Source organism: Sylvia atricapilla, chromosome 4 (assembly GCF_009819655.1).
Source record: "Sylvia atricapilla isolate bSylAtr1 chromosome 4, bSylAtr1.pri, whole genome shotgun sequence".
NCBI lineage: Eukaryota > Metazoa > Chordata > Aves > Passeriformes > Sylviidae > Sylvia > Sylvia atricapilla.
Genome location: NC_089143.1, coordinates 14694897 through 14765823, shown reverse-complemented (window position 1 = coordinate 14765823; position 70927 = coordinate 14694897). Strand labels below are relative to the sequence as shown.

At 37.9% G+C, this 70927-nt stretch overlaps 4 protein-coding genes across 5 annotated transcripts in view; 3 read left to right on the top strand and 1 right to left on the bottom strand.

Moving 5' to 3' along the window:
* Positions 1-10056, bottom strand: part of SEPSECS (Sep (O-phosphoserine) tRNA:Sec (selenocysteine) tRNA synthase) — a 21031-nt gene extending 10975 nt beyond the window's left edge. Inside the window, exons 1-6 of the mRNA XM_066317156.1 lie at positions 9924-10056; positions 8437-8591; positions 6069-6187; positions 5822-5980; positions 5129-5282; positions 1570-1672 (exon numbers count right to left, since the gene is read on the bottom strand). Of these exons, the coding sequence (XP_066173253.1) occupies positions 1570-1672; positions 5129-5282; positions 5822-5980; positions 6069-6187; positions 8437-8591; positions 9924-10037 (804 nt within the window). The 5' untranslated portion in view covers positions 10038-10056. The remainder of the gene's footprint in view (positions 1-1569; positions 1673-5128; positions 5283-5821; positions 5981-6068; positions 6188-8436; positions 8592-9923) is intronic.
* Positions 10057-13285: 3229 nt separating this feature from the next.
* PI4K2B (phosphatidylinositol 4-kinase type 2 beta) lies at positions 13286-35246 on the top strand. The gene is given in 11 exon segments (XM_066317155.1): positions 13286-13424; positions 13427-13813; positions 17848-17996; positions 23142-23342; positions 23819-23950; positions 25266-25419; positions 26906-26973; positions 27469-27565; positions 30025-30158; positions 31221-31280; positions 33839-35246. Coding segments are annotated over 11 exon segments (1695 nt in total). The 3' UTR covers positions 34013-35246.
* A 251-nt stretch (positions 35247-35497) lies between these two features.
* ZCCHC4 (zinc finger CCHC-type containing 4) lies at positions 35498-45861 on the top strand. Of its 2 annotated transcripts, XM_066317153.1 has the most exons (13): positions 35498-35597; positions 35784-35902; positions 37502-37584; positions 38315-38590; positions 39082-39162; positions 39489-39561; positions 40010-40160; positions 40709-40809; positions 41801-41922; positions 42502-42577; positions 43074-43125; positions 43821-43965; positions 45633-45861. In XM_066317153.1, the coding sequence occupies exons 1-13, from the start codon at positions 35513-35515 to the stop codon at positions 45754-45756; spliced, it is 1488 nt and encodes a 495-aa protein (XP_066173250.1). In that variant the 5' UTR covers positions 35498-35512; the 3' UTR covers positions 45757-45861. The 2 variants fall into 2 exon arrangements, with proteins under 2 accessions (XP_066173250.1, XP_066173251.1); XM_066317154.1 differs by lacking the exons at positions 35498-35597; positions 37502-37584 and having other exon boundaries at positions 35630-35902.
* A 791-nt stretch (positions 45862-46652) lies between these two features.
* ANAPC4 (anaphase promoting complex subunit 4) lies at positions 46653-63843 on the top strand. Its single transcript, XM_066317151.1, has 28 exons — positions 46653-46773; positions 47386-47491; positions 48275-48407; positions 49225-49299; positions 49424-49450; positions 49548-49592; positions 51130-51214; positions 51578-51688; positions 52259-52342; positions 52599-52685; positions 53381-53445; positions 53539-53581; positions 53689-53765; positions 54186-54286; positions 54368-54419; positions 54714-54769; positions 55951-55997; positions 56875-56931; positions 57094-57150; positions 57698-57791; positions 58448-58545; positions 59033-59094; positions 59186-59224; positions 59310-59411; positions 60511-60588; positions 61193-61363; positions 62632-62755; positions 63116-63843. The coding sequence occupies exons 1-28, from the start codon at positions 46666-46668 to the stop codon at positions 63329-63331; spliced, it is 2400 nt and encodes a 799-aa protein (XP_066173248.1). The 5' UTR covers positions 46653-46665; the 3' UTR covers positions 63332-63843.
* Positions 63844-70927: the final 7084 nt, after the last annotated feature.

Here is a 70927-nt window from a genome sequence, read left to right as displayed (position 1 = left end):
TACACCTTCAATTTAAGTAACATGTAACTGTGAACTGTACAATTAAAAAAGTATGCAGCATAAGAGAACTTGAAAAGTGGTTTAAACCCCATACCAATCAAAACCAAATCAAAATACATGCAAATACACATTTTTTAAGACTACATACTAAATGTAAGAAGTAGAAACCAAGTTAATACCTATGGCAAACAGACGGAAAAAAGTGGAGCCAACTAAACCTCATTTATTAGTTTTACATTTTGATAGCTTAATGCACATAGGAAGAACACTCCAAGTCTGTCAGCTTCTTGCTGTGAACATGAATGCCAGCGGCTACCATTTGATTTAATTGACAGGAGACCAACAGAGGAAAAGCAAAACACGAAATGGTTTCAAAACCTTTTTCCTGTGGTACTTTTGCAAGTTGTATTCAGACTGGGCTCAGCATGTACATATTCCTAAGTAACTATTAATAACTACTTTCTCATAAACAGAAAATTTTCTAGCACAAAACAACTCTGTAAAAAAATGTAAAACAAACCAGAGCTCAAATGTATATATTTGCATAAGCAAGGAACAAACAACTCATTGAGTCTAGAAAAAACACAGAAACAAACACAGTAAAAAATCTACTGGCAGCATTATAGAATGAAAAGTTTATTATTACAACATTGCATGCAGCAAAACCCAGCATTTCCACAGCCTCATTCATGTTAGTTTCTCACTAAACTTGAGCAGGTTACATACAATAAACATATACTAAGTATATTACAGATAAAGCATGTACCATCTTCTATTTCATAAATTCCCTCAGTCTTTCAAGATTCAGAAATGCCAACATGATGTTGTTTCACAGTTGTATATTAAACTGGTCTGTGTCCTGTTAGTAACGTCTCAGCAATCAGAAAAGAAGATGAGCAGCATCTTTTAAATTGCTAATAGTTCAGGTACCTCCAAATCCTATTAAAATACAGCCCCCTACTATTTTGAAAAGGTAACAGAAAAGAGAATATTGAAGAACAATGCACATACAATGAAGAAAAACTGTAAGAATTCTGTTTCAGGACTGATCTTAGATATCAAGCAACATCCTCTTCAAACTAAACAGCAACAGAAATCAAACTTTTTTGAACAGTACATTGAACTCAAACCAATTTCCTCAAACCTATTCTCTGTGCCAACAATATTTGTGCTGATGTAGAACCCTGTACCTTCAATAAAAATTCTGTAACTCATTCTGTTGAAGGCTTGATTTCTATTCAAGTATGATCCATTATGTCACTTTTAGTCAACAACTTAAAGAAATATTCTAAGAAAGCTTATCAAGGCTATTTTTCCATTATAAAGACACATGAACAGGCACAAAACCTAAATAAATTTAGTGTTACATAAAAAGCATGATAGAAATAACTATTATGCTTAAATTCTATTTCTGTCTGTTGTGCTTTTCCAGAAAATTGTTCAAATATCAGACATGCATGGGATTACTCTCAAAGCGATGAAGTGTCTGATAAAATTTGCTAGGTTGTCTACACTCACAGATTTACTTACACTTGCTAAAAAATATTATTGGAAATACACAGCTCCTACCTGCTGGATAAGATGCATACATTTTGAAGACTGAACTCCATATGCATTGTTGACAATATGTGGAATGTCATAATTAGCACAAATCACAGCCAGCTCCTCCAGCCTGTGAGCACAAAATTGCAATTTAGAGAAGCATTGATTACTGTAGCTGATCTTACAAGTCAGACTATCAAAAGACTGAAAGGTCTACAAGGAAGTCAGAATGAGAAAAGTAACTTTTTTCATTAGTACCTCAAGGCAGTATTTGTCATGTTAAGCTATATAAGTTGAGATGAAAATTCTATTGGCTTTTATATATATTACAAATTGTTGACCTACTCTGAGATTTTTCTTACTTTGCTTTAAGTTTTGTCTGGACACCAGTTAATATATCCCCAACCATTCTGCTTTAGATACAAGCAATTTTTTTTTGCTGCTTTACTGTTAACTAACACAGCTTTAGCTAGTCACTTTTTTTTCTTTTCTCTAACATTCAGTGTGAAGACAGTCTATAGCAGTTTCAGGAGTGTCTTGGGAATCAAAAGCATCCTATAGCAGGGAGTTTTCCATGTTTCTGCTTATTTCAAAGAATACTATTTCAATCCTTTGGCTGGACTCTCACTTGCATGTTTCAGATAAACCGATTAAGAGAAAAGAATTTTTTTTAAGGAACAGAGAGCCCTAAAACGTCTGAATATGGACATCAACAAACCGAAAATTCATTCAGCTGTTTACTCCTCACTTGCTTTTAGAACCCCCTGAAATCACAGTGCGCTCAACCTGGATTGATTAATCAGTCAAATTAAGATTTATGTGAGCACACTGATCATTTTAAGTAAGATCCTTCAGCATGTTAAACATACATATATGCAATACCCTTTTCTGAAGCACTCCAATCATGCTAGGTTTTAAAAAAACAAATCTCATGATTCTCCCTGAACTTTTGAATCTATTTTAGAAATAGAATCTATTTGAAAAAATTAGGCAATATAAAATAATTTAAAGTGATGATGAAGGTAATATTAGCTTTAAAAAAACCATCAGGAAACTCTACTTCCAATGCATTTTTACTCTATCTCCTTCTGTACAGCCTCTCACTGTAATTTACTGACATACATATAAAATGTGACAGACTATGAAAACATTTTCCAAGAGGTGACATTCCTTTGCATTCTATTTCTATTACACTGTCTAGTGCTGTTCTGCAATGCAAAATTCTGACACAAGCATCATATCGAATTTTCAAAACATAAATCCTTAGGAAATCATCAGCACCGTATTATCCTTAAAAAAACCAATAGTACTTTATGATTAGGAAACACCAGTAATAACAATGTGCATATTGATCATATACAGTCAAGGTATTTGTCAGGAGCTGCACTTCCAATAATTTTTCACAGTCATCAACACTGAATCACAAAATATTCTGAATTGGAAGGGACCCACAAGGATCATCGAGGCCAACTCCTGGCCCTGTACAACACAATCCCCAAGAGTCACACCATGTACCGAATGCAGTCCAAATTCTTCTTGAGCTCTGTCAGGCTTGGTGCTGCGACCACTGCCCTGGGGAGCCTGTTCCAGTGCCCAGTCACCCTTTGGGTGAGGAACCTTTTCCTAACATCCAACCTAAACCGCCCTTCAGCCCACTCCTTGTGTCCTGTCATTGGGACCATGCAGAAGAGATCAGTGCTTGCCCCTCCTCCTTCCCTCACCAGGAATAACATGTAACTGCAAGGAGGTTTCCCCTCAGTCTCCTCTTCTTCAGAGTGGATGGACCAAGGGACCTCAGCTGCTCCTCATCTGGCTTCCCCTCATTAAGAGAATACTTGAGGGAATATATAACAACATGCAGGGCAAAGATTTGCCTTCTCATCTGTTGGTTCTTAATCAGACACATTCCTCACCTTCTAGAGAGACTCAAAGGAACAGTCTCCCTCTTACATGCTCCTTTTCAAGTGCAAGCAGAGAATTTCACCAAACTAGAAACACAGAGAGTGTACAGCTATGTATGTTCATCTTTCTCACCTTCTGAAAATTAAAGGAGGAATAACCTATTGCTACAAGTACTGAAAACAGGAAAGTCTTTCTTTTTCCTAAGAATATTCTGTTGAACAGTTAGATCCATTTTGCAATACAGACTGAGAATGCTACAGTTTGAAGAGAATGTGTTAGAATGCAAGGGAAGCAGATGATGCACAGCACCTGTATGTACCTGCACCTGCTTCCAAGGCCTAGAATGCAGCATTGAAAGTGCTACTAATCATGTCATAAAAATAAAGCATTTATGTAAATTGGCTACTGAAGTTCTTCATAGTCACAAATAGAGAAATATTTCCCAGTTTATTCTTCCTTTCTTTCTCTCCTGTTTGTTCAAGTTCATGAAAAGAAAGCTTTGGGTTTTTTTCTACTACTGAAAGTAAAAAGATACATAATTCTGCTAAGTACATAAACCAGCTAAAAAGGACACTTTCCCTTTGGTTCTCTTAAACACAGAAGTTTTAGAAACATCTTACAGCATCAGCAGGTAGAATACCAAGAAAGAGCATTTATACACTACAGAATTACTCCCACAGAGTTAAAGAGTACTTCAAAGGAAAGTCATAGGTACAGCAGCCAGAAAACTACTTAAAATTTTAAAACATGACCACCACAACTAAATAAAGCCTTACAAATGCAGCTATTTAAAAACAGACATTTAAAATTGCACCCTCCAGAAATGCTGTCAGGGTTTTCCTTCCTATAAGAAGATGAAGGTTACGGCCTTCAATAGTTGACAGTTTTTTTTAAACAGAAAGTACATTCAAATGTTCCTATATCTGTGGTATATCATAACATAGTGCCACTACCTAATAATTCATCTCTTAGTTGTAGAGGACAAAACAATCGCAGCATGTCAAAGAGAGGAAGCAGATAAGGAGAAGATTCATTTACCCAAGCTATAAAACCGACCATTCAGCTTTGAGAGCTGTGATTTAAGTTAGCCAATAAATCTGCAAGTCAACTTCAGGCAATGTTCATAATATTCTGACAGAATTATATGGTTTTAACTCCCATCTTTCCCTCTAGCAACTAGGTTAACCTATGATAAATACTGGGGGATTTTTTTAAGGTAGGAGAGGAGAGTGAAATATATTTTTACTTGCCACATTTCAGAGTCAGTAACATTTCTTTCCCATGCTTGTGGAGGAGGAGAGTCGAAAAGGCAACAGTAATATTAAAACATGGCATTAGCTACGGCGCTGCATTTCCTGGATTATGTTTCTATGAGAGTCTACTTTTACTACTTCCATGAAATTTTAAGAAAACCAGGAAAATGACATTAATTTCACCACAAGAGAGCAACATTACCCTCACTTATATGACAGAGGAAAAACCTTCTGTGTAATTCTCACTTTTTAAATATACTTTTCTGGAAAGGGATTAAAGAACCTTTACTAATTGTTGGCAGAAGCAATGGAAGATGGATGGTTAAAACACGGAGGTGTTGGTTGGTTGGGTTTTGTTGTTGGTGGAGTGGGGAGAACGTTTATTTGTTTTAACAGTAACAAATAACACACTTCTTACAAAGACTGCTTACCTATCAGGTACTCTTGGAGCAAAGCAAGATGTTGTAGAATGCACACAAAGAATATTTTCAGCACCAAGAGCCTTTATTTTGGCTTCCACTGCTTCGAGGTCTGTCCGTAGCTCATCACCTTCTAACACATTTTCTATCACCACAGGCTCAAAACCTGACCAAAAAAAAGGCAAGAATGGAATATACCTCAACAAGTCTCTGACTGATTGTGGGGGTTTAATTCCAGTATACATTCAAAAAACACTTCATACTACTATTGTTTTAATAGACTCTAACAGAAAAGACTATGCAAATCAGACAGATTGTCACGTTCTGATCACAATTCCTAGGACACAAGTTTTTGCACAAATTTGAGAGATTTGAACCATTATTTTACATAATTCTAAGGATGGCAAATTAGGCATCTTACTCTGAGAGCGAACTGTAACTTGCTTAGTACTGTGTTCTCACTTGACTCCTTTATACACCTCTGTACCTCTGCACACACCTGCATTTTGCAAGGCATTAGGCAGACAGCATGCATGTTTTAATTACATGTCAGACATCAGGAGTGCACAAATAAATCAGAACTGCCATGCATTAGGCCTTTTTTTGTATCTTGGTAAAAGGATATGAATTGATCACTCTGATAGATGGAAGTTTTGTATCTGTTTGAAGAACACACACTGTGTCATCAATCAGTTACCTTCTTACCTGCAGTGATCATTGACTTAAAGCAAGATTTCTGGTCTATACGTGGCCAGAGAATGTATTTTGCCTTTGGTCTCTTGTGCCTCAATGTTAAAAAACACAGTGTTAGACTCATGCCTGTTGCCATAGGAACCACAAAGCAACTGGTCACTGTCCGGACACCTGCACATAAAGAGCAAGTCAGAAATTACCACGAAGAATCTATGATGTAACTTCACAAACAAGTGAGATATTTCAAATTTACACCTACCAGCCAGTTTTATAACATCCAGAACTATTGAATTAGTAAGTTTGTTCAAAAGGCTTGAACCTGCAGCTTTAGGCTGTACTGCAGAAATATCACCTGACCTTCCAATTCCATGGATCAACCTAAACAAAAGAAGTTAAAAACACACATCAAGTCTTTTCACATTGCAAAGGCAAAATACTTGCTGACTGAAGAGAATTTAATTTGATAAGCAATTGTGGAAAACTTTGTACACAATGCAACATCAATATCTGCCACAATGAATTCCATTTTAACAAAAATTTGTATGAAATTTTGGTGGGTTTTTTTTTCTTTTTTTTTTTTTAACAGTAGATTGAAAATGTTCCTGCATGCAAGTAAAAGCTTTAAGAATATCCATAGCAGCAACACCTTTAACATCTGGCAGGTTTTCTTTTAAGTGCACCTCAGCACTTCTTGATGTTTGTCAAAATAGGATTATAAATGCTGACATGTTCAGACACATAACCAATGAAAACAAAAATGAGGTGTCTATAGTGTAGTGTAGCATAGGCATAGTGGCATTATAGATATTCCCTTGACAAATGTTTCATCTTCATAAGGCAAGGAAGTAATACGTACAAAGTGATACATATCTATATACACATATGGATATATGCATCACTTTGCCCATCTTATACATCTTCACTTCATCTACCATTTTGTTATTCAGTGTTATCTATGATGGAATACTATGTCTCTCTGCATTCTATTTATAAATTATGGTTATAAACGACATTTATAAATATCGAATATTATTTAGTTCAGGAGCGGAGGATCCTGAAGTAATTTATAAAACACAAACTTACAGAACTAACCTTACCCATGGCTGAAATGCAGCAGCTGGTCAAGTAAGTTAGTAACAGTATACACCTACTTCTAGCTTTAATTCAATTTCTATCTTGACAACAGAATAAAATGCAGTCCAAGGAGTATGTGACATTCGGAGCTTCTTGGAGCATGGTTTTACAGCTTAGATTTACATTCCTGTTTCAAGTTCTAAGTTGAAATCAATAAACACTTGATAATTAATTGAAACTTACATATAATCCTCACTACACCTAAATTATTTTCTTCCCTCATTCATTCTATGTTCTTAATAGCTGTCTCATATCAGTACATTTTATTTTGTGCACATATGTACTCTTCCTAAGAAGTAATCTTCCCTAAGACTGACCCTTTATTAAACTGAAAGGAGAGACTGCTTGAAAACCATCTCCTGCTACCTCCAATACTCCCAAAGTCACCTGTAGAACTTACTGCAGAAATAAGGGGAGGGGATGACACCTTGCTCTTGCTGACACTCACAGGAGAAACGAGATGCCAGGTGACAGAGCTGCATTGGAACAACAGTAGTGAATGCCAGTTGAGGCTGCCTCTGGCCAGAAGCCAGACACGCTTCCTCCAGCATGGTCCAAAAGCAGAACTTCCTCAAATATCCATCCTCCCCTCCCCTACCATGCGTATCCTTATCTAAAGAGCTGTACGCAAAACTAAAAAAGGACAAACTGATGTGTTAATGGATTTCGCTGTGAATAGGTACTGCAAGGGCTTATAAAAACCATCAAGCCTAAGTAACTCAACTTCCATATGGGAAAATTTGCTAAATTCCTGGCCTCTAATATGTTTTTGTGTTTCTCTTTCAAGGAGAAATACCCTGGAACTTTCCCTTCATCTCACTCCTGTTGGATAAAACATCACAGCAAGGTACTCAGCACAGAACTCAAAGCACACATATGAAAAAGTACATTTATAAGAAAATTAACACAGAGCGTCTAAAATTATAGCATCCAAAATACCCATTAAGGAAGTGTCAGAAGGGCTACAAGATAATAAAAGCTTTAGAGATCTCCTTACTCCATATAAAAACTATTATAGATGGACTGGTGTTTCATCTGCTTATCAACGAATCACATTATAAAGCCATTAATAAATGTGACAAAATACAAATAGCTGTTCATGTCAATGTTCAATACCGTACAACTACAATGTAGAGTTTTTAATAATATATAGATAAAAAAACTGTACCTTGTTATAAAAGGCATGCAATGCATAGAGAATTTTACAACAGTAAGATCTCTGCTTCCCTTGGGGAGGACAACTCAACAGCTTCAGATTCTACAAACTCAGCATACAGAACATAATCCTGACAAAACATTTTTGCTTCATTCAAGACTTTCTAATGAATTATTACTGAAAAATTAATATACAAAACTGTATCGATTCAATTATTGCATTATATTATTTTTCTCAAATGCCATCAAGGTCTTAGATAAACAAAACCACAATATACTCCGGCATTGGAAAGCATTAACAACAAACCTTATTAACTCAAATAGTCTATAATTTGTACCTGTAATGCCTTCGGGCAACAAGTCCTGACACCACTCTTCCTTCTCTCTCACCAACGCCACAGTTGCCCAGGAAGTTGTTGCTATCCATTATAGCAAGTTCATGAAGAAACAATTCAATGGTGCTTTCATCCCATCCATCTTCAGGACATTTCCCCTTAATAATAATAATATAAATATAAAACTTGGAAGTGAATAATGAACTTTAAGCAACTTGTTTGTTTATTGCTACTCTTCTTTCTCATGCTAAGCAGCAGTTTGTATTTTCATTATTTTGTTTTATACTAGCTAATGTTATAAACCCCTATTCAGAAAAAAAGTTTAAAAATTATTTTCCTGTGTATTAAATACAATTACATTAGCACATCCTGACATTAAAACAATCAGGATATTTTTTACCTTCAAGTGTTCTCTATGGCACACACAAAACCACTGCAGGGCATACATGTTAATTACTCCTTAAAAGACTATAGATTATTTGATGTATTCTCTAGACATGATGTACGACTTCAAGAACTTAACAGTGAAAACTGCACAAAAGGGAAGATATTCAGATATTAGAGAACCAAAAACATTAGCAGAAGGGAAAGACAGTTTTAATGCAACACATCTTCCTATCTGCACATTTTCCTTTCTAGTCATTATCTAAGAGGGAAAGAAACCATTTCCAAAATATGTCAAAGCCTGCAACCAGAAACATGTTCATTCTTGTGCTCTTTGCTGGATTAACAACTGCACCCATCTATCTGCAAATTGCAGACAAGATGCTCAAAGGACAGGGACCCATAAAACCATGAAGAGTTTTTATAGGTCCAGAGGCTTTTTCACACGCCCCAGTAACAAAACAGCCCATTCAGTATCTGACTAGTTTCTGAAGTGTAGTATCAGAGTTAAGTTGGAAACAGTAGATGACATGACTGAGGATGCTCAAGAACTGAAACATTTACTAATTCATCGACAGTGATTTTTATACGCGGAAGGCAACGAAATACATTGTTTTGGCACCTTAAAAGTATCACTTTTTACCCCACGTAACAATGTGCTAATATCTTACTGGTTTAAAACATTTATTTAACCGTCCGCTGAGCCATTCTCGGCACAGCCCTTTTCCTCCCAGACGCGGCCTTTCACTGCGGGGCTCCGTCAGGTCGCTGCCGTCGCAGCAGCGGCTGTCCCGAGCCCCGGGCCGGCCGCGGCGGTGGCGCCGTGCCAGAGGGCAGAGTCCGCGAGCCGCGGCCGGCCTGCGCGCTCCCGGGGCTGCGCGGGGCCAACGCGGCCCTGCCCGGGCCGGGGGGCGCTTCCCGCCGAGCCCGGCTGCGCGGAGGGCGGCTCAGGGCCGCTCCGCCCGCTCGGACCCCGCGGCGCGGAGGGGCCGGAGGGGGCAGCTCTGCCCCGGTGCAGACGGTGGTGCGCGGAGACCGGGCTGCTCGGGGCGGCCGTGGCCCGCTCGGCCCCCGGTACCGAGGGCGGGAGGCGGCGGCCCCGTTACCTGCTCCAGCAGCGCCCGCAGGCGCAGCTCGTGCGCGCGGCGGCCCTGCGCCCCCTGGCGCACATAGGCCGCCGTCACCAGCCGCTCGCTGCAGCTCTGGTTCTCCGCGTTCATGGCCGCGGCGCTCCCCTCCCGCGCCGAGCGGGCCCCAGCGAGCCGGGCACTTCCCGCCGGGAAGGGGCGGGCCGGGAGGGGCGGCGCACGCAGCGCGGCGGAGCTCCGGGGCCCCGCCCCGCCGCCAGAGCCGCGCAGCGGGCAGCGCTCGGCGCCACCGCCCGGCCCGGCCCCGCCCGGCACTGCCCGGCCCCGCCCGGCACTGCCCGGCCCCGCCCGGCCCCGCCCGGCACTGCCCGGCACTGCCCGGCCCCGCCCGGCACTGCCCGGCCCCGCCCGGCCCCGCCCGGCACTGCCCGGCACTGCCCGGCACTGCCCCGCCCCGCCCGGCCCCGCCCGGCACTGCCCGGCCCCGCCCGGCACTGCCCGGCCCCGCCCCGCCCGGCCCCGCCCCGCCCGGCCCTGCCCGGCCGCTGGGCGCGGCTGCGCCTCCCCCGGTGCAGGTGACCCGCGGGGGAGCCGTACCCGCATGGGCATCTGTCCCAGGCGGCGTCCTGCTGCGAGAGGCGGCTCGCCAGAACCCAGACTGCTGGGCTGGGAAGAGCCTGTTCTGGGCTGGTTTTCCCTGCCCCGCAAAGTTTAGGCTGCTGAGAACAGCCGCGTACCTCCCCGCTGTTCCCGCCGGGGCGACGGCGTCCTTTGCCCCTCGGGACGTGTCTGTGCGCATAGGCGCTTGTGGGACGATTCTCAGGGAATAGCTGCAGCCTGCTAGGGCTGGGGGCGTAGCCCAAAACTGCATCACAGGGACAAATGCATCTTACCCAGCGAGTCTTTTTTTTTTTTTTTTTTTTTTTTTAATACACAATTTGGGAAAAACCCAGTTACACCAGCCGGAGATCTGGCCCAGGCTTTGCTCCTTTAAACTAGGAACTGCCAGTAAAGTTCCACCTCAGCAGGTGGAAGCTACCCTGGAGCACGGGCACCTGGCTGGCCAGGTCGCTGTCCTTTGGCCCCAGGCGGCCATGGGACCGGCAGGTTCCTATTCCCTCCTTGAAATAACAAGTAGGGAATGTGAAACATTTGAAGAGGCGCGTTAAGTACGCGGTGTGTTTGTTCAAATGTTTAATTACAACCAGCCTGTACCTGGGCAACTGAATCTGTTTATGAAATCTAATCTGATTCTTCTGTTTTCCAGTTTTAAGCTCAGACGGCTAATTGGCGAGTGAAGTGTACGTAGCGACGGTCCCGTTTCTGTAAGTTTAGTTAGCCTGATTAGGATCATTTGGGTGTTTTGACAGAGTAATCTTGCGCACCTGATTGAATTGTTGATTCATACTATAATTAGCACAGTTTCTTAGCCCTTTGAGCAGAAGAGAGCTGTACAAGTTAAACTCTCCCCCATCGCGGTCCCCGCAGTCACTGGCGCTGCCGTGTGTGGTGTTGGTGCGGCTTTATGAAGGCGCAGGAGCTGCTGCTCCTGGTCTGTAGCACAAGAGGGCGCGCACAGAAAGCGATAAGCGCAAGACTGTGCGTGTATTCTTTTTTCCCTCTATTTCTTTCACTCTGGTGTTTCGATATAGCGCTCAAATACATAAAAGCAGATGACAAAGTCTTAGACTTTGGTTAAGTCTTAGACTAAGGTTAGAGGGAGAGGGACAAAAGCTTTAGCATGAGTAAAATGACCCACCTTATTGGCGTGATGTACTTCCTAATAATTTTAATTCAGGTGGCTAATTGAAGAGTATTAGCTATTTGGAATTAAAATTAATGGTTTGTTAATTACTATGACGGTAGTGTGTATTTTTTTTAAATGATGAGCTCTAGTGGTGTTTGCACTCTGCACTACTGAAAAGAGAGACAATGTAAAGGCTTTGTTAGATCAAGACCTGTGTGCAACTTGCAGAATTGTTATTGAAACAGAAGATAAAACTACCAGTTTAGAAATACAGTATTACAGTAATACTATTTAATATTAACACAGTAATATAGGAATACAGTAATACTACTGCATTTAGAAATAGAGTAATATGTGCAGATGGAGGTATAAACCAGAAAAAATAAGGTTTTGTACTATTTTTTGCTGTGAGGCTGGTAAGACACTGGAACAGAGTGCCCACAGAAGCTGTGAACGCCCCGTCTCTGCAAGTGTATAAGGCCAGGTTCAGATCTGAGCAACCTGGTTTACTGGAAGGTGTCTTTGTCCACAGCAGGGGAGTTGGAAATAGATGACCTTTAAGGTCCCTTCCAACCCAGGCCTTTCTATGAAATAGCTAATGAGTCATTTATTGTTTATTTTTTTTTTCAAAATAATGAACTCTCAATTATTTTAGAAGCTCATAAATTGACTGTTCAATGGAACATTATTGAAACAGCCACAACTCACTTGTAGCTAAAGGGAGGTGCAGTATTACTTAACAGTCTGCTGAGAAAAATGTCAGACTTCTTCCTTTTAGCTTGATCTTTTTGTTTGCTTTGCCCAGAAATTACCATGTGTTTAATTTTCTGTAAAGAAAATTACATCCAGTTGCTGTAACCTTCATATATGTGTTTACTAGGGATCAAATGGCTATTCCTCTGGAGTCACAGTTGGCCGAGTTCACTTTTAATATTAAGAAATAGGAGCAGAAATGCGAGTGTGAACAGATTTTATCAAATATTACAGATATTAGTAGTTACATAAGTAAATGACACTCGGCTTAATTCCAAAGTCCACTGGCTGACAGGCAACCCTAGACAAAACAAACACAAGTCCAGCATTTCAGTAAGGTTATATTTGTCAGTAACCAAGAATAGTGGATTTCCCCCCTGTAATCCAGATTATGCACATGTTAAATTCTTATACCATGGTTTTAACTATAAGAATAATGAATAAAATATACATATATACTTACTATTTTTAGCTGAGGACTGATTTGCTCCCAGCATAACCCACAATCCTAGTTCTATGCAAATATTCAATGCAAGTATCTTTCTCTCATATTTCACCAAAACTTGAGGAAACCCCCTCTTCTATGGACAGGATTGGGAGAAGACATCCAGGCTGAAATCTGATGCAATATGTTTGGGTTATAATTGTATTCTCTTTCTTCCAATTAATAACGCATAGACGGGGAGACTGGGGGGACATGGAAATAATGGCAATGTATTCATACTGTTTTCTCTTATGCTGTTTATAGGCTTCCTGTTGGAAGTTACCGTGATGGTAGAGAACGATGTGCAGAGTTTGGGGAGGGAGAGCAGCTGGCTATGGCAAGCGGTGGTGAGGAGGCGAGCCTGTTCCGGGTGTATAACTAAGGCGGATCTCAGGGATGTTTTTGTTAAACGCCCAGCGCTGGCAGCTGCCGTCCATCCCCTGAGCGGCGGCGGGCCCGCGGAAGGCTCCGGGGCCGGTCCCCCATCGCGGTGCGGCCGCGGCCCCTTTAAGGCAGGTGGCGGGGCGGGCGCGGGGCCGCGCGCATGCGCGGGGCGCTGGAGCCGGAGCCGGAGCGGCGGGAGCGCCCCAGCCCGCCCGGCCGCGCCGCCGCCGCCTCCCGCCGCTCGGCCCCGGCCGCCCATGGCGGAGCCGGGCGCGGAGGAGCCCGACGAGCGGCTGCTGCTCCTCGTGGAGCCGCCGCCGTCTCCTCCTGCGGCAGAGCTGCCCCGGCGGGGGCCGCGGAGTGCGAGAGCCGCCCCCGGCGGGGCCGTGCGGCAGTGTGGGGAGCCGGGGCTCGAGGAGGTGGAGGACTCGGAGGACTCGGGGCCCGAGGGGGATGGCGAGGACGAGCCTCTCCTGCGGCCGGCGGGCAGCGGGCGGCGGGCGGGCGCCGCCTGGGACAGGGAGCGCCGCGCCGCCGCAGGTACGGCCCGGGGCCGCCGCGGGGAGCGGCCGGGGCGGCTGTGCTCGGGAGGGCGGCCCGGGGGCTGGGGCATGGACCGCTCCTGCCAGCGAGGCTAAGAAATACCTGTCGGCACTGAAGTGCGCTCCGTGTGCCGTGTCCGGTGTCATAGCAGCGGTGAGGGGCACAGATGTGTTGACCTCTCTTGACGTATGGGCTAGCTGAATGTTAAGGAAGGGAGGATGCTGCAGACGGATAGAAGTTCGACTGCTTTGTCCCTATGAGCAGGGCTGTTCGAACATGTTTACGCCTTCCTGAGTGTCTCCACTGTCACTTCTCCCCGCTCCCTTTCTGCTGCATTGTTGGGCCTTGCTTTGTTTGTTTCTGTCATGTTGTTCGAAAGTTGTGGCTTTGCATATTTTAGACACTGTATTGTGGTGGAACCGGCTTCTGCTTCCTGAGCACTTCGAAAAGTGTCAGGTTTTCAGTTTGACTTGCCTATCCCACTAATTACTTTTTTGTGACTCCCATCGTTTGAACAAAAAATAAGCCTGTATTTGTTCTTTGTTTTAATCATATGCTCACTTTGTACCATCACATGCTTTAAGAGTTTTAGATGTGGGCTCTACTGTCATATTTTCGGTCTTCATAAAATTTTTATCTTCTTTTCATATTTTCAAATTAGTTCTTGAGGAGAGAAATAAAACGTGAAAGTCCAGAAACTCAAGAACTTAGTTATTAATTTAAAAACAGACATAAACATGCCCATTATCTAATTCTAAATATCCTGGCAAAATGATCAATCACATGATACATATTGCTTACTTTCATCAGGCTTTCAAGCTTTCTGGTTCTGTGTAAGTTTCTATGTAAGTATGCATCTAGGACGGGCTTGCTGACAGAAATACGTGGAGTTCTGTCTCTTTGTTTTTGCTGTTGTAATTGTACTGTAGGATTTCTTGCCAGAGACTGCCAACACTGTTTCTTTTGCAACAATAGAGTGCTTGAAAAAAAAAATCCAAACAATCCCCCCATCAAGTTTAACAAAATAAATTGTGTTAATATTTCTGTTTTAGTAACTGCAGAGAACTTTTACTTGTTTGGTCATAAAGACAGAAAAATGTAGTCTTTTAAGAAATCTAGTCTTTTAAGCACTGGTCTGAAGTGTAGTCCATACGTGTAATGTAAACATGCCATTAAAATGTTAGAGTTTTCCTGTCTTTTTCCTACAAGGTTTAAGATCTGTTAAGGAGATAGTGCTTCTAGCAAAATATTTCTAGAAACTTTAAAAAATAAGTTGCTGGTTCAGAGTGGAGGCTAGAGCCATGGGTCTGGGACCACTGAAGCAGTTAGGATGGTGAATGCAGAGTACTGCTTAGAGTCTGCCTCAAAATCTGTAAGAAAATCTTGAAACTGATACTGATTACAGCATCTCATCCTTTGTTTCCTTGTAACCCTTGAAGGTGCAGGATTGTTTCAGGTCAGGTGGAACCGACAAGCACCAGATGGTATTCATGTATGTTTTTGCAACACAGAGTGTTTCTTTAAGGGAGCTATGGTCAGAATAGAAGATGGAATTGGTTAAAGGGACTACTTTTAATTATATTACTGTTTAAAAAGTATGAATCTAGCTTAGTGCTGAAGGAGTTCATACATATTACTCTTGTAAAGTGTATTAGTTTAGTCTAGCCCATGTCATGCTTACTTGATGGAAGAACAGGTTGAGGTGCATACATGGATGATAGTATTTGTATCTTCTTTGGCAAGTCTTCATCATTCCAGTATAGCAGCTTCACAGACTTGGGCCTTAGCCAAATTAATGTGAAGAAAGTTCTCAAGCTTGGTGGTTAGACTGTGTATGCGTGAGCCCTGTCTCCTTAGTGGGAGTTTAATGAGAAGAGTAATTTTCAAGAGTAATTGCAAGAGCAACCTTAATTAGTTATAATTGTAAGTTTAGTGATTGTACTGGGAATAAGTTTTGTCATAACATGCTTTCTCAGTGGAAAAGTTGATTAAAATATTTTGTTTAAAGAAGCTAATGCACAACGCCCCCAAACCCAGCCACATTCAGCAAATACTTCTTCAATTAACATGGCTTATTTTCATATGGAAAGGGTTTATAAACTCCTTAAAACTGCTGGTTTCCTTGTCAGCCTAATTGGTTTTGTACAGCCACATCACAGTTCTAACATGCTTCCTAGCAGCACAGTAGCAATACTGAGCGAATAATGAGTTTCAGAAATTATTTCTCTTTTCTTTTTTCAGCATGCAGTGTAGTTTTTTGTTTGTTTGAATATTTTTTTCTGAAGTTATCTTTTCTATGTTAGAAAAGACATGGTTGGAGAATTTCCTCTGACAGTGAGACTACTTAATGGTTCTAGATTCTAGAATAAATGCACAAAAATTAAAAACTGACCTCTGAGTCTTCCACACAGTCAACTGCAATCCATGTGATACAAAGTTCATCTGTAGGTTTTCTTCATCTGGAAGATATAATTGTGCAGAATGGCTTAGCATGGATGTTGCACTTTGGTAACAGTATAATGCACAACCCTGATTTTGCTTTCACTGACAAAAATATATAGTAGTTGGAACTCAGCTGTGTGATGTAAAGTAGATGTGTGGAGATAGCTGAGGTTCAGCTGTAAAATAAGAACCACTGATTCAAAGTGACTTTTTCCATGAATATAAGCTTATTGTGGGTCTTTTGGTTTATTTCCCTAACTCTTTTAAGTACTTTGTGACAGGAAAACCTTTGAACCTTTTCCCTCCCTCTTGTTGTCCCTTGTCTTGTTGTCCTACTCTAAAGTCTTAAAATGTAGTTTATCACAGCAGTATTGGCCAAATAGTTATAAATTATTCTGATCACAATGGGCTGTAGCTGTTGATTCATAAGAATGATCCGCTGTTAGCTTTAAGGTTTCTCTTACTTGTGGCCTACTTATACTAACATTTTCCTATATTTTAATGCTTCTTGACTGTTTTTGTTTGGAGTCCATGTTGCTATTTTAAGTGGTACATGCAAGCAAATGCTAATATTCTAAAAAGCTTCAAAAACTGTCCTGAGGTACAGAAAAGTAGTGTGGGGTTTTTTTTTAAAGTTTGACTCTACACAAACTGTTAAGAAGTTTATTTTTTCTATATAGAAGTTTCTATATAGGAGATGTATATTAAATTTCTTCAATGGCTCAAATGGGAACAAAGCAACTTTATCTATAAATGTTTCATTAGAATAATGTAGCTGTTTGTTAGTGCATAAATGAGCCCTAATGCACAGGCTCATTAGAGTGCACTTGGTGAACATGTGAAACAACCCTAGCCTCAAAAGGAGGTATAATAATCTACAGTATCAAAACTTGTGAAGAAATATCTAAAAAATTGCAGGGCCGGTAGTATTCTGGCACTTTCCTTTCTACTTGTCGCTGTGAACATTTGCATAGAGTCCTAGAGTTTGCACAAATGTCTGCACAGGCCTCATCTTCTGGTCAGTAGGTAAAGAAGTGCTACAAGTCCCTTCCAGAGTTTTAAGGCTGGAATGGTTCTGGCATGCAGGGCATCACTGCTGTGTTGGTGCCACTTGTGAGTGCTACATGTAGCAGATTATTCAGTGGATTAACTTCCTTGTGTTTTAGCAGATAATAAACATGTTAGCCAAGCTCTTAACTGAATGGTACAATGCTTTTCTGATAGTGGGTAATGGACAGGACACAAATAATATGTAAAATCTTTCACGCTTTTTTTACAGTTGTTACTTTGAACTTTTTTTTCCTTAGGTTTATTTAGTAAATAAATATTAAAAAGAAAAATCCTTGAAAATTGTAAACAGCAGCGGCAGTCTCAAATTTTTGCAGATTTGGCTGATTTACTTGAAATGAAAAGTTGATTAGACATGGATAAATCAGTGGAAAAACTTGCACTGATTAAATGGACCAGATTTTTCAGCCTGGGGTTGGATGGATGTCAGCAGGGAAGGCTGTTGGCTTATCAGTGTGTTTGCTTCTGCTTAATTTGTAGAACAAGTTGCACTTAAGACTGGTTGTTTTCTTGTTTTACAGGACATACTGCAGAAATGAATATATTTTTAGACGATCCAGAATTTGCAGAACTTATTCTGAGAACAGAACAAGCTATAGAGTGTGGAGTTTTTCCAGAAAGAATCTCTCAAGGATCCAGTGGGAGTTACTTTGCTAAGGATCCAAAAGGGGTGAGCATGTTACTGCAAAGTCAAACACACCATCAGCAGCAAGTTGAAAGTGGAAACTCAAAAATTCTATCTATATGCAAATAAATGTAAATAAGTTATTTAATAATCTATTTTATGCCAAAATTTATTCTGGAAAAGCAATGCAAGTAGTACTTAGATTTCTAATTATGTCTTGCTGTATAAGGTAAGGCAAAATAACTATTATTTCTGCTGCAGTTTTATCATGTTTTTGATGATCTGCACCAAAGAAATATGGAAAGAATAAAAGAGCCTCTAACATCTGAAAACCATTCAGGAATTCCCTTGTGCAGAATCTTTTTCTCTGTGTGTTTTAATTGATTTCTGCCCAACAGAACTTCTGATTTCAGCATGGTTTAACTTTCTTTAGCTAAGCCTCCTGTATTTTTCTCTCTATTCTTCTTAGATAGCATTTTATTTAGGTCATGTCTCCATTCTCCTATATAATTGGTAGATGGGTGAGAAGAGTGATAACATCAAATTTACCCTTTACCTTGTACTTGTCTACCGAATCTTAGCTGAAAGATTTGGTTTTCCCTCTGCAAGATTTGGTTTTCCCTTCTGTAGTTCGTAAATGGTACCTTGAATAGTGATCATCAGTGAGGTGTCCTAAGGTTACTTGGAGACAGAGAAGTAATAGTTTCTTGAATCTTTCTCTTGAAAAGTAACATGTGGTTAACATTATTTAGTTAGAGGAAATTATGTCTCAGACATATTTCACATTGTTTTCTTTAAATTATAAATACTTTGCTACTGACCTGTTTCACAAAAAGACCTCCAAGGGCTCGACTTTTGTTAATTTGTCACATTTGATTTTATTTTAAGCTCAATCAGCAGTTTTTAGCTCTTGGATAGATGTAGGTGTTCCTTAATCCTGGAGATCCTAGTTGTGCTGGAAATGGAAGTTGGAACACTTTGAATGCTTAGGTTTTCAGAGCATGTTCTAGATTTTTGTCATTCCCGTAACAGTAATTTGCCTTTCATTTAGAAGGTAGTGTGGTTTTTGTTTAGCTTTTAGTCATATTATTGGTCATTAGAAAATATGTTCCTGTTTTGCCAGTTAATTTTCATAGTTGTTTAATTTGCTTTAATAACAGTTTTCTAGTAATAGTTTTTACACTTTATTGAATTAGTGATTTTTCTTTTAGAGTAGTTACCTGACTTTAATATAAATAAATATGTCAATTTATAATTTTATTTTTATGGAAAGTGGCAGAACCACCCTTTCAAAATCGTCTGAAAACTGAAGTACATATGCTTGTATTCCAAGAACATTTGTTAGTAATGATCCCCTTCAGTCTGGTGGAGAAAATAAAAAGGAGGGTCTCTTCTCTCTTTTTGAAACCTGAAGGAAAAAAAACCCTTTCAGTAATGGCTTTGTGGGATTCTTGCTATCACATGCAATGCTGTAAATATAAATCTTATTCAGAGTTCCAGCTTCATGTCACTCTCTTGTATGGTAGCTTAGGTCTTTGTAGATTTTCTGGTTGTGTGCTCATATACACATATTCAAACTTTCTGCTCTTTTAAAGTAGTATTTTAAGGTACATTTATATCTTATTTAATATACAGTAGAACAAAAATGTACAGTATAATATAGTGTAGCAAAAAAATAAGTAGTCAAATACTGATTTGAATCAATAGGTTTTCAAACTTTCCATACACGATGTATCTAAAGAATATTCTAAAGTGTCATGCTAAACATGCTTTAGAACTGATTAAGTTTTTTGAGTTTTCCTTAATGCTGTGCAATCACGATTTTTTATTGTTGTAAAGTTAGTAGAGAAATCACTAGGGGAAAGAAATCTTATCATATGTGGAAATCTGTCTTGTCTGGAGCTTATCTAGATTAATTTTGCTGGTTTTTGGTCACTAGCAAATGCCTGAGGTACTCACTGTGCCCTGGCAATGGTGAGAGAGTATTTATGTATCATTTTAGTATAAGTATAACCCTAGTATTTTGGATAGGCCAAATTATTCCTTGTTTCTTATGTGGCGATTTTCTTATTGGTTTTACTTTTCCTTTGCTGTGTTGTTTTTGTTCCTTGTTAAGTTTCTAGTAGTCACTTGCCCTGCTCCCTTATGCAGGTCATTGATTTGAATGTAAGTATTTAGGAGAAACAAAGATTGAAAAAAGAAGACTGTTTGTTTATTTTATATGGTTCAGAAAAAAGTATTGCAAAATATGAAAGTATTTGGAGTATAGGACTATGAGAATAATGATACTGAGTGCTTAGCAGACTTCAAATTTTGCTTTAGTTCTTTGCTTTTGTTCTGGAGCTTATCTATGTTTGCTATCCATATTAAAGGTCTGATAAAACTTCATTTTGTCAATAGTGCAACTTTCATGTGTAGAATGGTTTTCAGATCCTGTTTGAGTATTGCATCATTTCACTTCAGACCGGTTCTGTCACTTGCTTTCTCCTATTCCTCTTGAGTAATCTCCTCTTTCTTATGCTGGGAGGGAGGGAGCTCATTAAAGATGTGCTAAGCCTTTTTATTGGCCACCTTCTGAAGTGTTTGCCCAAAATGAATACTAAATTACAGATAAAATAAGCTGTTTCCATTAGGTCACCTTATTCACCTTGGTTCTATCAGAAAGATGAACTTCAAATTGCATAATTAAAATTAGCTTTTTGCACCTATTGGCAAAAGTTACGTATTTGCATACTGAAATGGAGTTCAGTACTTAAGCAGCACTATTACAGAAGGCTTTAATATTTCTGCATTTGTTGTTCATTGTGTAAGCATTAAATAAAAGACACTGTGTCTGTTACAAATTGTTCTGCAATATGTTCCTGACAGTTTCAATTAATTGCTACTGTTAATGGAGTTTCAGTCTATAAATTCATTTTGACTGGCAAAATTAAGACTGGCCTTGGTAGCTTGTTCTGTAGATTGAACTTTTTGGTTCTACTCTGGTCCTCAACAGCAGTGGCTCTGCAAAGTTTAGCAAGGTTCTAACTTCAACAAAACCTTGAAAACCATATCTAGATTTGACTTTATAGCACAGTACAGTCCAGGCTGATAATAGAATGAGCTAAGCTCCTTTTTTAAATGGGCACTTACTAGGAAGTATTAGCCAGAGAGTGATTCAGAAGAGATAATTAAAGATTTGACATGTACTTCTAAATACACCACGATGTTTCCAAGAAGTGCAAAGCTGCTAGCTTTGTTTAAAATAACTTTTTAACAATTCTAAACCTAACATTAGGATTTTGACTAAAGTAGCATACCAAATGCTGTGGTTTAAAAATAAAAAATAAGTAAAGCATTCAAAAAGCATGCTGGCCTCTCACATTACATAGAATATTTATTGCATTTGTGTAGGTCTAAGTTTTGTTTGTGCAGTTGTGTTCAAGGTTTAGAATGCAACCTTAGAATCACAGATAACAGCATCCCAAACCCAAGAGAGTTCTTGTCCATTTGTTTCTTGACTCTGTCGATAGGACACTAATTTTATAGTATGAATGCAAATAATAGTATTTTGTAATTTAGTGTTCCTTGTAGTTAGTTATAGATGGATGATCCAGACAATGCTGCTAATGCCTGGTGTCCTGTGTATCTGTTTACAAACTGAGTGAATTAAGTTTCCTGTAGTTAGTCTTGGGCAGTCTTGGACAAAGCGAGATTGTTTTGGAAAAATTGGTTGAAAAATCTCTAGAAACTGAACCAGCTGGGTAGATCCTATTCCTAATCCAGCTGAATCAGCAGCTACTGAAGAATAGTGCTGGTTTCTGACTGCCAGGAAGCGTGTTCATGACCTGAGTGTGAATCAGCTTTGAGTGTTGGTGTGACAACAGGCAGTGTTTAGCTTATTGAGATACTCACTTTTTTCATGAGGATTTAGTAAAGTACTAATATGTGAAAATGCTTCTTAAACAGTTGTTCTTTAGTATTTATCAGATAGAATTTGATTTACTTGCTGTTGTCCAGTGAGAAGGGATGAAGATGCAGCATTTCTATAGCTTTCCACTTGAGCTACAGAAGAGTCATGTGAACTTTATGCACTAGGCCAAAGTTTGTCACAGACAATTGAAAGATTATATATTTTAATGTGGTAATAACCCTGCGGTTTGAGGTTAACAAATATAGAACCTTATGTAGAAGGCACTTTGAGAAATTGCCAGTTTAATGCTCGTGCTGTGGAGCAGCACCATTTTAACACGATTCTTGAGGAATGTGTAACTAACTTGTTGTTAGTTGCATTCTGCTTTGGAGAGTGCAGAACCTGGCTGTCTGTTCCAGTCTCAAGCTGCACTTAAGTTTTTAAAGGATTTCTTTTTTGCAGCTTATCTGCTAGGTTCTAAGCCTGTCATTTTTTGGCTTGTTAACAGTAAATGTGTTGTTCCTGTTATTTTTTTCTATAGCAATCTATTCTGGAGTTCATTATGCCTCACTTTTCTCTTAGCTTAAACATTCACTGTTCTTACTGTCTTTCTTTATTCACATATTTTGTGATTATTCTCGTTTTTTTCAGCTTTCTCCAGTTTGTTAGCAGATTTGAAGCACAGTGTCCAAAACTGAACACAGGGCTCTGACTAATTTTAAGATTTACTATGCATCTGTAATGTAAATGATGGCTGATGCTCATTTTGATCCATTCAAACTCAGGGTAATAAGAAAAAAAGATTTAAAAGAAAACAAATCATTGATTTGTTGTTGATTTATAGTGTTCTATATGTTTGTCACTTTCCTTCAGCCATTACACCTCTGAAATAGCTGGTCAGTGAGTTGTTGGTTGGCTGAAAATTGTTTTTAAAGCTACTTTTAAAACCTCCTTTTTAAGAACTTCAGACAAATATATATATATATATATATATATTTTCAAATTATGTGCTTTTGAATTTTGACAAAATGTTTTGAAAATGTAAATATTGGTTTGGACTTTCTCTTATGAAGAGCTCATTTTGAATTTGTACTAATCCTAAAGAAGCACTTCATGATAGATTTGTTTGGAATTCAATTTTGTTAGTTTTATTATTTCATCATCTAAAAAGAGCAACTGTAAAACGCACTGGATAGGATTTAACCTATCCAGTATTTTAAAATAAGTGATTTTTAAACTAATCTTAGTGTGTTACAACTCAAAGTGCTCATATTTTAATTTTATATTATTTACCTTAGAAAATTATTGGAGTATTCAAACCAAAATCTGAAGAGCCTTATGGACATCTCAATCCAAAATGGACCAAATATTTTCACAAAATTTGTTGTCCTTGCTGCTTTGGCAGAGGCTGCCTCGTTCCAAATCAGGGATATCTCTCTGAAGCTGGTGCCTATCTTGTGGATGAGAAGCTGGGGCTTGGAGTTGTACCTAAAACCAAGGTAAAAGTTAAAACATATAAATTACTGAATTAAAAAAAATAAAAGCCAACATATTTGTCAGTCTCTGAACTGTGGTTGTGTAGATAGCCTTGTATATCCTGTGTTATTTATAAGTCATTTATAAACTATTGCAAGTACAAAGGCACAGTGATTTGATGTAGAAAAAGCGACTGTGATTTTTGATTTAATGAATAATTTTGAGATCTGAATTGGATTTCTTCTTTGGAACCACTTTCTAGCATTTTCTGATTTTCTGTGCCTCACGTTTTGACAAGATGCAAATTGCAAAAATCAGCATATCAAATTCCCATATTTGTTTGGGATATGTAAACTAGAGAAATTATCTGTTGAAAATACTTGATGCTTGCTTCTTATTTTTTTAATTTTTTTTTTAATAACTGAGCATAACATTAACTGTGAATTTACAATTGAAATAATGAGGAATTCTGAGCTGTGTTTAACTTTCATGTTCTAAGGTTGTCTGGCTTGTCAGCGAGACCTTTAATTACAGTGCAATAGATCGTGCCAAGTCAAGAGGAAAAAAATATGCTTTAGAGAAAGTGCCAAAAGTTGCTAAAAAATTTAATCGAATTGGACTACCTCCTAAGGTAAGATCAAAAATAAGTAATTTGTGCATGTCCTGATTCTTACATAAAACTTTTTTTTTAAAAAAGGGTATTTATGAGTAACTTCAACCATAGAAGAAAAAAACTTGCTGCTTGTTGAAAACTGTCTGAAATTTGATACAACTGTTTCCATGCAACATGTATCCACTCTTACATCATTCCTTCTTTTGAACTATTTTAATAATCATTTCACTTTTTGTTTCAATTAGCAGTCCAGTTCTCTGCTGGAGTAGTAACATTAATTTTTGTATATCTCACTTTTGCTCTATTTATTGGTTGCTCTTTACCTGTCCTTTCAGTTTCATGTTTTGATATTGTCAGTCTGTTTTTTCCCTGCAGTTTATCTAATTTTTAATATTTTTGGGGAATTTTTTTTCTTTCTGTTGTTTTTATTCTTTTGGGTACCCTGCTGTTGTGTTCTTCCTACCTCCCTTTTGTCTTATGTGCAGACTACATTGACTAAAAACCTCACATCCTTCTTACCTGATGAGCCTTATTATATCCCCAGAATGTCACCAGTGTTCTAATCCTAAGCTTTGAAAACACAGATTACAGACAGGGTGGGTAATCCACTTGTGTCAGTTCCCAGGAGTTTAGATCCATGTGACATGGGTTGTGCAAGCTTGTTATGAGCATGGTTGTTCCACATGCTGTGTGTTTATCTACCTGCCTTTTAGTTCTCAAATAGAAATTCTTGAATTTCAACCTTGAGCACCTTTCACATATTTATGGAGCCTATGCCAACTGTCATGTTCTTCCTTGGACTCTTTTGGGAAATGTACTTCAGTCATTTTTTTTGCAAAAAGCATCTGTCTTGAAAATGGTTAATGTTGCTTTTCTTATCAGTGAAGTTTTAAGGCTTTTCAGAGAGGAAGATTTCTCTCTTGTAATTTTTAGTGAGTGTTCTCTGAACTATTGAAACAAGTATTTCCAATGAAAAAGAGAACAGGTGTTAACTTCTTTCCCTCTGTTTCATATATTTCTTGTAATACTAACTGTTCATTTACACTGAGCTCTCTGGCTATATTTTACTCCTGGTAAACTCACTGAGTGTTTAAACAAAGATTTTAAAAAAACCACCCCCAGAAACCCACCCTAATGTGATTTGACTCTTACCATTTTTAAGAATAGAGGAATGAAAGAGAACTTTATTTATCACTTCATTTAACTTTTTCAGTGTCAAATTTCCTGTGCTCTGAACTTTGAAAGTATATAATGAATTTTTTCTGTTAATGTCAAAATTACTTATGTGACCTACCCATGTGCATTTTCCAAATGCAGTTTCTTAATATTTCAGGTTGGCTCCTTCCAGCTGTTTGTTGAAGGATATAAGGAAGCTGACTACTGGCTCAGGAAGTTTGAAGCTGATCCTTTACCAGAGAACACAAGGAAAGAATTTCAATCACAGTTTGAAAGATTAGTTATCTTGGATTATGTCATCAGAAATACAGGTATTTGTTAGTATCTCTTGGTATCTTATCTATTTTTGTGAGGCAGAAAGCAATGCTGCCTGAAAACTGGTGCTTAAGGCTTTTAATGCATTTCAGATAGTTTCTCATGATTGAAGGCCATAAAGATGCATTTTAAATAAAAATTACTTTGGATTAATATATTAAATATTGCAGTGCGAAAACAGTCCAAATACTCTTTGATTGTTACTCACTATTTTTAAACAATGTGAGAAGTCAAGAAAAAATACTTTTGTTGTGCTTTAATGTGCATAGGCTGTTATTAGCTGTTTCCCTTGATTAGGATAAAGGATTGTGTGGTTTCAGGACCCATAAGAAAAGCCATGACTACAATTCCTTTTATTCTAAACTGGAGCTGATAATAGCATGGTTTCACACCAGCTCACAATAGTTCATATTAATTGTGTAGGCACTGAGGTACCACTGCAATGTGTGACTGTCAGTTCTCCTGCACTCTTGTTTTTATCACTCTGAAGCTGGGATTCTTCTGTTACCTATGTAGGTGAAAAAACCAAAGGCAGTTTTATGTTTAAAATATTTACTTTGCTGTTTTGGCAGAGGTGGGCATCTTTGCTTTTCTTCGGACATACCAGGTCTAACTAGTTTTCTCAAATTCTCTTTTTAGAAGCAAACTAGAAGAAAGTTTCATAAGAACATAATGCTTGCTAGCTGTTGTCATGGTCTGTCAGCTTTATCCAATAAGCCTCTGAGTTTCCAAACAGTTAGTGGTTTTTGACATTCTTAAAATCCTGAGTCATATACTCAAAATAAAAAATTTCATTACATGATTTTACCTTCATCAAATATATCTAATCGTAATAGAACATGAAAACCTGATGGTTAAATTTAAGGGTGCACCTTAAAATGACAGAAGGTCCTACAAATCCATGCAGTCATTTCTGTCTGAAAGACCTTCTCAGAGTGTTTAATCTCAGTTTTGTCTGAACAGTGCAGACATTCTCAGTTTCTTGCCCTTCTGTTAAGTTTTGCCTCTTCTCCATTTTTCTAGAGTCTGTTTTCTCCATGTAGTTCAAAGGCCACATTATCTATAATTTTGGAGCCTTCTCCATTTCCTCATCAGCATTAAAACAAGCTTAAAATTTAAGTCATTTGGTCTGATAATGTTTTCTTCAGGAAAAATGCACACCACAACCAATCTTTCTGCATAAAATGTATGAAGAGAGTTTCTTTTGGCCTTCTTGATATTTTGCTGCACATTCAACCAGTTGGGGAACCTAAAGAAGTAATATGTACCTAAGAACACATGGTAAATTTCGCCTTTCCACTGAAACAGTTGCCTGGACATTTCAGTAAAACTAAACCACGTGTGATGGGTAAAACACTTTTTGAACAGTTTTGCCTAACTCCATGGGTAAAGTGTCAGTTTACACACATATTGTTGTATGTCACTCTAGATGATGACTTCTTTATAAATGACATGTTGTGACATGTGTTTTTCTGTTTAAAGACAGAGGTAACGACAACTGGTTAGTCAGGTACGAAAAACAAGATGATGAACTTGATCTGTCAGATAAGGTAAGAGAATTGTACTCTGAAACTTATATTCTTTAAATTGTTTAGTTTTGTAACTTGGTGTTGATGGAGATTTAGGGCATATCCTTAATCCTGGTGTATAGTTTCAAGAAATAGGAGAAGTACAGATTATTGTAGGCAAAATTGGTGGAAAAGCTATTTTGATTAGACTAGGTAGAAGAGTGCTAGAAATTATTTTTATTCTGTATTTTTACTGTACTAGCTTGGGCTAAAATAACAGTAACCATGTTCACTTGCTCAGGCAGATTTCTTCATCCTTTTGTGCTCTGCTTATCTTGTGTTTGAGGAAGGGCATCTCTTTAGTGGTGGTAGAGTAGGAAATTATATGTGGTGGAGTTACTTGGATACTACTTTATATTGTTTAAGTTGAATTAATCAGTGAAGCTACAAAGTATATTATTTAGTGTTTTTAATGTGCTTTACTGTTTGTGTAAGCACATAAGTCTATCACTTACTTTTTGAATATTCCTTCTGTAGGATAGCCAATGGACTATAACTAAAGAATCTATTAAAATTGCTGCAATTGACAATGGTTTAGCATTTCCTTTTAAGCATCCTGATGAGTGGAGGGCATGTAAGTACTGCATTGTTCAATCATTTTCCTTTTGGGAGTGTAACTTCCAAAGAAGTAATTTTTATTTGTGTTGTTGTAGTAAGGAACTAAGAAATCATCACTGTAGCTTTATATTGAATTTTTAAATAATGTACTCTTCTTCAGAAAGTTAGCAACAATTGCAGTGGCTTATGTGATTTGGTTCTTGTTCATATTTTTTACCTTTAAACAATATTAATCCATGGACACTCATAAACATAGCACTGTATATAATGGTGAAATTGGAAGAATTTAGGAACATGTTTCTCACACATGGTTTCTTGAAGAACGTAGTGGAAAATAACTTGGTTGCCAGGATTTGCAAGTTGTCCCTCTGTTTGCCCAATTTCTATTTCAAAATGAAGGGTGCTGTTGTAGGTGGACAAGCCGACAGGTTGTTTTTTTCTTGTTCTCAGCTTTAGCTTACTTTGTAGAAGTTAATATTTAGTTAGGCAATTTTCTATCTGCTTGAAAATACTGTTACTATTTTTGCTAACCTATTATTGACCTATTAAACTGAGATAGTCAGAGATGTGGTCAAAAACAATGTATCATTAGGAGGGAAGTGCCCAACAGGGCTTGCCGTGACTTCTGTGGGCTATTATCCAGTCAGGTAATTCTGGTGTTTAAGTGTGGGCTAGTTATGCTGTCAAAAGGCTGGTTAAGTACTCCACCCAGTGCTCTGTGCAGCCTCTCTCTGGATACTAAATAGATGCTGTCCTACATATCTCTTGGCTACAGTCACTTCTGTAGAGCTGTTCTAAAGACACAGTGATTTATTGCTTATTTTATACATCTTTACTTCAGCATCAAAAAGGATAAACTTGCATGATCCTTTAGAATTCTTTTGCAGATGGACAGGTGTGTGATAGTTTTGTAAAAGTAAATTTGTAGTGTAAGTTTTACAAATTTCAGTCTCTTACCCCCGGAGCATGGTTTTGATGACTAGAGCTGTTTGGTCATTGAGGATAACCTTCTGAAAGCCAAAGAGCAGCATTTGCAATAGGCAGGAAGTTGGTCCAGCGTGGATGAACAGGGAAATCCTGACTGAATTGGGATGCAAAATATAAGTACATTAAAAAAAAAAAAAGTAGAGACTTTCCTGAAAATTAGAGAATTTTTCCAAAATTGGAAAATGAATGGAGTTTGGAATGTCGAAGCTCAGCTGGAGTACAGCTGGAGTACAGCTCAGCTGGAGCTGTAAGAAGAAGAAAGTGTTGAGTAAATTAGAAGTGAGAGTGGGACTGAAGAAAAGTGCAGCAAAGACATAAAGGCATAAGAAAGAACAAGTTACTCAATGCTGACTTTGCCTCTGTTTTCACTTTTAAGATTTGCTCTCTCTCTCAGATCTCAAAGCTCATAAGGAGATTCATACCTTGGGAATGAATCCCCAAAGCATAAGAAAGGGAGCACTTAAGGAAAATGGTCATACAGAAGTTCATAGGAGGATATGGGATGCAATAGATACAGTGGGAGCTGGCTGATGCTGTTTGTAATGCAGTTTTCTCATCACTCTTGAAAGAGTATAGTAATGTGAGAAGTTGCTTTAGTCTCCATGAAGACTGTGGAATGAATCCTCCTGGAAGCTGTGTTCAGGCAAGAAGGTGATGGGGAAGCCAGCATGGATTTACCAGGGACAAACTCTGCTTGATAACTAGGCAGCTTTTAATGATGACTGCTTCAGTGGCTGAGGGGAGGGCAGTGAATACTGATTTTTTATTTTTTTTTTCTTGACTTTGGTGAGGACTTCTACATGCTCTCTCATAGTATTCACATAGGGAAACATAATATATGAGTGGAACAGATGGTGAACTATGTGGAAAACTGGCTGGATTGTTAGATTCAAAGGGCTGTGGGCATTGTGAGGAAGTTTAGGGGGTGGCCTCTGCTAGTGACTTTTCTCAGCTCCTGCACTTAATAGTTTGGTGTCTTGTTTAATTACTGGTAATATTAATTACTTTTGCAATATAATTTGATAAAAGCTGTCTAATAACTACATGAAAAATTATGAATGCTTTTCTCTCAATGTACTTAGAAAGCATTTAAAAGATTAAAAAAAGTATTAAAAATAGTAACTTTTTTGTTAATTCTTCCATATGAGTCAAATAGTTGAAAGATTTCTATTTGATTGCAGCTATTATTTACTCCAAAGGAAACTGCCTTGCTAAACTAGGGGAAGGCCTCAACTGTTGCTCACAGTGTTTAATTTATACACCTTTTATGTCTTTAACTAAATATTTATAGCTTAATATATTTCACGGTTTGAGAAATGGCTTAGCAGTTGTAAAGCTGCTCTGGTAACTGTAGCCATAAGGGATGTGTGGGGTAACAGTGTTGGGAGAAAGGGGTGCTACTGACAACTTGCAGTTGGTAGTAGAGTACTTGACTCAGAATTTCATTTTTGCTGGTTTATCATTGATTGCACTGTTTTTCTGCATTAGATCCCTTTCACTGGGCTTGGCTTCCTCAAGCAAAAGTTCCTTTCTCTCAGGAGACCAGAGATCTAGTTCTTCCTCGCCTTTCTGATATGAACTTTGTACAGGACCTTTGTGAAGACCTTTATGAGCTATTTAAGGTGAATCAAGCACTTTGAATTGACTATTACTGAAGTGTCAGATACTTGTAATGAGATAGTTAGGCGCATGAAAAAAATAACCTTGTAACTTCTGAATGCCAAGATACTATGCTATTCTACCTTTAACACTGGCATGGTAGAAAAGGTAATTATAAGGAAGCTGTCACCAATGTGGTTAATTGATAGTAATTAGTTAATCTGAAAACATAAATTATCTATTCTATATATGTTTCATATAATTAATTAAAGCTAGTTTACTCTTACAGCACAACTGTGAAAAACAGCCTTTAACATACCTATGTGGTGTGTATACACTTAAACTGTAGCAGCCTGAAGAAATAATGTATTTAATGTAACTTAAAGTACCTCTTTCATACACTTAATTTTATATGCATATATTGTGCTAAGCTGCTGCTGAAATCTTGATCATATTCTAAGTCAAACTCACTTTAAAGATACCAAAACTGACTACAGTATTGACATGTAAAGGGTGTCCTCTAAAACATTTTGTACACATTTGTGTCAGATGTTCAAGTGAAATAATCCAATTAAGGATTGAAAGAATTGGAAATTTTAAACTTTTAATGAAAGTGCAGATGTAATGTCAAAACTAGATCCTGAAACACATTTTTTCTCTATTTGCATCTTTGACTTATTTGTGTTCAAAATGCCTCTGGGTTTGTTAGTTAAATGTTAGTAAATCTGAAGGAAGAAGTATTTTTCTGCTGGAGTCATGGTGAGAAAGCACAGTGTAACATTTTGTGATAATATTAAGCCTGGTATCTACCACCTGTTGGTATTTACCAATACCCAAAAGTGGTATCCACTGATGTATTTTCTTTGATGATGTAGAGCAGTCTTAGTTTTCACATATGTAAACTTGATGCAATAAATAGACCTTTTTTGTGATTCATACTAGCATTCTATTTGAAGCTTTCAAAAATTATTATAGTGTGGGTAAATATGAATATGCATATTATGATACTGATGAATTTACATGCTAAATATGTAGCTAAAAATAAATGGGTTATTTACTATGAACTGCTTGTTTTCTTAATAAAGACTGACAAAGGATTTGACAAGGCTACTTTTGAAAACCAGATGTCTGTTATGAGGGGGCAGGTAAGACTGCTTTTTTACATTTTTTAGCTATGTATTTAGTTATTTTTAGCTATGTATTAAATCATTCCTCAGCTGCTTTCTTTAGAGCTACAAAAACTAACTTCTATTACACTGAATGACATTTGAAGGTATTTTCATCTGAGAAGACTAAATTTCTTTCTAGGGTTTGTTCTTATTTGTGGCTAGACGAAACAGCAGAAAGTGTATATTGATTTTTTTAAAAAAAAATTACAGAAAATGCTTTTATTCTAATTCTGTTTTACTGTTTTGTGGGGGATGGGGAGGACTTAAATGTACATTCTTAGCAGGTGTTTTAAAAATGAAAAAGAGCAATAAATTTGGAAAGAAAACTTGATGTCAGATTTCCTTATGCTATTGAAATAAATGTGACTTCATTTTAGAAGGTTGACTTGATTATTGAAAGCCACATTAGGTAATAAAATTTCTTCATCCTATCACATGTTGAAACCATCCTTCAAAACAGTCCAGCCATTTTCAGGTTAGAAATTTGATAACAGTTAAGTGCTAGGTTTATTTTGTTTTCTGAGGTTTTTTTTGTGATTTTTCTTAAATGCTGAAGTAAAAGAGGAGAGGGTTACTCCATTTTTCTCCTATTTCACAATTTGAGTGGTGTTAAATATTAGAGAAAAAGCTTTACCTAAGAAAAAATTTAGTTCACTGTAGGCATAAAATAGTGATTTCTGCAAGTGTAAGGCAATTGGACTAAGCAGATTAATAGTCCCATTTGCCCTGAATTTATTGAAACTTAGTCTTTGTGTTCATAAATTCAACATGGATAGCTTTAAATCAGACAATTCCTAGAGTGTTTTAATTCAATGTTTTCTCTGTAGAATCTCCTATATTAAGATGTACCTTGCAAAAGACTGCAGCTCTGCTTAGTCAAACATAATCCTAGTTAACATCTTTTATGTGATAGCTAAAAGACAGCAAACCTTACTTACTAAATTGAATTATAGGAGTTGTTTCTGAAATAACTCTTCTGAGAAGTTTGTATACTCATGGAATATGGGTTCTTGAAGTACTCATGCATCCTAAACTGTATTAAGTAGTGTTTTTCTGATGAGACAATTAGCTGCAAGTAATCTGTTATTTAACAAAACACTTGGAAAAACATGACTGATATAATTGAGAGTGATGTAGCTGGGGTTGTAAAAATCAATTTTCCACTATAAAGGCTGGATCTGAATCCTTTCTTCATACAGTCCCTCAGGTGGATTTTAGCAGAGATTTGTTTTACTTTTCGGGAGGCAGGGGTGGGTGTTTACCTCTCTCTAGCTATATAAGAGTGTTTCATCATGGGAAATGTCAGGGTTTCAGGCATAGAAGAAATGCAGGTAACAAGTAATCCTTGGATGTAATTGGAAATATATTGGCAAACAATATATTTGTTTAGCACTGATTTTAAACTTGTTTTTGATGTAAAACTAAAGTATGTTGCGAGGGCATTGTAGAAGACTTGGCCATCTGAATCACATGCTAAGGGTTTAATTCAGTTGGGATGAATTTGTAGTATAGCCAAACATCTAAATACATCTTTAAAACTGAGAATTTAAGAATTAGAAAATGACGAATCTAGATAAAGAAACTGTAGGGAAACATATCTTGCATGAAAGAGTTAAGGTCTTTAAATCTAAGATACCAAACATAGTTAGAAGCCTATTTTTCTGAAGTGTAGGAAAAAATTTGGGAAGGTTTTCAAACCCAAAAGAAACAGTTCTCTCAAGAATGTAGAGTCTAAGCAACGGGTAACACATCTACAAAGGATTGGCATAGACTTTTGAGAATGTAAATGTCAAGTGGAGCTGCTGGCAGAACCAAATTGCAGTAAATAATGCAAAAGACTTTGTCGGGGCTCTTTGGCCACCAAAGAGCAGAATAAGCAGAGGATCAGTCTTACAAAGAAGAAAGGGGCATTGTGCAGGGGAAAAAAGGGTTGACATTAAGGATAGTGCAAATGTGTCACTAGAGCTAAATAGAATACTTGCCTCGGTTTTCAGCAGGATAACATTGAACATGAAGTAATGAGGGCAGTCCATGAGCAGTGAAGTTTGGAGGAAAGATAATAGACTCATGGGAGCTGAGGGCTGAATTTGGGTCTTAGCACTGGGTTTGGTATGAGCTAATTATATGGCTTCATATATTTTGATTGGAAAATAATTTGTAGCTAAACTGCTGGCACATCCTATGTTAAATCCTGTTGGTGGCTTTCTTATAGGTATTTTTTCACTAAAGGTGCAATGCTTTCAAGAAATGTGCTAAATTTAAAATGCTTGTAGATTTTTCACTTAGAATTTTCTGAAAATTTGGAGAGGACTGCATGAAATAGGAAAATCATGGAAGGGTAGATAGCCATAGGATGTATTCATGTTACTGAATAAATAAAATATTTCTACTTGCAATAGACATCTTTTGAAATTAATTTATTTAACAGTACAGTCCTCTACAAAATTGATTGAAGAATGGCATCTAAAATGATAAGCCTCTTAGCCACAGTTTTATTTGTGCACCCTAACCTCACCTGCTTTTACTCTTTTTAGATACTAAACCTTACTCAGGCATTAAAGGATGAAAAGAGTCCCATTCAGCTTGTTCAGATGCCACGTGTGATTGTAGAGCGAAGTAGCACTGGAAGTCAGGGCCGAATTGTTCATCTGAGTAATGCATTCACACAGACCTTTCATAGCAGGAAGCCTTTCTTTTCCTCCTGGTAGCAACAAAAATACATGGGAAGAGTAAGTTTCTCTTAACTTTAGGAAGCTACTTCTGTGTAAAGGCTCTGCAATAATGTACTTCTGCTGTATACCAAGAGCTCTGACTGCTGACACCTCAGAACTTCAATTCTAAAGACTTAAGTAATGTATTTTGAATGTAATAAAAGTTTACAATTTTTGTGTCAAAATTGTGAATTCTTATGTCAGGGAATGAAAAGAATTTGTCCATACTGTATTTTTATAGGCTAAATTAATGTATTCTGAATAAGGGAAGACAGTTTGCATTTGCTGAGAAACTAATTTTGAATACAATAGGATTTTTTTTGTTTAGTATAAATGTGAGAATCCACACACTATCAATTTCTTTTATATGGCCTTTAAAAAAGTTCAGAATGTTATCTTTGATTGTGAAAATGCTTTTCCTTGGAATTTCTTCTTGTATTTTGAACTGGTTATAGATTTTTGTAGACTAGTTACTTGAAAAGTCATGCACTTAAAATAAATCAATCTGTCCTTGAAAAACAAAGGGAGAAGGTGGGGAAACGCTTCAAGTAAGCTTTTTTGCACGTGGGGACCAAAAATAGTTCAACCCAAGTAAATACACACAGTTTCTACTGTGACAATATACAGAGTGTATGTTTCAGAGGTTGAAATTTCACTGTAATTTTTAGCCCTTGTATATTTAAGCACATATATGGAAATCTGTGATATTTCTTTGGAGATGGATCACAATGAAGGAATTGCACCGTGTTGTTATGAGTTTGTTTTGCCATTCGTATAAAAATGTGTTATCCCTTGTCACTAGAGTGATTCCTCTGCTGATGACAGAGGCACTGATGTGCTCATCACAAAGCCAATCTGCCTTCTAAATTTCTAGCTAAACATAGTTTGTTTGGGGTTTTTTGACTGGAAAGAAAAATAAAAAAAAGAAACCTGGAATACGTACAGCACAGAGAATTATTTTTGTGCCCTGAATAATGTTGTGCTCACCTGCCAATCACCATTTATGTTTAAGTTACCTGGGTTAAGACTTGACAGTCATGTTGCTAGGTCTGTGACTTATGTGATGTGGTAAATATTTTTATTTTAATAATTTTCTGGACATTTAAGACTGGGAAGGGGAGGAAAATTGCTGCTTTTATGAAACCTTCAGTATTTCAGACATTGCTGTATTTTGTAACTCTAAGCAATATTGTTGAACCCAGAAATAATAAAATGCTTGTATTTTATATAATTTTTGAGTGGATGTAAATATCAATGTAGTGTGTCAGCAACTTCGGTGTTTAAGCCTCCACTGTAAAACACGGTACAGTGCCATTCACGGGGGAGGGAAATGCCTTTCTGCCCTCGCCGCGATTGTTTCTATCGGAGCAGCGGCTCAAACCCTGCGGCTGTCGTTCCCGCGGGAGGGGCCGGGGCTGCCCTGCGCCGGGCCGCCGCTCCGCTGGGGGGCGCCGTCCGCCCGCGCCGCGCGCTGCCCGTCGGGAAGGAGGCGGAGCCATGGCGGCGGCGGGCCCGGAGCGGCCGCGGCCCTCAGCGCTCGCCCTGCTCGGGCCGGCGCCCGGCGCGCCCTGCTGCCCTCACGGTGAGCCGGGCCCGGGGAGCACCTCCCGAGCGTCCCTGTGCTGGGCTCCCGCTGCGCTCCCGGCGCGGGCCGGTTTGCAGCAGCCTTTGCGAAGGCCTCGTTCTGGAAGCTCGGCTCTTGCAGCGGAGCATTGAAACAGATCTGCGGGCGTTCCCTGTGTTATCGTATCCTCGCGTTTGTCCCTAGGTCCCGCACTTCTGTTTGTGAAGACCAGCCAAGGAAAAGAGGAAGGAAGAAGATTCTATGCTTGTTCGGCTTGTAGGGATAGAAAGGATTGTAACTTTTTTCAGTGGGAAGATGAGAAGGTAAGAGCACTGCTTAAGGCTATGCTAAAGGCTCAGGGCTACGAAGGTGATCAGAGGTCTGGAGCACCTCTTCTGTGAGCAAAGGCTGAGAGAAGAGAAGGCTCCGGGGAGATCTTGCAACAGCCTCTCAATGCCTGAAGGGAGCTTCCAAGAAATCTGGACAGGATTTTTGCAAGAGCATGTAGTGGAAGGACAAGGGGTGATGGATTTAACCATTAAGAGGATACGTTTAGATGAGATATGAGGAAGAAATTCCTTACTGTGAGGGTGGTGAGGCACTGGAAAAGTTGCCCATAGAAGCTAATATAGTTGAGTTATGTTTTAGTATTCTGTTAATATTGAGATTATAAGTTGCCCGGAGAAGCTGTGGATGCCCCATCCCTGGAAGTGTTCAAGGCCAAGCTGGATGGGATTCTGAGCAACTTGATCTAGTGGGAGGTTCCCCTACCCATGGCAGGAGGGTTGGAACTAGATGATCTTTAATTTCCTTCCAACCCAAATCATTCTATGGTTTTATAAAACAGTGGCGATTTTCCCCTCTATTTAACAATTGTAAAAATATATTTTATGGTGGAAATCTCTTTTTAAGTGCTATTTTCTAAACTTCATGTAATAGTTGATATTTAGCTCAGCACTTATTTCTGTCAGGAGAACATGTTTCAAGTGTAGCTTACAAGTGTACATTTTGAGCAAACCTGGCATTTATTATTCTGTTGGCAAAATATATAGGAAGTTTGCCAATGCTATGCAATGTCAAACAAAATTAGGTACTTCTGATCTCAAGATGCCCTTGTTTCCCCTAATTAAGGTAGAGAAAATCTACTGGATACAAACAACAGTGAGGTATACAGAATGCTGAGATGGTGGAGCTCGGCATGATGCTCAGTAATCTCAAATATCTGCAGCAATTTGTCCTTGTCATTCATTGTGAATATCACTTGTATTATGATGTCCTTTCTTGTATTGCCTTTTACTGTCTCCTCTTTTAAAACAAAACAGTTCTGTAAGTTTTGACCAAATGTCTTGAAACTGTTGTGAAACCATGAATATGTTCTCTGAAGAAGACTTCTCTGAGTCTTTTACTTGTTTTGTAGGAACAAAGTAGAAGACTCAGAGAAGAATGTGAGACTGAAATGTTAAATACTCAGGTGCAGATTATGACAAGGAGCTGTCATGTTTTGAAAATGATTTCACACAGAAGACTTGTGCAACGTTTCTGTTGTCATCAGCTTTTCAGGGTCAGATTATAGTTCTTCAGAGGGAACACAACTGCTGGCACACATTAATAGAAAGGATGACTTTCTGTCTTTCTCATAATCACCTTTTGAGTTTTTCTCTGAGTATTATATGTGATAAGAGAATGAAATGCACAGTTTAAACTCACAGCGAGAGTGTTGAGAGAGAGCTTGTGTTGTTTTGCAGCATCCCCCTGTGCTGCAGGTGTACTTGTTCTTCTGAAACAACAAATGTGATTATTTTTCCTTGCAAAGTAGCTAAAGCATGAGACCTTTGATGCACCCTTTTTTAAATGTTGAGATTTGATGTACACACAGCAGTAGCTGTTAATTTTGTAACTTTTCATATATAAAAATTTTACAGGTGTCAGAAACTAGGCTTGCAGCACGTGAAGAATATAACAGAAGTCATCAGCCTTCTTTTACACACAGACAGAATGTGGACAGGTATAGTTAATGTATATTTTCTGTATATTTGTAAGGATGTAGTAGTACAGATTCAAGTACTCTGAATGTAGAGATAGCATTCAGGATTTTTTAAAATATGAAAAGAGGAATTTGGACAAATAAGGACTGTTGTAGGGCAATGGAAAAGAAATGGCATGAAACATTTAACTAGAGCACGGTATTTTCAGCCCAGGAACTGGTGGGTTTGGGGGTTTTTTTTTGTATGTATAGTCATTATATGTAATAATAACTATAGTCATGTAATAGTAACTATAGTCATGATGTTAGTGCTCATAATGTGCTTGCAGGAGGTCAGTAGCAATTTGTGGTAAAAAAAATTATCCCTGACTTTAGTCTGCAAAAGTAACAGGCTTAACATTGTGAAAAGAAGCAAAGGTAACTTAATAAAAAGTGTTGTCTGAATTTTTGTATATAAACATACAGGACTTTGCTGATAGTTGATGGAGTCTTCATCATGTAATCCATTTATTTTATGGAGATTCCCAGTATATTTGGTGACAACAGTTTATGCATTTCAAAGTGTACTTTGAATATTTTTTTTATAAATAATGCTATATTCTCCTGGAGTTTTGTGAGAGCAATGTAAACTGCATTGTCTGTTTAAATGTTAGAACTTCTAAAATATAAAAAAGCCCTCCATAGCTCCCCTTCCTATCTTTGAAAGAGGCTTTTTTCAAACTTTGTTCCCTATTGTCTTTTGTATTCAAAGGTACAAGAATTTTGTTCTGTTGCCATCATCAAAGAGGAGGTTTTGCCAGGAATGCCAGCAACTGCTATTGCCAGCAGAATGGGAAAAACATTCAGATCACCAGTTCCTGTGTGATATCACCACTGCCCAGCTGAAAAGTCCAAGTCAACTTCTATATCCACTGGAGAATAAAAAAACAAATGCACAGTATTTATTTGCAGACAGAAGTTGCCAGTTCCTACTGAATCTCCTTACAGATTTGGGATTCAGACGAGTGCTCTCTGTTGGAACACCCAGGTACTTCAATGAGAATTGTGACACTTTCAAATAATATTTCTCTCTCAAAACTGTACAACTTAATAATGATTATGTGGTCAATGATTCTCCCATAATAAGGGGTTCACTATGCTGTATTTGGTTGGGATTATCCAAACATTTAGTGGGGTCTAGCTTTGAACTTAAAAGACACCAGGGAAGACTGTGGCAGCACTGCAGATAACACACAGACACACTTCAGATCTCATTGGTACTTGTGGAAGCAACATTGAGTTTCTTACCTTATGTTTTTTTTGTGTGAGGTGATCCTATAGGCTCCACTGACTTCTCATGTTTTAAGACTAACCTATTTTTTAACTTTACTAAGTAGAGGCCAAGTGGAATCGCCCAGGTCTAGACTACTCTGTTTTCTCTCTCTGATTTACATTAGTAAAGTACCATTCTTGTCTTGCAAAATCATTTCTGAAGTCAGTGATTATGTGTTCAATTTCTTTGTTCCAATTTTTCTTCAGGCTTCATGAAATGATCCAGTCAAAAGCATCACAAGAAGAACAATTTGGTGTTAGAAGCCTTCTGCTAGATATTGATTTCAGGTAGGTTTTAAAAAACGTTTATGTATCTGAAGAACATATAAAGATGTGTATTCTTACTGCTTTAAGAGATAAATTGGTGGTTGTTTTCCCTTTCTTGTCTCTGCATCTCTGTTCCTGTACACATACACACATGACATCCAGTTGATGAGAAAAGTAAGTGTACTTAATAATTTCTCAGTATTGGTATGCGTTGTCAGTAATCAGAACCCAAAGATGATGTTTTTCTTGAGGTCTGTATTCCCTCTAAATACCCCTTAGGATAGACAAAAAGTAATTTATATTTTTCTACTACTATCTACTATCTATTTTCTACTATTATTTTACAGGTATTCACAATTTTACACAGAGGATGAATTCTGCCACTACAACATGTTCAATCACCATTTTTTTGGAGGAGAGGTAAGGTCAAATATTTATTGAGTGCTTTGCTAAAAAAGTGCATGTTGATGCAAAATTTTGTAAGAAACTCATGAGTAGTCTAGTAGAAAACATCATTAATTAATTAAGAACATTTTAATAAAAGCAGCAATTAAGACATGTAAACAAAATGAGTTAGCATAAATTTAATAAATTGAGTGGAAGAGAACTACTGAAAGTCTCACTCTTTGATTTTCAGGAATGTTTTTATATGTTAGCTGAACAGGGCACTTACTTTCAGTCCTTCAGATCTAGGTGTGGGTTTTTGTTTTGTTGGTTTTTTTTAATGCTCCTCAAGAGGAAATTTGCCTCCACAAGAGGGGAAGGAACTTCCATCTCCAAAGTTGGAAGCGATCAGTTTATTGCCAGAGACAGTATGTTTACATGTCTTGAATCATTATTTCTGGAAATTAACTTCTGTTTCTTACAGACTGCGTGTGAAACTTGCAGGAAATTCTTGTGTGAAGAGAATGGTGAAGGAGTCATTATGGTAACTGATCCCCCATTTGGAGGTCTAGTGGAAGCACTGGCTTCTAGTTTTAAAAAACTGATGGCAATGTGGAGTGAAACAGAAAAAGGAGGTATGTATTACAGCCAGATGAGTGGCTTGTGCTGTAACATCACTTTAAGTCTTTTTTACTTAATAACTTCTTTATAACTCTTTTTTACTTAATCACTTATAAAGTGATTTCAAAAATAGCTTTGTAAGTGATTTTTGCTAGTCAGGTAACTGTGAGCACACTCATGTTATAATTTCTAAAGATGAACTACCATATATCTAATTTATTCTCCTGATATTTTTAGTTCAGTAATGCCTAATCTTCAAAGTCTGTCTCAAAAACTTTTCCCTTTTTTCTTTTCCAAATCTACTTTGCAATTAAAATGGACTTTAATGATAGAGAACAATAAGCGATCAAACCAGTCCCGTTTTTTAGCAATCTCAGTCTATGTCAAGAGTTCAGTTACATGGCACTCACATCTCCACATGGAAAATATGCCTAAGAGAACTATTTCTTCTGCCCAACATGATGTACATATCCATGTCTATGTTTTTGGAATGTTCACTGTAAATTTTTTATCCTGCATGTACTATGTTTTCCTATGTACACCAAAGTCTTTTCATTACTAGGTCATGATAACAAAGAGATGCCCATGTTCTGGATCTTTCCATACTTCTTTGAGTCTCGCATTCTTGACTTTTTCCCAAGTTTCAGTATGATGGATTACCAGGTATGGCTGAACCTAGTGAATCTGCTAAATACCAGTTGTGTGCAATGTGAAGGGGAATGTGAGTGAAAGCAGGTACAATGGCAATGCTTCTCTGTAGCTGAGCCTTGCTCATATGAAGCCTGGAATCTGCATTTCTGTTAGTCATATCTGTGGTAACTTGATCATGTTCCTCCTCTGTATCTTCAACTTGACTTGTCATTTATCCATGAACTCGTTTCTTCTGCCAGACTTTCAGTATAACAACATTTTTACTAATTCTGACAGGTGCTTGTTGCAGAGGTGAGAGGTAACTTGATGAAGAGTATTTATTTCATTTTCTGCAGATGTTGAAATGTCAGTGGGTAGTGCCCAGCCCTAGAAAAAAAATGCATATATATTAAAAAATTAAGGTCTTTTATCTCCAAAACTTCTGGGATCAGAATACAATTACAACAATGGAAGTGTTTGGAATTACTTAAGTGAACTTGTCAGTGATAAAGCAATAAACTGGCATCACCTTCTTCAGTGTTACATCTGTTCTGTGCATAGTTCAAGTACACGGACTTCAGCGTGTTTTGAGGGCTCAGCCATGGATATTCATGATGCTAAAGGTTTATTTTTTCGAGTAACAGCTCTGCATCAATTTTGACATTGATGTTCTGAACAATGTATTTGTGTCTTGTAGAATGAAAATTTGTTGAAGAAAACTCATGCTAGGCTAGACTCTGTATTCCTGCAAGTGTTCAGAGCTGAGAGCTTTTGTGGGAAGTCTCTGAAGGCATTGCTGGAAAAAGCAGGCTAATTGGATTTGCAACTTTTTAACTATGTTTGTACAAATTTACAAGTAAATGAGACAAAAAACTTGATGTAGAATTTGTAATCTGATGTGGAGTTGGAGTCTTTTATATAAATAGGACCATTCCATAAGTCACTTATAAAGATAATGTGTAAATAGCTCTGCCTGTGCTTAGCATTCAGTTTAAGACCCTTTTTTATGGTTTTATTTTTCTAGGTAGACTATGATAATCATGCACTGTATAAACATGGCAAGACAGGTCGTAGACAGTCTCCTGTCCGTATTTTCACGAACCTTACCCCAAGTATGATTGTGCTTCCTGAAGAAGAGGGATATAGGTAAGATATATTAATGCTCAGGTGACTTCTAAAAGAGTGTCTTTTTTCTTAATTAGGGCATAAAGTCTCCAGAGGAGCTTGAGGTGGTGCTGTTTGGTAGTGTCATGACTAACTTGGATGCCAGGCGTGAGAGCACATTTTTCTATCTCATTCTGAAGTTGCATATTATATAAACAATGTGTAGGAGAGCTGAAATGTCTAACAAGACATTTAAATTTTCTAGTGTGGAATGATGAGATTCCTTATTTTGTCTGTAGGAAATATTGTCTACATCTATAAGGCATTTACAGCTATGTCTGATAATCAGCTGTTAATACAGTAGTAAAAAAATGAACTTGTAAGAGCAGCATTAAGGACAGAGGAATTTAGTTTCATTTACTACTGATACTGTTGGTAATTTGACTTGAATTTTACTGTGTGGATGTTCCATGTGTAAGTGGCCTAAGTGGTCATTTATGCAGCAAATATACCGTTTTTAGTTCAACAAAGTGATTTTGCAGTTCTTATATAGGTTGTTAAGGTTGTATAAAATGAATTGTTTTGTGTGCAAATATTGGACTGGTACATCTTTTTCCCCAGATTTTGCACTGTATGTCAGCGATACGTTAGTTCTGGTAACCAGCACTGTGAGATATGCAATTCATGTACATCAAAAGTAAGTATTTCCACTTCTTTCTGAATGGAAGTTTTAGCAGTAGTCAGATAACAACCTCTGTAATACTTGCTTTGGTAAAAGGCTGTTCTGATATTGAGTCCATGGGAAACCCACAGCAGTTCAGTTTCATAGACTTATTATTACCTTCACAGTGCATCTTCCATAACCCACTGGGAATTAATTTCTCTTTCCCTAATTCCTTTGTGTTGGAAAGAGGACAAGACAAGTTTGCTGCTTGCCACATAGACCAGAACTTACCCAGCTGTGCTCTGTTGACACATCCTTTTTTTTTCTTGTGCTTTGAAGCTGTAGAACTTGCTAATTTCAAAATTTTGTCTGTGGTTTTCACAGATTCTCAGGACTGTTGTTTCTGAGTTAGTCCTTCCTACAGAGGAGTTGTTCCTGTAAACAGTGGGGACCATACCTGATTAGTTCTGTTTTAAGATAGAGTCAGCGGGGGGTTCAATAAACAAAATCATTTATTTGCCTTTTGTAGGATGGCAGACGGTGGAAGCATTGTGTTCTTTGCAAAAAGTGTGTAAAACCCTGTAAGTACAGAATAATATTTTCTAAATGTACTTAGTCCAAAGAAACTGAGATTCCAAACTAGAAGAGAAAATACTCTGTGAAAGAGGTAAAATGTGGTAATTCAGGAGACATAGAATAAATGAAAAGTCTCAATTTCACACAAGTTGCTATTCTTTAGTTTAAGTGTACTTGCAGTGTGTGGAAGTGTAATAAATTCTTGTCAAGGCACACTAAATCCCACTTATATTTATCATGGCAAAAGAGAAATATTTCCATTTGTCTTGTAAGTGTTTCCTAATTTTGCAAACTTTGAATTTCATAAACAACTAGGCAATTACTAAAATGTTTGAGAAATCATGATAAAATTATTTTTCATGCACAAATTTAGTTGTATTTATACCTCTGTGTAAATAGCTGAAGCAGTTATTTTTGTTACTGTTACAAAAATCTAAACTTAGAAGTACATTGTAACATCTGCACTATTTTTCTTTTGAAGATGAACACACAGGATAAAAGTTCTAATGGCAAAATAATTCAGTCATTATTGCACAGTATGTCTAGTAATGTGATAAGGGACCAGGAAGGGACTACATCCATCTCTGTAAAGCTAATCCAGAATTAAAAACCTGGTAATGTGGCCTATAATTAAAGCTTCGTTTCAGAATGTTGGTTTCAAACTTTTCCAAGATCATAGATCATGTTCTATATTTTGCAGCTTGGTTTCACTGTAACAATTGCAATTGCTGCACTCTTCAAAAGCACAGCTGTGAGAAGACTGACGTTGGCTGTTTCGTCTGTGGCAAGGCCGGTCACAAGCGCAGTGCCTGTCCCAGCCTCTCCCGTGCCAGAGCAGCCTCTCAGTAAGTGTGATATTGCACTAATGCAGTAAAACACAGCATTCAGATGAGATGAGTCAATTCAGAAAAAGATCAGGTTTTTGCCTTAGGTGCTGATGTCAGCTTTCACTGTTGCCCACTTGCTGCATTGCTGGGGAATACATATTGAAGGGAGGGTGTGATAAAAGGCAGGTCACTCACTGGGGCTCCCAATTCCCGGTCTGTGGGTTTTCTTTCAAAACTGATTTATATGGATTGCAAACTTGGTGACTGATGAATGGAGCTCTGTCAAGATGACTGAAAATTGCAGTAAGGGAACACTTTTATTTGAATTCCTCATGGAAGGGCAGAGAAAAGAGTCACTATAATGGTTTTATTGCTTCACTTTGGCTTTGTTGTAGCATATTCTTCTTTTGGTATTTCAGGTGCTTTTTGTAGTATGATCTAAATCTCCACCATTAGTGAAGGTCACATTGAGTACTTCTATTCTTCCATGACTGTCCATTTGTTATATACAGAGCAACACTGTACATACACATACCTGTATGTATCAGAGAGCCAAGTAAATGGTGTGTGGTTGTCTTCAGATGGAAGTAACAGAAAAGCGGAAAGGGGACTTGCTAAGAGATGATCCAGCAGATGGCTCAGTGTTTCCAGTTCAGGATAATTGATTGCACTTTTATAAATTCCTATCCAGAGTAATGGGTTTTTCTGTGATTCTGGATAGGAATGGCTGTAGCAATAAAAAGCAGATTGTCCCTCCCAGAAGCTGTACCTATGTTACACAGTGACACTCAGACAATCACTCTCCTGGATCAGTATCCAGAGACTCACCAGGTGCCTGCTGGATGGCAGATGGGAAGAGGTGTATTGCTTCATGTCCTACTGATACTAAACCAGGTTTTGCTTAGGGAGTATTAGACACAAAAATAGCAATGTTTCATTTTATATATCTTTCATAAAAATTCCATCTCTTAATGTTTCTTTTTCTTCTGCTAAAAAATTAAAAAGAATGCTAAAAGAATTTCATGAAACTTCTTCTGTTTTTTACTGTTCTGTCATTTGTACCAGAATGGTTTTAGTACTTTGAGGCCATCAGTTAATTCTTCTGCTGATTCATTGCAGAAGATAACTTAGATTTCTTTTTCTAATAAAAAATTGTATGTTTTGTTATAATTATTCAGCATTTTGCATTATGACATCTTTTGTCAGAGACAGAAAACAATCCACTTGTTAGTTGTATTTAGGTCCTGTATTAATTGCAGGATGCTTCCTAATGGTGTTAAACTTCATGTTCTTTCTTCAAAGCCTTTCTGTTATATATTCATGCATTACATTCAGCGTGAAACTCTGTGTGCGCTTTCTTTTACTTGGTGAGTGAGTTTCTTGTTTTCAGTATCTGTGTAAATTTAAATGCTGAATAAATACATAAAATGAATGTGTATTGGCAATAAAATGGACATTTTTGTGAAGTTGAAAGATCATAACATTTTGAGATGGAATGTTCGTTGTACTTTTTGTGACAGTACATCGCATACTGCCACAAAATGCAGATACTTATTTAAAATACTAGCAAATGTATTTGTAGAGAAAAGTGTGTTCTTCATTTTATTCTAATCTCTCTGTTCTTTTTTTTTTTTTTTTTTTTTTTTTTTTTTTTTTTTTTTTTTTTTTTTTTTTTTGCTTTACAGACCTGACAAAAAGAAAAGGCAGAAGAATCAGAAGAGTGTAAAAATGGGGATCTGTAAAAGATTAGCTATGAAACATGCCATATTCTCCAAGAGGAAAGTAAAGAATAAGAAAAAAAAGACATGACTTTTCTTGCTGCTGCATAGTTGCTAATTTTTTTTTTGTCTGCCTTTTGTTCCATTTTCTAAAAATGTAAGTGTTAACATCCAGAATAAAACGTGATTGAATTAAGTGACAGTTCCTTTATTATACATCAATACTGGTACCAAACAATAAAAAACCGACCCCAAAACAACTGAGTGAACTACCATAGCCCTTACCATGTATTTGTATAATGTGACAATTTTGTCCTTAGGATTAGCTGTTTGTCTGATTTGATGGGTGTTGGACGGTAAGGAGCTTACTGCTGAGGAGTTGGGTACTGGCGGCTGCTCCGATTTTATGGGGAAGGGAGGAAGTGAGGAAGGCACGAGTTGTAGGAATTCAGTCTTTATTAGTTACACTCGTCTCACAGTGATTTTTTAAAAAAATTCTCTCCAAATGGCAAAAGGGCTTAAAAAAACCCCCAAAGTACTTTATTTACTAGTACTAAATAATAAGTGAGCGGAGCGGGAAGAGGCTGACCCGCCTCCCCGCGCTCGCCCGGGCTCGGGGCTGTGGCGGCCCCGCTGCCGAGGCCCGCCCCAGGGCTCCCGGCACGGCTCCCGAGGCCCACCCCGCCTCAGCGATCACCGGCACGGCTCCCGCGGCCTCCTCCAGGGATCCCGGCACGGCTCCCGCGGCCCGCCCCGCCGCCGGGATCACCGGCCCGCCGCCGGGATCGCCGCCCCGCCGCCGGGATCGCCGCCCCGTTTCCGAGATCACCGCCCCGCCGCCGGGATCGCCGCCCCGCCGCCGGGATCGCCGCCCCGCCCCCGGGATCGCCGCCCCGCCGCCGGGATCGCCGCCCCGCTGCCGAGGCCCGCCCCGCTCGTTGCCGCGGCGGGAAGCGCCGCCCCGGAAGCAGGAGCGGATCCCGGCGGGTCCCGGGCAGCCATGCCCGCCTTCAGGCAGGTGGGCGAGAAGCAGCTGCCGCAGGAGGTGGTGTTCATGTCCTGGTCCCCCAAAAGGGACCTCATCGCCCTGGCCAACCGAGCGGGGGAGGTGAGTGCGGCTGCCGGGGGGAGCAGCGCGGGAGGGACGGGCGCTGCCTCTCCCTGCAGGCCCGGATGCCTTTGCTGTTACTCGGGACTTGTTTGTCATAAGCCTGGCTAGGCATTCAGGGATAACAATTTTTAAAATCGAGCGTCTTAATACTTACTGCTCCTTCATTTTTTGCGTTCTCATTTCCAAAGAATTTCACGTATGATGCGCTCGTTTCTTGTTTGGGGGATTTTAAAGTGCGTGAAAGTTCCTATTTAAATTAAATCTAGTTTTTGGGGTTTTTTCCCGTGGAAGTGCAGTATGTAATCATTCATGAAGGCATGCATGACTTGTGCTTTCGAGCTGTCTCCTACAGAGAGGTGATGGGTAACCCCTGTTGGTTAGGAGTTTGTATCCTTATGCAAGGGTCAGCTTATTTCTCTGTACTGCTGTAAACTGTGTGCAGTCCTCTAAAAGAACATAGGAGTGAATCTTCTGCTAGAGGAGCAGGTTGTGTTTAAGACATATGAGTTAAAAACTCGTAAAAAACTCTGTGCAGCTTGAACTAATTGACAGACTTCTATTAATGAGAGAATGTGGTTTAAGTTTGTCTTTAATGCATTCACTTTGTAGGTTTTACTTCATCGGCTTGCAAACTTTCAACGTGTGTGGAGTTTGCCTCCAAATGAAAATACAGGAAAAGAAGTGACTGCTCTTGCTTGGAGACCAGATGGCAAAAGTAATGTCAAGTATATGAGGTGATAGGGTGTGATAAGACCCCATGGGAAATCATAAATGATACCTCTCATCTGAGAAGGAAATTTTCAAGTAAACGGTGTCTGAAGGGAAGGGTGGCTTTATTTTATATAGGTTCATTCACAGTAATAGAGAGATTGACACTGTTGAATGCAATTGCAAGATAGATTTGTAAGCCAGATTTATGTCCTAAATTCTGCTTTTCAGGGTATAGCAAAATTTCAGCCTCTTAATTAAGCAGGATATTTTTATGTATGTAGTATGAACTACAAAGTTTATTGGGAGAGAAAGAAGCTGTCTGATCAGGATTGATTGAACATCTTAGCTTACTTAGCATAGGCAAAACTTTGTAGGCTAAAATTGCTCTAATTATAGATCAGAGAAGAAAAAAAAAAGCCTTTTCCTTATTAATAAAAATAAGAGTTCTGAAGCATCTGGAGAGTTTAAGAAACTTCTTTTTAAGCTGATTACCTGTGATTTTAAGGAAGTAAATACAGAAAGCTCTGCCTGCTATTTGCTATTATGGATGAAGAAAGTTAGGAAGAAAGCAAAAGTTGCTCAGCAACTCCTAATTTGTTTTTTGTCCACCAAACCTTTCTGGTGGACAGTGTTATATATAGTATTGAACTTAGGTTTGCAAAATTGGAAGCCTCTACTTTATCAGAACTATAGTTAGAAGTGTTAGAAGCACATTTAGGTCTAGGTCAGTGTGAGATACAGAGTTTTTCACAGTGGTTATTTATGCATTTTACTTGTCTTTCTCTAGTTTTGGCTTTTGGCCTTGCTGATACCAAGCGGATTATTCTGTGTGATGTGGAAAAACCTGAAAGCTTGCACTCCTTCTCTGTGAACTTATCTATTACATACATGCATTGGATGGAAGTAACTGAGGAAAACAGGTGAGTCTGAAAAGGAGTAAATCACAGGCTATGTAATGCCACCTTACTGATCATTTATACTTGCAATGTTACAAGCAGTCACATAAAGTAATACAGTAGTCCCAGTATAATCCAACTGTGGGGTTTTTTCACCACTTGGCTAAAATTTTCCTTTTTGTTTTGTTTTTGTGGTCCCTAATTCTGCTGTCTTAAAGAAAGCTCTGATATGCACCTTATGGCAGTGCAAGAACATGGTTAAATAAAACGTTTATTTAAAGGAGGCAGGTGATGTAAGCTCCTGTCTTGAGGATTTCCCCCCTCACCTCCAGTAAGCATCAGTCTTAAAACAGCAAGAAAATGGGTGTATCTTAAACCACACTAACATTCTTCTCCTGATGGGGATAGGCTTAGCTTCTTATGGGGAATCTCATTCTTCTGACATATCTAAGATGTGATATTAAGTGTTATGCTTTGATCTTCCTCTCACTGCAATGTGTCTTTAGCTGTTTTGAGGTGTGGATAGGTTGTACTGCAGGTTTGGAGAGAGTTTAAACAGAAAGGCTCTGATAGTAACTGCACTACAGGTAATGAAGGATTTGATGACAGGCCTTTGAACCACCAGATACAAGCTTTATTCACTGGAAATAAAAAAAAGATTTTCAGTTCTTTTATTAATTTGATCACATGATAAATGGTCCCATAAAGGACTGTCCTCTGATATTTGTAATTTTGATATACATAATGTATTGAATATATACTCTTAACTCTGGAGTTGTAAAGAAAGTCTCCTCTGATTTTTACATCTTGGGTAATAAAGACAATATTACATCTTTTTCAGTGTTCTCACTTCCTTTTACAATGCTGAAGATGAATCAAACCTTCTTTTGCCTAAATTACCAGCACTACCAAAAAAGTAAGTGTTACACTAGTAAGCTTGAGGAATTACCATTTGTCATATGTTGTTATTTTGGTTATTCATCTTTAATGCTCTATAGATGTTTGATCATTGTTAATGACAGTAATTATTTTGTTTTCAGTTACAGTACCACTGCAAAAATTTTCAGGTAAGAAATTGTCATGTTACAGCTCTCTATTTTTTCGTTTTGTTTTCTAGTATTGAGACAAAGTACATGAGCCTTAATCACATGTTTTGTATTTCAGTGAAGAAAAGTCAGATGAGATTATGAAGCTTCTGGGTGATGTCAGGTAAATTCTGGTAGTGGGTTGTTGGTTGAGGTTTTTTGTTTGGTTGCTTTTTTAAAGGTATAAAATAATGGATAATTGAGTTTACTGTTAAATTATTCATAATTGTTTTTAAAGTCCCAGAGAAATTATACAGAATGTCTTTTTTTTATGTACAAAGATAAAGTTCAAGGCCTATATTAAGGTTTCCATCAGTCACCTTTTCCCCTTAGTTTAGAGGGATTATAAGGCACTTCATCAGCAGCTGCTGTTGGTGTTGTATCTTCTTTTCCTTAGCAGATTTCTTTGGGTGCATTTGAAGGCTGATTTATGTGTTACTTAACCTGGTCTTGGAGACATTTGTGAATCCTTATTCTGTACAGAGAATTCCTGGGAGTTTGTATGAATGTGATAAAACTAAAGTTAAAAGTAGCTCTGAAACTAGCAGTATCAGTGTTACTTTATAATAAATACTATAAATACATTTATTAATGCTATAAATAAATTATATATCATAAACATCTGTTATTAGGAAACACATGAAGGACAGCTGGTGGAAGTGTTAGCAGACTGAGACTGGCTTTGTGCAGTGCCTTGTGTTGCTTTTTTAACAAGGGCACTTAATATCTGTGTCTTGTTTTTTCCATTTCACTTAAAGTCTCACCACTCAGAACCACCCTCCTTAATTCAAATTTGCATCTCTGTCTATCACCAGTTACTTCTTTTTAAAACTCAATAGCTCTTCTTACAGTAGAATTTTCTTACTTCAGAGAGAGTGAGCTGTTTGTGGTGTAGCAGCTTTGTGAATTCTCTCTGCTCCCTCCATCTACTCAGTTGATCAAACCAAAAGTTTTTAAGATACCATTTTCCTAAGTTCTGTGTTGGCTTTAAGAGAAACATGCTTCAATGTATATTTATTTAGATATGTAACAGGCAGTAATTGCAGTTTATTTTCTTGTGTTTGCTGGGTTTTTCCCAAGCCAGTGTAGCACATATGTCTTAATAAATGAGCAAAACATAGACCTGTCTGTCCCAGACTATTCTTTGAACTGGGTTTCTGTTTCTGATGCTGTTCTTTCTTCTGTGGCTGTTACTGCTGCTGCATCCATTTCAAATGTTCATTGCCTTTGAGGTCCTGAGGAGTACCACTGAGTGAGTGTGACAAACTCACTCTGCATATAATCAGGGTAATTTAAAGTAGCTTTGTAATAGTGCTATGCAGCCTGTATTGGTAAGGGGAAGGTTGCTAGAAACTTCTTACTTTTATTGAAAAAGGACTCTGTGACTTAACTGTGCTATTTTTCCCCTATTCTCTCAGTTAATGTAGTAATTGATACTCTTAATACAAATGTTAGGGGCAGGTTTTATCAATAAAATCCAAGCTAATTTGTTAGTTTGTTTTTAAATTTCTTGAATGTGGAAGGTAACACTGCGTTTCCTTTTCTGCAGTGATTCTTCAGAGGAACATTATTAAAGGGATGGAATTTAATATTAAGCCTTATATCTGTGTGTATCCAAATTTTTTCAGTATGCTTATTAACACATTCTTCTATTTGTATAGACTTAATGCTCTTGTCCTTGGTGGCAGCTCAGGATTTATTGAGATATATGCTTATGGAATGTTCAAGATTGCTACAGTAAATGGGGTATGTTTGGTTCCTTTCCATATTTTTTCTTCATAATATACCAAACCACAGCTGAATTGTGTGAAAATACACATATGGTTCCACATAAATGAAACTGGGCTGCTGAATTTAAAGAAACTAATTGATTTGGTTGTTGGTTATTGAAGGAAATACATTGTAACTGGGAAATTTAACATCTTGTTTCAAAGTTCACTGTTAATACACAATAAAAAGAGTGGGTTTGTTCCTGAGCAGCAGATGAAAATTACATTTAATTTTTACATGTCATTGAACACAGTCTTTGTATGTCAATGTGTTAGAGCAGTAAATATGTCTTAGAGGAAATGAAATGTTTTATTGACTTGTAAAGCTGGAATCTTTCAGGTGGCAGGTTCTTGTCGTGGATTATGTTTGTCTAGTGATTTGAAATCACTGTCAGTTATTACGGAGATACAGAGCTCTTCAGACAGTGAAGCAGAGATAACGTATTTTCAGGCAAGTAAACTAATTTTAAAATGTTTTTTAAAAGTAAAACTGCTTTTAAAATTACATTCTGGTAGCTACATTGCTTTCCCATTATTTGCAGAAAAACAAAATACCAGTTTCAGCCATTCTGAAACTAACTCCAGTCTAGCTTTTGAATTTATGATGTTAACACGCAGTTTCACTGATGAGACTGACAGTGGTGATCTGAGGCATTCTTTTAAAATAATACTTTTAGAATAACGTGGATTTATTCAGCTGCAGTTACAATTATTCAAATTTTCTTTGTTTTGCACACAAAGGCATAACAGCAATGCTTTTGATTATCCAATCTATCCAGAACAGTCATCCTCAAAACTATTACTAGAGTTGCAAAATGTGGAATCTTACCGGGGTTTTTATAATGTATTAAAGATAGTTATTACTTCTTTGAATTAAATGTATTTTCTTCATAAAATCAAACTTAAGGAACTGAAAACTAAGAGAATTCCTGTTGGTCCTTCAAGTCTTTTATTTCTGTAATCTATATATTGTTAAAAGACAAATCATCTGTTAACTGTTGCTTTTTTTCATTTGTTATAGTTGGACACTAGTCTGTTATCAAGTTACTTACCTGAGGTAACTCGAATGGCCCGGAAGTTTACTCACATTTCAACTCTGTTACAGGTACAGTTGTGTTACGCCATCCTTCTAGTCTCATGGTTCTGCAGGTTTTGGCATTCTAATGCAAGTGAAATAAATGTTTTCTAGTAGGACGCTTGAGTTCGTTTTAAGTCAACTTAGAGTTCCAACCGGGAATTTGATAATAAATTTTATGTAAGATCTACAGTATATGTTCCCTTTATATTGTAACATCCATTTTTTTAATATGTTGTTGTAGGAGAGAAAAGAAATAATACTAATAGTAGTTTCTGTATTACAGTATATAAAGCTATCATTGACATGCATGTGTGAAGCATGGGAAGAAATACTGATGCAGATGGACTCACGACTAACGAAGTTTGTACAGGTACTGTAGGATTAACCATCCTTTTGGGAAAACACTTTTTACGGTAGTTCTGTTGTTCTTGTTAGTCTCCTGCATATCTTAATGTTCAAGCATGATGCCTCCAGATAACAGTCTCATAAGTTCAGATATAGCCTGGAAGTTATTGTTTGTCAAGTGCTCTGATGCTGAAGGTACCTGTGTTCAATCAAGCGTAATTGTATTGTGATACTTTTATTTATTCTGATTTTTTAAAAATTCATAGCTTTCAGCTTGCCCAGCTATTGATCAGTTGCTTTCTCTTTAAGGTTGTGATCTTTGTATTTAAGTCATTGATAAACTGATTGCTGTCAATGTTCAGTAACAACACTTAAAGGCTAGTTCAACAGAGCACATATAATTATCCATCTTTAAGATGCTATTGAATTTGCTTAAATTTTGTGTTCATTGACCATGGCCAGAAGTTAATGAATCATGTAATTTATTTATTTTTTTAAGTAGATTCTTGGTGATGGCCGACTGGTTAGAACTTTTATTAGGTAATGCAGTTGAAAATAACTTGAAATACTAGAAAAATTTCAGTGATCAGTAGTCTGTTTTTAACATTCAAAGGTATGGGTGAGTTCTTCAAAATACTTTATATGGAATGTTTGTGAGATAATTTGGTAGCCTGGATTTAATCTCTTCACCAATCTTATTTCAATCATTTTGACTGACAGGAAAAGAATACAACCACTTCTGTTCAGGATGAGTTTATGCAGCTGTTGTTATGGGGCAAAGCAAGGTAGTTACTGTTGTTTTATCTGAGTATGCCTTTGCACTTGATGTTGAAACACAAAATTAAATGCCTATTTGGTTCTCTCCCCATCTTCTTCAGTCTGGAACTTCAGGCATTGCTAATGAACCAGCTGACAGTAAAGGTATGTTAACATGTTTTTAAACATAATAAACTAATCTATTTCAATATCTTTTAATCATTTTTATGTTAACAGAACATTATTATATGATTGTATTTCTTTGTTAACAGGGTTTAAAAAAACTTGGTCAGTCCATAGAGTCTTCCTATTCCAGTATACAAAAGTTGGTTATAAGTCATTTGCAGAGGTAAGTCACAGAATGTCCAATGAATTATAGATGAAATGGCATATTATATGCTTTGCTAAAAGACAATATGCTGTGTTGGTGGTGCTTTCTATGCAGGTGTGCTGGTACGGAGACTGTGATCATGGCAAAATGTATTATTTTACTTTTGCATTAGTAGAGAACTATTGAATTATTTTGAACACTCTCAATGATACAGCACCTGTAAATTGCTGGCTGATGTGTTTTATAGGATCTGTGCAAAACATTCACATTAACTTTATGTGTCATTGAGACAATATCTGCTTTTCTTTGAAGTGATACCTTATCCTTGTTCATGTCAGATTACCTTGTGCATTAAATGATAAAAATGTAGCATGCAGCAGAGCACTGAATTTCCAGAGGATGAATTAAAAATTGTACTTCTTTCCTCTGGCTTCCTAGCGGCTCTGAGGCACTTTTATACCACTTGAGTGAATTGAAAGGAATGGCTTTATGGAAACAAAAATACGAGTCTCTGGGATTAGATGCATCTGAAATTGACGGTACAGTAGTGTGTGTGTGCTGCCTACCTGCTCTGATTTCACTTGTGAAAGCTTAATAATAATGGTTAACTTTTTTTACAGAGGCTATTACTGCTGTTGGTTCTTTCATCCTGAAGGCAAACGAGCTGCTTCAGTAAGTATAGAGTCTGGACAGTTGAAAAGACATTTCTATTCAGTCTTGGAGGAGATTAGTGGGCTAGGAAGTGAGGAGGTTGGGGGAGTGAGACTCCTCTGTTGGTGAGCATTCATCTTGTCTCACTGCATGTCAGACTCATACCACGTGAATAGTCTTACTTGAAATGTTGCATTGGGCATTTTGAAAAAAACTTAGTGCCTGCAGGCCTTTCTGTGGTAAAGATGGGGACTTAAGCCTGGAGCAGCTTGTGACAGTCAGATTTTGTAATTTCTTTTCTTGTTTCTTGATTAGAGTGATCGACAGTAGTATGAAAAACTTCAAGGCATTTTTTCGATGGCTCTATGTTGGTAAGATTGGTCACATAGTAATCATCCAATATCTGTTTTATACTGTAACCACTAAAGTGCAGGCAAGTAACTAGGGCAATCTTAATAATAACCATCTATTTTTTTCTATCACAGAAAATTTTTGATCTGTAAAGGGATATAGCTGATGATGCAAGAGCAATAATAATATTAAAAACAGATTATAAATTCAATAGTTCTCAATTAAATTTAGCATATGTAGAGTGGGTATTGTATATACTTGATGTGTAATGCTGCTCCAAACTGTTTTCTGCTTCATGAGCAATTTACTGGTCTTGATTTGGAGAAAAATAAGGGGACTTTTTGTCTGCACCAAATTTGAAGTATAGCTTAATTCTCTTTTATTCTGTTACTTGCTGTTTTCTTCTGTGACAGCCTAGTTACTTGTAAGGTTCTGCACGGATGTAGACAGTCTCTGAATGTCCACATGCACTTAGTAGCTGCCTTCAGTTGTGTCTAGGTAGCTGCAGAGAAAATGTTAGAAGGAAGTGAAAACGACTGTATTTTAGCCTGCTTGTTTTTATAAAGTATTTATGAATAAGTTTATAACTTCTATTTGATCTTTTTAAAACTACTTTACAAAAACTAAGTGGTATTATCACATGTTGTAAAAGCACCAGATATGCAGCGTTAGCACTTACTAGCAGGAATATAATAGTTCTGATTTTGAAAATTGCAGAAAGCAGAGCTATCAAAGTTCTCCATCATAATGTTATGTTCACTGTTAGTTTGGTTTCAGACTAAACAGAGAACTTTATCCAAGCCTTGCAGATTTAAAATTAATCCTGTGCAATTCTCTTCAACACATTTTTCTGAGCATGACAGTTTTAATGTATTTTGCATTTATCCATTTTAGTACTCCAAGTATGGACATGAAAAAATTCTTATGAGCCCTTTTCATAATAATTTTGTTTCAGCCTTGTACAGGGTAGAATGCAGTTGGAAAAGAATAACTATAAAAATTCTTCAAGATTTGTAATGTAAGCTAGTGAGACCAGAGAGACTTAATTTCAGTCTTGATTTGTAATTTTTCATTCCAGGCTCTTTTGCAGGTTCTAATGAAGTAATCTTTTTTAACAGCAGCATCTTATTATATACACTTGAAAACTTAAGAATATTAGGAAAATGGGATTAATACAATAAGAATATAATTTTTCCCTCAGCCATGTTGAGGATGTCAGAAGATCATGTACTTCCAGAGCTGAACAAGGTAGTAGTAACATCTTTGATAAATGATGATATCCTCTATAGTCTGCTCATCTTAAAAGCAGAATTAAAAGGTTTCTTTTTGTTCCAGAACTTAAAGGGTAGTGTCTGTGCCATTTGTTTTAGAAAATCGATGCCTGCACATTCACATTAATATGCTATCATGCATGAATTACTTTTCCTGTTTTCTTTGCTAACACTACTGTATTTAGTACGCTGGGTATGCAAGGCCTCTGTATAGCAGCTCTTTATTTGCCCTAAATGATGAAGTCAACCAGAGTGAAATTTTAATGTCTTTATCAATGCCCCAGTAGTGGAGAGGGAATATATAATAACACAGTAGTATAATAAAACCTGCATCAAATTTGCAGCCTCCATCATGCTGCCTTTACTTGAGGGCAGCGGTGCCTTCCAGAAATAGATAATCTGAAGGAATGGACAGGTAGGGACCTCCTGCAGTTCATGAAGGACAAAATGCAAGGTTCTGTTGTGGTGGGTTAACCCCCTGTGCGTGCACTGCTAGAGCCCATGTGGCTGTGAAGATGTCAGCTCTGCTGAGAGGATGTGGGAATCACTGGATGAATGCTGGGCATGAGCCAGCTGTGTGTCCTGACAAGGACTGTAGTAATGAGAGCATGGCCAGGAGGTCAGGGAAGGAGTTGTTGTCCTTATTTAGCACTTGTCAGTTGCATCTGTGGTTTGGGACCGTCCTGTACAAGACAAGAATGGTCTGGGATGAGTTCAGCAGACACTCACAAGTGGGTTGGAGGCTAGAACATTTGCCCTGTGAGGACATGCTGAGGGAGCTGTGTGTGTGCAGCCTATAGAATGTGTGTTCTGTGCTCATTGAAATGTATTTCTTACCGTTTTTTTCCTCCTAGATGACTCAAAAAGATATCACGTTTGTTGCCGATTTTCTTACTGAGCACTTCAATGAGGTCAGTGATACTAGTTTTCAAAGTATGTGACTTGACTGCATTTTTGCTGACAATAGCCAAATCTGAAAAATCTTAGAATAAAAGAATTTGATCATCTTTTTGTTTACTCCTTCTCTGTATTTTTGTGTTTAAGTCATGGGTTTGTTTGCATTATTTTTTTAGGCACCAGAACTTTACAATCGTAAAGGAAAATACTTCAATGTGGAGAGAGTTGGCCAGGTAAAGAACTTAGAAATAAATGCAAAAAGATTAACTGAAAATCCTTACATAGAGAAGCTTTTAAAGCTGTGCCCACTTTTCTTCCCTGGCCCTTTTGCTCTGTGTTGCACATACAGTAATGGTAAAAGAGAGTTAATTGTTTCCCCTTACTATATTGGTGAGGGTTTAAAACCTTGTAGTTTCACTTCACACGTGCTGTATTTTTAGGAAAAGACAAAAATATTTTGCAGCAGTAGTAAAACTCTAAAAGCCAGCTTTAGTAAAACTGATATGTTTATTGTCTCTATGGCATTAATCACTGCATTTCAAAACATTTGTGTTCATACTTGATTTAAAAATGAGTTTCGTAGGGAAATATCACCATTATCTTAAACAATAGTTGATTTTTCTTATTGTGTCTAGATGGGGTGGAATATTTAGTTTTAAAACTATGCACATTAATTTGACAAGAAATGTGTCATATACTCACTAGGGCCAATAGTGAAGGTGAATTCTGATGTTCCCTATTCTTAAATTGCAGTCTTAAAAATGTGTGTTTCTTTTTTAGTACTTAAAAGATGAAGATGATGACCTTGTATCACCACCTAATACAGAGGGAAACCAGTGGTTTAACTTTCTTAAAGATAGTACTCATCTTAAAGGTAATGTGCTTTCACAAAAAAAAAGTGAATGCAAGATATATGTAGAATGTAACAAATGTAGAAGACTTATCTTTTTTCATGGTTATGAGTTCTGTAGTGTTACTCATCCATCTTCATCTGAATGGAAGGAAATAAATGGGCCTTCTTATTTTGCACAGGGTTTTTGTAGCTGCTTACCCAGTCAATTATCATTTGCTGGGTATTGAGAGTTGCCCATCTTTTCTTTAGCAGTCTCAGTTGGCTTGGAAGGAATCCCAGAAGAGGTCTATTTTAGGACATCTTAATTCCAGTTAAAGAAAGTAATAGTTATGCTTAGGTTGTACCTGGGGGAAGTGTCCTAAATTGTTCTCTTTCACTGGAGTCTGAGACTATTTTGTTAATTAGTGGTGAAAAAGAAGTAAGAGACTATAATGAGCAGATGGTGACAATTATTCTAGTTTAACTTTAGAAACCGAAGACTATAAAACCTTGACAGCATAAGCTGGGTATAATACAACTTGTCAGAGTTGCCTTTTTCTGCCTGTTTAAGTCAATAAAAGGGGGAAAATGATAGCATTTTTGTTTGGAAAAGAATCTTTAGAAAATCTGGGTTTAGGTATGTAATATGTTTTTATAGGGATACAAGCATTTTTAAAACTAACTTTGTCTGCTTACAGAAAGCCCCCTTCTGTTTCCTTACTATCCTGAGAAATCACTGCATTTTGTCAAAAGGCAAATGGAAGGGATCATTGATCAGTGTTTACAAAAGCCAGCAGTAAGTTCAGTTTTTACAAATATTAACATATTTTTAGGGATATTTGTCAACTGAAGGTAGCAGTCATGCCTAGCAGGGCCTGAAGCTTTAATCTTTGCTTTTGAGTGCCTACAACTTGGATATAGTCCCACTTCACTGCTGGGATATCTCAAGCCTTTGTCAGGGAAAGCACAGTGGGAGATTTTTTTTCTTTAACATATTCTGTTCACATGATTTTGGAATCTGGTTTTAATGTTAATTATGTGTGTGTGTGTGCTGTGTACCAGATCACTGTGTTAGCTGGCAATACATTAGTGTAATATGGAGAAACATGAAACAAGTGTATGAAGTGACAGTAGGGGTTGCATTAGGGGTGTTTATTCCAGGATAAATATTGGTGGAGTTTTCTTTCAGATGTACTCAGAGGTTGCTAGTTGGTTTAACTTAAAAACGTGTAATTATGAATAATTGCTGGACTTTTATGGTCTATTTTTATTTTGTTTGTTAGGATGTGATTGGAAAGTCAGTGCATCAAGCAGTCTGCATGTCTCTCTACAAAATTTCTCAAAGGTATTTCTTTACTAAAAGCAGTTAAAGAGATGTGCAACTAAAACTCATGCATGAGAAGCATTTTATAAACTGTTTTGTCTTTCCTTTACAGTGAAGATTCCACACCTCAGTTATTTAAATTGCCGTTTCTGTAAGTATGCTGCTATTCCTTGTTCCATGTAGTTTACTGGTTATTAAAACTTGATCTAAATTTTCATTTCTTCCCCACATTGCAGGTGGAACGACAAAACATCTAATTTACATTATGTTCTCTTCACCATGTTAGAAAACTCTATTTCTAAAATACACATTTTGAGGAGACATACTGATATTTCCAGGTAAGACAGAAAGGGGAAAAAGTGGTGTATGAGCTTTGCCACATTTGTACAGAGGCAGTTAAAATTTAAATCTATTTGTAAAAATAAGGAAGGAGCAGGATGAATACAATCTTTCTTGGGTACTAGAGAAAATGAGGAGTACATTTAGAAGTGCAGCATGAAACTGCAGCAGAAGTGTGTTTTGTATTAGACTCAGAAAATCTGATCTCCAGACACAAGATGATTCTGGGATAAGGAAAAAATCAGACTCCATTAGATTGCTGCTCACAGAATTATTTATCTGTGCAAACTTCTGAAAAATTAGAGATTTACTCTTCCAGTGTTGCTTTGTCTTACTGCAAATAGTATTCTTTGATTAATGTCTTTCAGTGTGTAATTTAATACTTTGGAAATATGGGGACTGCACTCACAAGTGCATCAAATAAATGCATCTCTTTTAGGGTATTGATGCGTGTACCTCGATGTGATTTCTCACAGCATGGGTGTGCTGATACAACTGTTCAAGCTGTGTTCTATCAATGAGATGGCTGAAATAAGCTAGGTTTAAAAATGACAAAAACTCCTTTGTAAAATATTAATTTTTATAATCTATCATTTACTTTGAGGAGACAGTGAATTGGGTGAGACTGTGTTGGAGTGGGAATTTGTAAAGCACTTTCACAGCTAAGGAAAGCATGTGGTGAACTATCTTTTGTGTTTCCAGTTGATAGTTGCTGATGGCAGAATTCCTGCCCTGTGGTGACTTCTAGTTCCTCCTTCATTGACACCCAAAACAATCTAACCACTTTTGCTGTGGATTGACAAGTAACATAATGAACTTGAGACGAGGATAATTGAGCAAGGAATTCAGCAAAGAGCTGCATCCCATAAGCCAGATGTAGTTTTCCATTTGACTCCATTAGTCACATTTTTCTGAGAAGCAGAAGAATTTGAAAAAGCTCCTATCCACCAATCACATAGTTTTGGCATGTAGCCATGTATTGTGCTAAGGTTGGATAGGCTTTTACAGCATCCTGTACCACAGTTGCCGTTAGAGATTTTGGATTCTTAGTGAAGGGAAAGGTTTCTGTCACTGAAATAATTAACTCTGTTGTTCTAGGTCTGTCAGTAATGGGATTGTTGCAGTAGAGTTTGGAAACTTCTTGAATAACAGTATAAATGAGAGCTCAGACTCCAGGTCAGTATATTTGATTTTTCTTGCAGATTGCTGAATTAAAGATGATATTTCTTAGGGGTTTTCTTGCATTGTTACCTTTGAAGTTAACTCACCTCGGTGAAGGAGGGTCTGAGAAATGGCACAGGTGCCTAAAGCTGCAGAGTTGTGCAAATCTTACTTGGCACTTCATCTCAAGGTCAAATAAATTTTAGTTTTCCAGTTGAAAACTAAAGCTTTGACACATGTGCAAGAAACAAATCTAGCTGGAAACAAGTATTGTTTATCTCTGTGATATTCTTTAAGTAAGATGAGATTTGGTATGCCTGAATGTAGCCATCTTACAAGGCATATGATACTCGTCCTTTTCATCTAGAAAAGCCAGATGTGATTTGCCCTCAGTACCTTCAGCTGTATTTCTAAATTTTCTTTGGGTTTTATGTTTACCGTTTCTTATGTTTCATCTGAAATGTGAAAGTTGGTAGTAAGGGTTTTTTGTGAGTTGCTTACAGTAAAGCTCATTGTTAAGTACTAAATACTTTTTAACATGAGTGCTGTGCAACTTTAAAATAGTTTAGTTCTGTATTCTCTTTTATTACATAATGCTTTCTAAATTATTTTCCTATAGGTGCTACAGTTGTTTGGATGCTCACTTCTATGATGATGAAACTGTAACTGTAGTTCTGAAAGAGAGTGTGCAACAAGAGGGGAAGGAGAGAGTCTTGGCTCAGCTGCCTTTGTCTTCAGTATATACAGATGAGGATCAAGATAGGAAATGCATCTGGGATTCTATGGAAAGGTATTGAAAAACCTAAGCAAATGTGAAAATGTAGAACTGAAAAGCAAATTAAGAAAATACTGTAATTGTGTGCAGCTTGTGTGTGTGTAAATATTTAAAAGACAGAAACTCTTTTTGTGCCAGGAGAGTAGGACTGGGGAGATGAAAGCTTTCTAAATAGTTTGTTTTGTGGTTTTTGGGAGGTTGGGTTTGGGTTTTTTGATACTGATACTACTTCTGTACCTGGCTGTCATGAAATGGAAAGATCAGCTGAAGACACCTTGTAGAATCAGAAAACTTCATTTCTCTAGAAGGTGCTAACTTTGCTGGTCAGAATACTTCAATTTCAGATGTTTGCAGCCTATATGCTCATATACCTCTGCCTTGTAATAAGGATACACAGGCATTTCTTGATCTTTCCCTGCCAGTCACCCTTACAAATATTGTCAGCTTAACCTTAAAACGTAAGAACTGGTACTGCTGCCTGCACTGGCAGGTAGAGGAGAGCATCAGGTGAAAGTGGACACACGCACAAAGGCCAATGTAGTTCAAGCAGTGAATCCAATCCTTTAGTTGCTGTGTGTCCCTTGCATTTACTTTCCTCCCATTCTTCTCTGGTGGTTTGCTTAAAATGCATTTTTATTTCAAAATAAATAGCCACACTAAACTGTAAATTAACTTTTTTATGCCACAAAGATACTGTGTGTTGAAGAATGAACAGAAAACATTAAGAGCAAGTTCAAACTAATCCTGGCTGCTGTGAGAGGTGGGGTAGTGATGCATATTTGAAAGGTCATGGAGGCCTAAGTTCTGTGTAAGGGAAGGCACTACATTCAGGATTGTATTCAGAAACTCCTCTTTGTGCAGAGGAGAGGTTTGGAGAAAAGCCACCCACATCCTGCTATAGCTATTTCTTGTGGGAAGACTTAGACTTAACAACTCCCTTCTCACCTGCTGTGATGTTTTTACAATTGGCACAATCTCAGCTCTAGCCAAAGTCCTGTGCCACCGTGTCCTTAACCCAATCAGTGTTAGCCTTTGGTTCTAAAGTCCTGTTAAGAGGAGTTCCCCCAGGAAGGGTGACCACTTCTGTTAACTTGGATGGGACATGCTGTGTCTCTACAGTTGGATCTCCTGCTCTAGACTATTGTAGTGGTATTATGATGGTTTCAGAGGCCTATTGGCCTGTTGCAGTGATGAAATTTAGACATAAGAAACTGGAGGTTTTTCTTAGAACTGCAGTTGTTGCTTGTGAACCAGCTTTGTGCTTTTTTCCTTGCTGTGTGCAGGCTGGATGAGCGAAGTGGTGAGATACCCACACGTACTGTCTTCTTGGAGAGTCAGTGGAGAGTGCTGGAGAATATGAAAGCTCAATATGTTTCTGTAAATGGCATTAGGAAAGTTTCTTGTGTGGTAAGTGCAGTATCTATGAAAAAACCTGTCTATTAAAGGAAGTGTGCTGACTGAAGTGGTAACCTAAAAGTTACCAATTTTTCTTTTAAACAAGTAGATTATTTTTTCATAATCTGCTGTTAGTGTGTCAGGATACAGTCATACCTATCTAACAGCACAGTGCAGAAAAACTGTAACAGAAGGTTATAGATCTGCTTGCTTTACCTCGCAGCTTGTAGAGCAATAAAAAAGTTGCTAATTCCCTTGAAACCTCCATTTCAAAGATAAAGGTTATTTCTAAAGCTACTGGCAAACAATTAAAATGCTATTGGTGTTTTTACTTAATTAGTCATTAACAGGAACTTCTTACTGCCTCTATAGCTAAGTTCAAACCTCCGCCATATCAGGGTGTTTGAGATGGATGTAGAGGATGATGGAGAAGTTGAGGAGGAAGAGGAAGAAGAAACAACTCAGATTGCAGCTGGGGAACCTGATGAGCCAAATCAGCCTGCAGATGGCCAGGACAATGTCTGTGATGCATCTGCTGAAGAACTACCTGATGAAACTGAAGAACATGAGACAAGTCTGGATCCTTGAAACAAGGCTTTGGTAATAGTAGAGAGATAGGACCGAGCTGTAAATACTGTTTTTAAGGGCACAAAGAATTTCTGTATTGAAGAATGAAAAGAAAATACTGAAAGCAGGTTCAAACTCATCCTGGCTGCTATAATAAGTAGGGGCATTATCAGTGCTGTCCCTGGGACTGGGAGTGATGTGGAGTGATATATTTGAAAGGTCATCTAACTAGTTAGAAAATAATCTGGCTTCAGGCTGCTGAGATGATGGATCCTATACCTCCTCAAGCAGCTGAATCAAGTTGGAATTCTGTATTGCTTCTCAGCTAAGATTGTGTTCTAGAGTACCTTTATTGACTCTTTTTTTGTCTGGCACATGATTGGGTACCAGCTAAAGATTTGAAAGCTTTTCTATTTGCCACTTTTAATAGGTGAGGAGAAAAAGAAATACTAACTGAAGTTTTTGTAGCAAGGATGTTCAGTCCCAAATACTGTTATGAAGATAAAATAAAGTTGTTTATAAAACAAACAAAACTTGGGGCCTAATTCTTTGCTTCTCAGACTTTGTGTTCTAGTAATGGGTATGAATGTTTCCTGTAGAACCAAAATGTAAGATTGCAAATCATTGTAGGGCTAGTTACACAACAAAATTTAGCCACTGTTAATGAAATGCATAGTTTTAAAAGCTCTTTGGATAACATCTGTCCTTGGTAACACGGCATTTCAATCTATGCAGTTCTTTAGTCCTCAGTGCAATGTGTGTGTGCAGTGCATGATTTGTCAAATATTTGCATGTCTCAGTCTGCCTAGTTTCTGTGGATTTGTTCCTGAGAGCCTGTCTTCTCGTTCTGTATTTTTTTTGTAATGAAACATTTCAACAGAGAGTATATATATTTTTTATTCTGATTTAGCATTGGAAGTTGTGCATAGCCTTCAGCATGATCATGTTACTTGTTATTTATATATTACTGTAGGCATGATGTAGTGCTAAGCAGTAGAAACTAGAAACAGCATTTAGAAATCTGAAATGTTTTCTTCTTCCCTACTAGCTGTCATTCTTAACTGACTTAAAACTGAGCTCTTCGAATGAACAATGCTGCATAATGCATGATCTTTCTTCGGAACAGTGAGTGTACCTTGTATTTGTGAAGAAGACCAAGTTTCCATTCTGTGCTTTAAAAATAAATCTTTTTAAATTGCTATTTGGCAATTGAATACTAATTGAATACTAAACTTAGCCTCTTGTTTTGAAATATACCATTTTTAAGTAACTTTTTAAGTGAAATTCTGAAGATTTTGATCTCTTTGTGGGGGACTTTGATAAAGCCTACCTAAAAAAATGCCTCAAGCCCCATTTGTAAAATGGGAAAGCCATCTCTGTAAGCACAGAAATTCCTTGGTATGTGGCCTGTATTTAATCTCTGTAGGCAGAATTAGTTCATGTGTCTTGTTACCTACTGCACCAGTAACATCTGAGATCTCTCATGCTGTCTGGAACTAGCTGTTCCTCTTGGAGTTGTGGATATAATCTTAATTTCTTGCTTCACAAGCTGGTTTAGGGGAAGAGCTCTCTTAGTCTGTGCCATAGAGGAATGGTAGCTAATAGCCCATACAGGTGAGGGGAAGGAAAACTTCACCATAGATCACATTTTAAAGCAGTAAGAAGAGCAAGAGAGAGGCAAAATGACATAGGGATCTCTAGAGAATGTTGAGGAGTTCCAAGAAAAAAGCCCAAACTACATACCACTTCTGTAAGCTGAAGGGAAGAAATGCCACTTGTAGGTGAATAAAATGCATTTAACTATTCCTTTAGGTTAAGTAATGTTGCTGCAAAGAAATCAGCAGCTGTAGCCCGCTGGTGCCAGCCAGGTCCAGGGTTGAAGGAAGTTACAGTGGGATGTAGATGTCCTGTGATGTTCGGCATTCTGCCCACAGGGGGTGTTAGGGCTTCTGTTCCCAGCTGGCAGCGTCCCAGCTCTGCAGTTATGTAATCATGCCTGTTCCCGCTTCTATGCAGTTCTCTCACTTAACCTACAGGATAAAGTAAAGAATCCTGTCAGGTTTAACTCTGACAGGTCCCCCCCAGGAGCCCTACCTCCCAGAGTGCGCCTGTTCTTGCTGACATTATAGCTAGTGTCCCTTTTTCTCTGTGTTGTCACAAGGAGTCCTAGACAGACCTGGTTTCAGGAGTCTACCACCTGAATTTTGTGCAAACTACTTGGGCATGCACATTCAGTTTATGAGTATGTGAATATAAGGGTGTGAGTGAATGAAATTGGTTCTGAATTAAAATGAAATTGGCTTCCCTTACATTGCCTGGATTTATGGTTTGATACGTTGCTGCTGTTGATTATGTAAGAAATAAGGACAAAGAGATAGAGCCAGTGCCTTTTAAAAATTGAAAGGATGGACCCAGTCTAAAGAGAGTATTAAGGGAAGGTGGAGAGAAAGAACTAGATGTAAATATTTTTAGCAGTCTATCTGATGCCTTCTCTCAGGAGCTATTCAAGACCAAGTTGGATGATGCCCTTAGCAACGTCATTTAGGGAGTGGCATCTCTGCCCATGATAGGGATGTTGAAATTAGATGATCTCTAAAGTCCCTTCCGACCCAGACCATTTGATGATTCTATGATTCTGGAAGACTTAAAATACCAGTCCAGGGTTTAAGAGCATATTGATTTATCTGTGATCTCTATTAAGGATTTCTGCTTAATTTAAATTGAGGGATCTGGTAAGAGTGACACTGAGAGTGGGTTTGGCTTGACATACAGGGACATGATAGAAATTGCAGCCAGAAGAGAATGAGCAGACATTTTGTCCCCGATTTCCTGTCTCTCCAGTGCATTTTATCTTTGTAGATTACTGATATTTCCTTGACCTGAACCTTGATTGCTCAGTACTGAGTGAAGGAGCAGCCTTATCTGTCATGGTTGAGTATATTGACATTTGATTGGCACAATCTCAGCTCTAGCCAAAGTCCTGTGCCACCCTGTCCTTAACCCAGCAAAGCCAATCGGGGTTAGCCTTTGGTTCTAAAGTCCTGGTCAAAGGAGTTCCCCCAGGAAGGAAGACCACTTCTCTCCTCTCCTTCCTCCTAGCTTAATACTGAGCTACTCTTAAAAGCAGGTTGCAAGATGTCAGTAAACATGCTCATCTGATTCACTTCATAGCATTAAGAGGAGAAATATGCATATCTTTTCACTCAAAGGAGAGGTAAACAAAATAAAGAAAAATGTTTACAATTAGTTGAAATGAAGTGCATCAGCAAAAGTGCCAATTACATACTTTGCAGAACAAATCCAGCAGGATCTCTTAATTGCAAAGGCTGTCTATTAAAGGGAAGCTCAGTATTCCAAAATCTCTGTAGCCATGTTGGAATTGGATTGCCTCAAAGTGAACCAAGGCAGAGCTTCAAAGCAAGTGTATCCTTGCTAATTATAGGTGCCCGGATGGGAGAATGTCCCCAAAAAAAGTAAGTAAAATTTATGTCTTCGATTTTCCCTCAATGTTTATTGCTATGTTTTTCTTCTCCTGTGTCACAACTAGAGACTTTCAGTTTTGAGGTTGTGTAATAGACCCAAATTTTCCTTTCAGTTTCTCAGCTTGCATTAGAGATTGCATTACTTTTTATTCCATAATGTCTCTCAGACATGCTAACATGCATGTACTCATGGCAACAGTACATGCAGCACAGCTGTTGCTGTGCTGAATTTGTAGTCTGAGTTGAATTTGACTTCCTAGAGAGGGATTGTCCAATGTTTGGTGAGCCACTTTCAGTAAAACACCAGTGACACTAATTCAGTTTGTTGTGACTGCCTCCCCTTTCTCCCCTTTCTACACAAAGTATATACAGTGAGTATTGCAGAGGGGAAGAATGGTTCTGAGTGCAGTCAGACATGGCTGGAAGTGATATTGCTGGCTTGCCAGGTCATATTCCAGTTGGGCAAGGTGAAGTCTATTTTAATTGAACAGCATCCTTCAACGTTTCTCCTGTTCATCTATTGTTCTGGTTCATGGGTGGGACTTTGCTGTGTCTGGGGGTGAAGAGCTGTGCTCTGCCCTGCAGCTCCAAAGCTGTGCTAATGACAGGCTGATATCCTCAGGCTATTTCTGAGTGTAATATTTTGTTCATGTGAAAAGCTGCAGGTGACTTAGTGAACAAAGTAGCCTACCTGCACACAAATGCTTTTAACAGAAACCTGTCTCCAGTTCTCAATTGTCTCATACTGGGATCCTTCAACAGCTTGAACTGGACTTAACACTTCGTGCACACTTTGTGCCTTTGGGAGATAACCAAAGTTTGTATTTAAGTAACAATATTTTAAAACAAGCTATTGAATTTACATCAGGGCAAGGTTTAAGCTTTTATTCTTGCGTCCCTTCCAAAGGACTGCAAGGAAAGCGTGCAAATTCAGACCAAATCAGCTTGACTTTTGCAAAATTAGCACTTGATGTATTTTCAGCCAGGTCCAAATTTATACCCTGTTTTGAATGTTACCAATTATTGACAATATGATTTCTTACACTTTGATGTCATGTTGTTTTGGACATCTTAGGACGCTTGAAGTACAGGATAATAAACTCATGGAATGGTTGAGCTGAAAAGGACCTCAAAGATCACTCCTAATTCCAGCCCCCCGCCATGAGGAACACATTCCACTAGTCTAGAGCAACTTAACTTTATGGAGATGTTCTGTGAAGGTTGGAAGGGGTATTCTTAGTGTGTTTATTGTTTTCTTTGTTGTTTTCTGGTTTGATTTTTTTTTTTTTAAATACAAATTACTTTTATTGGCCATTATAGTTATATTTGTGATCTAGTTTTGTGGATTTATAGCGTGCTTTATCAGATAGTTTTGTGGCTTCATTTTCAAACATGCTGTAAGAGAGGTGATAGCTTTAACAACCCTTAAAAGAAATTTGAGGGGAATTCCATAGCAAACTGCTTGATCTCATAAATCAAGTATGACTGGACTGAGAGACTTGAACAAGAAACTTCTGGGTGCTACACAGAACACAATTGGTGTTTTAAAGGGATAGAATTTTTCCCTGAGTCCTCACTGAAAACTCCTCACTTTGCTTTGGCTACTTCATTATTTTTCCAGGCCCTTCATTTTTGTCTTCTTTTTTGTTACCATCTCTTCTTGAATGAATTTTCTTACTGTTCCTTAGTTGATTCATTGCAAAGTCAATATTGCTTATACCACTTTCTATCCAGCATAAGCTGTTCCAGGTAACTTTGCTTACCAAAACTTTTCTGCTGCCTTTCCTCTAAAAGTAATAATAAACAATTGCTCAATTTAGATTCTGTGCTCAATTTAGAGTCTCAAGAAGGTGCCAGGTTTAGGCAGTAATCTAAAGCTTCAGCACAGTATCATGTCACTAAGATGTCAGGGAAGTTAAGCCTGTTGAAGTGGTTTCCTGGAGCTCTATCTTCCAAGAGTGTTTTGTTTTATCAATCTCTTTGCCAAATACATACTGAGTTACTAGCCTTGTGTGTCAGCACTTCAACAACGTTGGAAAATCCCATCACTCTGCAACAGGGTGAGGTCAGAAAGTATGATGGTTAGTTTTGTAGGATGAGAAACAACTGGCAGGATGTGGATCTTGCCACACATTTAATAATAGACACCACCAATAAATGAGACTCTTTGTCTTATTCTTCCAACTGCTGATTTAATAGAGCAGATTTTCTAGAGTGAAAGTCTGCTTCTCAAGCCAGCCCTTAATATGAGGTGGGAATTGGCCTTCTCTATCATCCTGGGAATTTGCCCATGGGGAAATAGCAGTGGTGGAAATCCTGTACTGGTTTCTGCAATCAGAGAGCTGGATTGCAGTTGTCTGTCGAATCTTTGGAGACTGCTTCCACTGTGTAGATCTTAATCTTATTTAGTCCTGTGTCAAACTTCATTTACAGCAATCATAGAATCACAGAATGGTTTCGGTTGGAAGGGGCTTTGAAGATCACCTATTTCCAATCCCTGTCATGAGCAGGTACATGTTCCACTAGACCAGGTTGCTCAGAGCTCCATCCAGCCTGGCCTTGAACACTGCCAGGGACTGGGCATCCACAGCTTCTCTGGGAAACATGTGCCAGTGCCTCACCACCCTCATAGTGAAGGACTTAGTAGTACCACACATCATGATTGTTAATATATTACATCATGGACTGTGATATTTTTGTTAGTTTTTCATTTCAATTCTCAGACTCCTCCTACATATTTAAAAGCCCACAGAAAATGTGGGACTGAGGTAAGGTGCTGTAGCTTCATGATAGCCAGAGATCTGTTTTGAGATGTGAGGGTATGTATTACTCATCGGTAACCAGCAAAAATTTCAGGCACTGACTTCAAAAAAGTACTCTTGGAGATAGCTTGTAAGCTGCATGAGTAACACTCTTCAACTTTGTTCACTAATTCTGTAGAAAATTGAGAAAACATTATATGGCGAAAATAACTATACAGTATTTTTTAATCTAATAGTTCCTTAGTTAACTTTTGTTTACAAGCAAAACTCAGTTCTGATGGTTTTCTCTGCATACTACATATTCGTGTTCTCCAATTTTAACCCATGTAATAGTAAGGACATGCTTTTGTAATTGCATCATTGACAAAGTTCTTAATCTGATGTTTAGTTTTAAATCCTTGCTGTTCTACAATAGATGATTTTGAAAGAACTGATTGCTAATGTGATCAAGACTGCATTTTCGTTTTCAAAGAACATCCTATTAGATCAGTATTGTGGCTTACTTTAAATATAATCATTTTCAGGATCTTGTTTTCTCAGTTTATGGAAGTGTTTTCAATAAAATGGGAAATATTTGATAGAGCCAGTTAGACTAAGTGGGGGACAAAGAGGCATTTTCATTCTAGTAGGCTTTCCAAGTGTTATTTAAAAATATTTATCCAGAGTTCAGAAATTCTCTAAAAATAGTTTTGTTTTTCTAAAGCAAGAAATAATTTGGAAGCTTTGAGAATAATAGATAAGTGAGAACATCCCTGAGAAATGAAACTGAGTACAGTTTATCTTCCTACACATATGTTATCTACATTATGGTAAAAGAGTTTTTGTTCCAAATGTTGCCATCCTCCCAGTGTCTTTCATTTCTCCTTGTGATTCCTGATTATGGGATCACTTTTAGACATTTACTGAAGTAAAAATGTAAGGGAGGCACTATTTTTGTTACACATTGCTGGAAGTTGCTTCATTGTTTGGATGGAATTTACCTAATATTTTTCAGTCATGTAAACATTTGGACAAATATTTATAGTTTCAAATAACTCAGAATCATTTAGCTAATAGAAGAAGAACTCCTTACCAGAAAAAGTTGATTCTTTCCCAGAAGCTTGCAGCAAGAAATGTTACAGATTCCTGAAACACACATTTGAGTTGCACGATCATCACTTGTGCTGCAGAGGCCTTATGGAGACTGGAATTAGTAAATTAAGTCTTTTTGGTCTGTGTTTCCACACTTTGGGCTGTAAATTTTTTAGTTTCAAGAGGAGTAGTAAAGGTACATTCCTCTAGTTATGTATCCGTGTTTTTGAAGTTGTCATTTTTTCATAAAATACAACCTACAGACTGTCACAAAGACAAAATAAATTAAAAAAAAAAAAATT

Coding starts and splice junctions, on each gene's coding strand:
- ANAPC4 (XM_066317151.1), top strand. CDS start 46,666: ATGCCCGCCTTCAGGCAGGTGGGCGAGAAGCAGCTGCCGCAGGAGGTG. Junction 54,420..54,713: donor AAGGCAAACGAGCTGCTTCA/GTAAGTATAGAG, acceptor TTTCTTGATTAG/AGTGATCGACAGTAGTATGA. Junction 55,998..56,874: donor TACTTCCAGAGCTGAACAAG/GTAGTAGTAACA, acceptor TTTTCCTCCTAG/ATGACTCAAAAAGATATCAC.
- ZCCHC4 (XM_066317153.1), top strand. CDS start 35,513: ATGGCGGCGGCGGGCCCGGAGCGGCCGCGGCCCTCAGCGCTCGCCCTG. Junction 37,585..38,314: donor CACAGACAGAATGTGGACAG/GTATAGTTAATG, acceptor TTGTATTCAAAG/GTACAAGAATTTTGTTCTGT. Junction 42,578..43,073: donor GCAATTCATGTACATCAAAA/GTAAGTATTTCC, acceptor TGCCTTTTGTAG/GATGGCAGACGGTGGAAGCA.